This window comes from Uranotaenia lowii, chromosome 3, assembly GCF_029784155.1.
Source record: "Uranotaenia lowii strain MFRU-FL chromosome 3, ASM2978415v1, whole genome shotgun sequence".
Taxonomy (NCBI): Eukaryota; Metazoa; Arthropoda; class Insecta; order Diptera; family Culicidae; genus Uranotaenia; species Uranotaenia lowii.
Window position 1 is genome coordinate 356853827 of NC_073693.1, and position 72089 is coordinate 356925915.

The window sequence follows — 72089 nt, forward strand, 5'->3', positions numbered from 1 at the left end:
GGTGGTTGACCGATCGTATGGCGAACGCAGAAGCACCTCGATCATCCGTTGCGGAGGACGAAATAACTTGATTAAAATCTCATCAGGAACACGTGTTTCCGTGCGGATTAGATTACCCGCTGCTGAAGCGCAACGAAATGAAATCGATCGAATCCAGCCAGAATTGGCGACGACGGACGGGCTTATCCGGAACGACTTCTCGGCGACCACCATACATTTGTACGAGGGTCAACGTAATTCATAAAAATATATCTGACGTAATTCTCTATGCTCGGAACATTTGTTTTGCGCCCTCAAATGTGGTCTTTCGCCTTTCAATTATACGGTTGAAGGTTTGGAAAGGAGTCCTCCTCCTGATGGGTTCCTCGCCTAAAAAAAACACTCGTACGGGTCGACCGGCCAGCGAAGGGTTCGTGCACTGCTGCTCCCTCGAGGGACAAATATATGACCCAAAGGGACATCAATTAACTGGCCGCTCAATAAAACTGTCAATTACGGGCGTCCCGAGAATGAGAAACAGAGAATACCACATCCAAGTGTAGGTGCTGGGCCCATCGTAAAGTTTCTAAGGCGCATTACTTGAAGAAGGGAAGTGCCTCACTGCTGGAGGAAACTCGTTGAAATGCAGCGGCTGGGTGGGGGGAACCAGAAAGTTATGATCGTTTTCCAATATGCCAATGTTTCTGCACGCGGCCCTCAAACAGTATCGATATCCATGCAGCATAAAATCGGCTCAGTGGGCTCAGGGTGTTGATGAACTTTTCGAGGCAACTAGGGGTGAGGTTGATCGCGCCAGAGAGAAGAGCGCGAGAAACGAACAAGTCAATTTCACCTACACAGGTGTTTGGGGACCCGGTATAAACCGCGGTCTTGAATGGCGAAACCAGGCTAAAACGATGAATGAATATTCAATTTATTTTTCTCTACGGTCGTCATAATTGGGGATTTGAAAATTGACACCAAAAGGGGGAACCAAAAAGCGAAACTGACTTCTGATACCTATTTGCTAAGCGGTTATTTATCCTACAAAGATCATCATTGACCATAGATTTTAGAACTAAGATGGGAATCAAAGATGATGATATGTTTAAAATAGCGGGTCGTGATCCTTAGCACATACTATTTTTCATACTCTTGAATGAATTCATATTAGGGGAAAAAAGAAACAGTTCCTATTGACAAATCTCATACACTTATTTTCCATTGGTGCTGATTTAAGTAAACCTTGCAATTCAAACTTTGGTGAAACCGTACTCAGTAGTACTAAATTTTAGGCAACTTATGTGAACTTACCATTGCTTTTGAAAGAAACTATTGAAGCAGCTCAAGATTCGCCCCAGCTGATAACGACAAAACATTCGATGGGCACGCTGTTATTCGTCGACAGTTCAATCACATCCAAAATAAAATAAAAAAAAGTGCCATTGGCGACAGATCCGATACGATCTTGCTACATCAGCGGATTCAATTGAGCACGAATATGTTCATCGTTTTTTGGACACGACTGCGGTTATGTATTTACCTACAGATTGTTTGCTGCTGGGAAGCCTTCGGACGACAGCCCATACATATTGCTCGTTTACGTTTTGTTTGACACAAACAAATCTGTTTCCTATTGATGTGTGAGCATTTTTATATTAAATCTCTTCAGAATGAAACGGATTTTTGTTCCTTATATAATAACTCACAACGAGATCTGGAAAAGTTGAAATAAAAATGACAAAAAAAATTTCCTGCATTTCTATTTGTGAATTTGGTCTTTTGTCAGATTATCATCTTAAAATTTTTTTATTGAAAATCGATTTCAGATTCAGCATAGTAATACAGTTCCGAAGATTTTTTTTACGGTCGCCATGGAAAAACATTTCTGAACTGTGAATTCTTATTTAAAGAAGGGAATAAAAGGGAATATTCGATTGCTTTGATATTCAGTAGAATTGTTCAACCAAGTAGGCTCACAACACATATTAGAGAGCAAATGGTGTGTGCGTGTAGTAAGGAAGACGGAAAGAAAATATTGCAGGGATGAGATGAAGGCTATGCAGAAAATAAATCAAATTTAATTAAAAATAATAGTTGTATTCGGCAGCACTGAAGATAAATAAAATAAAATAAGTTTCTATGGCAACGTTTGCAATTTTGGCAACACTAGGCAAACAAACATAACAAAGTCAGTCATTGATCTATTCTTGTGAGCGACAGACGTGTTTAGGTGAATCTCTGAATTCTGAATTGAGATTCGTAAAATCCCGACAATGGCGTAGTTGGTAGAGTAAGCACAAATAGCGCAGATATTTCAGGCTGCTGCTACTGATTGTTTTGATTAGGCCTTCCGATGAAATAAGACGGAATTGGCGTTAGAACCGCAGATATTTAATGCTGCTGCTGCTGATTGTTTTGATTAGGCCTTCCGGTGGAATAAGACGGAATTGGCTTTAGAAGCGCAGATATTTCAGGCTGCTGCTACTGATTGTTTTGATTTGGCCTTCCGATGAAATAAGACGGAATTGGCGTTAGAATCGCAGATATTTAAAGCTGCTGCTGCTGATTGTTTTGATTAGGCCTTCTGGTGGAATAAGACGGAATTGGCGTTAGAGGCTGCTGCTGCTGATTGATTTGATTTGGCCTTCCGATGAAATAAGACGGAATTGGCGTTAGAACCGCAGATATTTAAAGCTGCTGCTGCTGATTGTTTTGATTTGGCCTTCCGGTGGAATAAGATGGAATTGGCGTAAGAAGCGCAGATATTTAAGGCTACTGCTGCTGCTGATTGTTTTGATTTGGCCTTCCGGTGAAATAAGACGGAAGTGTTCTGTTATGTTTGTTATGATTTGGCTTTCCGACGAAAAAAAGGCGGAATGGATTTGGAAGCACAGATTTTCAGGATTTGCGGGTAATTGTTTCTTATGATTTGGCCATCCGGTTAAAAAAAGACGGGATTGGCTTAGGAAGTGCAGATTTTTAAGGCTGCTGCTGATTGCTTTGATTTGGCCACCCTGTGGAAAAAGTCGGAAAAGATTTTTAAGCGCAGATTTTCAGGCAGCTTTTGCTGATTGTTTGCTTTGATTTGGCTTTTGGTGGAATAAGATGGAATTGGCTTTGGAAGCGCAGATTTTTAAGGCTGCTGTTGTTGATTGTCTGCTCCAATTTGGCCTTCCGATGTTAAAAAAAACGGAGATGGGTAAGGAAGTACAGATTTTTAAGGCTACTGTTGCTAATTGTTTGTTTCGAATTGGCCTTCTGGTGGAAAAAGGCAGAATTGACTTAAGAAGCACAGATTTTTAAGGCTGCTGCTTCTGGTTTTATTTTGATTTGGATTTTTAAGGCTACTGCTGCTGATTGCTTATTTTGAATATGCCTTCTGGTTGGGTAGACTGTTTCTAAGAATACTATCAAATTATCCGGGCTATGGTAAACAGAGACAAAGTGACAAGAAAAGCACAGTTTTATAAGGCTGTTGCTAAGAATGTTTTTTTTTGCGGATTGTTCCGGCTCTGCTAAACAAAAGCAGAGCGACAGGAAAAGCACAAATTGGGAAAGCTTTTGTGAAGAATATTTTCGGATGGGATGAAGAATATGCAGAAAATAAAAATAAAAATTAAGATTTGAAAAGCTTTTTCAGAGAGTGGAATATAGAATGGAGATGAGGAATATAAGGAATATAAAATTTTGTATTTTAGAAAAACAAACGTCTGTAATTTATAGATTCTATTGAGAATTATTGGGGAGGGGCTGCTTGAGTCTCAAACGTGAAAAGGATTTTAAGGTATAATGCTCAAGAGAAACAAAAAATACTGTTTTTTTCAATAATAACTTTTTTCTTCACTAGCCGATTGTTTTTTTTTTATTGATTTGATTAAAGCTTAAGTTGAGACACACATTTCATTCCAAGACGGTTCAAAAATTGTATTTCGGCTGAAAATTGTCGTATAAATCGCAATGCGTAAAAGTACTCATTGCGTGTTAGACAAAATTTGCGGTCTTTGAACGGCAACAACTTTTTTGTTTCAAGTCCAATCGTGTTACAGTCTTAGAATGAAATGTTTGTCTCAACTTAAGCTTTAATCAAATCAATCAAAAAAAAAAAAAACAATCGGCTAGTGAAGAAAAAAGTTATTATTGAAAAAACAGTATTTTTGCTTCTCCCGAGCATTAGGCTGATGTCATGCTGAAGCAACTAGCGACGCAACACAACGCAACGTTCCAATAAGAAAGCGTTGCATCGCATTGGTATGTCATGCTGGCGCGACCTGTCGCTTTGAAATTCCCTACAAATCATCACTTCTCTACATCTGATAATGCTTTGAATCGTCTCCTTTCTTTCGGGAGCCATCAAAAACTCATCAAATCACGACCCGCATTGCGAGAATGCCGAAATTTGAACCGACAAAATTCCTTGTTTTTTGCCGGAACTAAGAATTCATGAAAATTTTCTCGCCTATTAAGATATTTTTTAGTTTTTTATCACAAGTTCGGACAGATCTTCGTACTATTGTGCTTAAAACTCGGAATCACTGCTTCAAATCGAGAAAAAAACAATATTCCCGTTGGATTTCCTACTAGTCGCGCTACAAAACACACTGGCATCAGATTTGTCGCGCTTTACAAAGCGACCAGTATGACAGGTATGCGCTTTTTCCATGGAGATCAAATGAGAGCTGGTTTGTCGCGTGATTGCGTTGCGTTGCGTTGCGTCGCTAGTTGCTTCAGCATGACATCAGCCTTATACCTGTGTGTAGTATAAATGTGTTAGTGAGCACAACAGTCCGTTCCCGCGAGAGTTGACTCGAGCGGTTGAAAATGTCTGAGTAAGTACGACGTATAGACAACACACATTCCTTCCCGAGCTGATTCGAGCAGTTCAACAGTCATCTCTACCAGTCAGTCAGGACGCGTCAGCTCAGCGTACACGTCGCAGTTATTGTTAACTGTCGCCTAATCACGATGGGTGGTTTCCTACGCATTTTGCACGTTACACATTTGGCGACCGACAGGTCTATTAAGGTCAGTAAAAAGAACCGGTTAAGGAAACCACCCACAGTGATTAAAGTTGTGAATAACAAAATATTGTTAAGAAGTGTATATGTAAAGTGACGATAGTGGGCAGTGTTGCTAAATGTTTAAATCGGTTCAAATTTGTGCTTTAGTTTATTTGAAAAAAAAATGCAAAGGAATCGGAAAATGGAAACACTTACAGTGCTGCAGAATTCACGAATTGTAAAACATAGAGAAAATCTAGCTAACCAAAATCAAAAAAAAAATCAATGAAATTTTTTATAGCAAATAAGGAGCAGAGCTAGAAAAATGCTTAATTATCAAGAGGTTTGTATGATAAAATAAATCAGGTTTAGCAAGAGTGTGTTGGGAGGACCACTCAAGGAAAAATAGCGAGTCGGGAGGACAGCTATAATTTGAGTGTGTTGGGAGGACCACTCAAAGGAAAATAGTCAGTTTTCAAAAGAAGTGTTTTGAAAAATAGCGAGTCGGGAGGACAGCTATTGTTCGAGTGTGTTGGGAGGACCACTCAAGATAAACATAATAAACAGTGTGTTGGGAGGACCACTGGTTTAACGGAAATAGCGAGTCGGAAGGACAGCTATAGTCCGAGTGTGTTGGGAGGACCACTCAAAGGAAAATAGTCAGTTTTCAAAAGAAGTGTTTTGAAAAATAGCTAGTCGGGAGGACAGCTATTGTTCGAGTGTGTTGGGAGGACCACTCAAGATAAACATAATAAACAGTGTGTTGGGAGGACCACTGGTTTAACGGAAATAGCGAGTCGGGAGGACAGCTATAGTCCGAGTGTGTTGGGAGGACCACTCAAAGGAAAATAGTCAGTTTTCAAAAGTAGTGTTTTGAAAAATAGCGAGTCGGGAGGACAGCTATTGTTCGAGTGTGTTGGGAGGACCACTCAAGATAAACATAATAAACAGTGTGTTGGGAGGACCACTGGTTTAACGGAAATAGCGAGTCGGGAGGACAGCTATAGTCCGAGTGTGTTGGGAGAACCACTCAAAGAAAAATGAACAGTTTCTCAAGTTGTGTTTTGGAAAACCATGAAGTCAAATAGCGAGTAGGAAGAACAGTTTTTGTTCGAGTGTGTTGGGAGGACCACTCTAAGAGAGAAAGCTATGGAAGAGTAGGTTTGGAGTACCACTCTTAGAAATTAATTGTAAATAAGGAGAACCACTTAAACTTGCATAAAAGGTAACAAGAGAATAGGCTTTTTTTTGTGAAATGTTTTGCTGTGAACAATTCTGTCGAGAGAACCACCCTTGAAATTGGTTATGGTGGAGAACTATTCTTGGAGCTTGCTTCGCATTATAGAGCGTTTTAAGGCCAAATAATCAAACAGCGGAGGAAAGTAGGATGAGGATCCAGAAGGGAACAACATTCACAAAATCTCTAAGTTGTACACCATGGAAACTTTCAAGTAGAACGAGAAGATATACGAATAGTACAAATGGTTTGGAGAAAACAAACTTAGATCCTTTTGAAAAAAATGAGGGGATAGTAAAAAAATCAGTCAGTCAAAAATAATAAATGACAAGTTTTTACTTTGTACCAGGTAGGATTCATTCTGATCGCTAAAACAGCTTAGAAAATAAGAATTATTATCACAGTTATTATGAAGACGAATCGTTTCAGAAGTTTTTATTCTGGTTTTCCAAAGTTTTTCATGCTTATATTCATAAAATAACGTTAAATCAGTTTAATCAGTTAAATCTTCATGAGTTGAATCCCATTTAAAAAGCCAATACTAAAATCAATTGAAACTAGCTCAGTTTAAGAAGATCGTCATTTGCAAAAAAAAAAAATCAGTAATTAATATTGTTTCGTAGAATTGGTCGACATCTGTTGATTTGGGAACTATGAGCCCTTTTATGCGAAATGTCCATGTGTGTTCTTCTCAATAGAAAATCAAATGCAAGATACGTATACGTTAGTGTTTATAGCCAAACAGGAAGAAATCCAATTAGCATACTCGGTATACTAACACAATCAAGAAGGGAACTACCAGAAACAAGGCTGCACGAAAAAAATATTTGTTCTTTTTCTCTTTCTTGGGCAGCATTCGGTTGTTGTACACTCTGGGATAAATAGGATGGATCGAACCGAGCTAGACCAATACCAGTTTAAACGACTTCGGAAGAAAATGGAGGTGAAGATGCTGAACATTATCGGGAAGAACAATCGGCATTATCGTCGCAAATAAATTTGGAGGAAAAATAGAAATATTCAAACCTAAAGATATTTATCATTCGATCTATTTTGGACTCTGTTAAAAAGTCATAGATAAAAATTAACTACAGGAATGCTTCTACTGTCTTTCGAAGTTTTTTTTTTTTATTTCCCGAGAGATGAAGACATGTGTAGGAAAAAGTCATTATTTACAAATGCATCTACCCTCAAATGTTCCCTTGAAAGGTTCGAGCATGGTTATCACTATAGAACAGATTTATTGAGCTTTGGTACAGGTTTTTAAGGATTTTGCACCATTTGGGAAAATACTACTTTAAAAAAAAACAATTCAAATAACTATTCTTTTGAACAGACAAAAATCAGTTTGAATCAAGTATGAGAAGTTGTACTATACTGGTAATAGTAGGTTGTTTCCGAATTTTGATTAGAAATTGGTCAATCCAGAGAGGAGCAACTTTTTGATCAACGAATCAACCTTTGTTTTAATTGTTTCTTGCGAACCAATTGTAGTAAAACGAAATTCATAATGTTCAAATTTTCAATGACGAGGAAAAATAACCCTAGCGGGTTAAACTCCTATCAAAAAGAAAACAATTCAATGAGCTTTCATTTAAAAAAAAAGTTTAAGCGAGACAGTATAAGTTCAAGCCAGTTCTGAAAAATGGGTGCGGTTCGCAAGCCGCAGGTTGCTTATCCGTGGGATGATCGAAGCATAGAGAGCGGAAGAAGTATATCAATGGGAACATACAGACATTTCTTGTATTCCTCATTTATGACCTTTATCGTTGGTGGTACAGATGCTTTTTTAAATAAACAGTACTGAAAAAAATAATCAATGGAAGTACAGATTTTAATGTGGCAACGCTGGGCTGTATTGCCTCTGTCGGCCAGGCAGTAGAGGTGGTTTAGTGGCATATCCTGATTGGATGTTTGCCATGCCAGAAGGTAGACAGCACAGGTATATTCGTGTGAGAAATCCAAAAAGATAAAATCCAAAATATGATACCAATACGAATACAAAAAAGCCACAGATAAGCTTCAAATGGGAAGTTTTCCCAGCGCGAGCTCTCATTCGTTGGTTTTTTTTTCTTTTCGTTCGTTTCCCGAGAGGAAGGGAGATGTGTGTAGTATAAATGTGTTAGTGAGCACAACAGTCCGTTCCCGCGAGAGTTGACTCGAGCGGTTGAAAATGTCTGAGTAAGTACGACGTATAGACAACACACATTCCTTCCCGAGCTGATTCGAGCAGTTCAACAGTCGTCTCTACCAGTCAGTCAGGACGCGTCAGCTCAGCGTACACGTCGCAGTTATTGTTAACTGTCGCCTAATCACGATGGGTGGTTTCCTACGCATTTTGCACGTTACACAATACCTTAAAATCCTATTCACGTTTGAGACTCAAGCAACCCCTCCCCATTGTAAGATCGTTCTGAAAATTGGCATGTGATCTTCTAGTAAACTAAAAAATAATTTTGACTCGGAGCGAGTGAGATTTATCATGTTCATTTCTTCCTAAAGTATACTGCGGTTCGTTAAATTATTAAAAAATGCAGAAAATTACTGTTATGGTAAAGTAACCGTAACTTCTTCAATTTTCAACCGATTTTGAAAAATAATCACTTGTGAAATCTTTGTTTTGAATTCACATTTAAGGCCTACAGAAAATTAGATTTTTTAAATGTTACTATCGAGTCTAAAACTTTCACTCAAACAAAATTATCTCAAAAAAATGCGTTTTTTATAATTTTTTTATAAACAAACTTAAATCAACAATACTGTTGATGATGCGCAAAAATGATGTTTAGATGATCGATAACAAACTTGTTCATCTTTAATCTGCAAAACAGAGAGTTCAAATTACTGTTATGCAGTCCGAGATATTTCAATCTAAGTACATGTACTTTTTTTTATTTTTCCTAAATTTCATATTTGAAGCATAACTCAAAAACTGTTCTACTGAGATTTTTTTTAAATTCCATTTTCGGATTCAGCGCCCGATCTTACATAAAAAATATACACAGCAAAAATTATTTCGTGTAAAGTTACGCAAATTTCCTGTAACAAAAAGCAGCAGGACATTTACCGTAATTTTACAGATCGAAAACATGATTACGTGACATTGAATTTTTAGTGTACAACTTTTTTACAGGACATTTGCTGTAATAATAAATGAATCTTCGTTAACTTTCAAGGAAAACAATTTGAAGTTACAGGTTTTGTTAATAACAGGTGATTAATTTAAAAGGTTGCAGTTTTCAGTGACACGTAATAGTCAAAAAAAATTTCTGTGTAGGTCGGTCAATAAAGTTCACGATTTTTTTTAAATGTTGTAAACTAGTGTAAATTGAAAAACCGCTGAGCTGCTCAGTATATTAAAAAATAATTTCTTATTCTACATAGCATAAATCTACAGTCGATTTATTGAAAAAAAAAACCTTGCTTGTACTAAGATTCCGGTGAAATTGGAGAATCTTAAAACTTTCTTCGCCATTAAAAAAATGCGTTGTCAATTTTGTATTTTTTGTCAATTTGCCAATTTTGTCATTCTTTCTATTTTTCAATAAATTAGGTAGTATGTTTCTCACTTTACATAAAAGAAATTGCGTTAGTTTATGCAATGATAATTCAACGGTTCCGTGGAGGTTTCATATACATCTTTTTACTTAGGGATGAATCATCCACGAGGATGAAAATCCCGGATAAAAACAACATCTATTTTACTAAACCTGCCTTCACATAACGATAAATTAGATTTTTTTTTTCTAACTTTCATGAAAAACACCTTCAAGAAATTTTTAGTCATTAAAATTAAAAATTTCAATGCTTTAAGTTTCAAGTCAAATTTTAATACTTTTAACAATTTTGACGAAGGATTCTCGATTCATTCATGACGGCGAGTATTACTATGTTTACAATCTCGGAAGTCAGGGTGATAAATTTCACACTCTAAACAAACGATAGAATCTCCCCCTTTCTTCCGGATGTCAAGCACGAATCTCCTCCGGTAGCAGAACAACTCTATCTCTGTCAGAGCCCTACAAAGAGACCAAAACCGAGGGAGAATAGCTCGAATATTTTCTCGCATAATCAGATTACGCGTTGGGAAAACAAATTAATTAGGATTTCCCATTTATTGAGCGCATCTACCCTTTGGTTGGATGGTTGGTTTGAATTGGTTTTCCAAAAGCTGTTGGGGAGATTGTTCGACTTCGATGCCGCCGTCTATCCGACCACGTGTAAATTTCGAAGTCGATTCATTGCTCGTTCGCTGTTTGTCTATTAAATTTCATACTACCAATAATCCTGATAAATTAAATTTTTGCCTCTGCGAAGCTGGATGAAATTGGTAGGAATTTTATTTTTCGATCGTCTTTCAGTTTGTTTGTGGAACGTATGAACCTCCAACTTATCCTGCAAACAATAAAAATGTTAGGATAGCCTGCAAATCTTCAGTTTCGACAACCGGAAACGTAACGAAAAAAAACAGAATGGGGATTGTTTTTTACCACTCTCTCTCTCTCTGGTAGTAGATATCTAGTTCGTGTTCATTTCGCGGAATCTGCCAACGTAAGGCAGATGATATCTCTGCCTTTTGACTAACGATGGCGAATGTAGGAAAGTATAACAACTTCCAGTGTACCCGAACATAAGTAGGTAGTTGGAAAGCGCGTTGGCCAGAATGGAAAAGTAAAAAAAAAACATCCAACTTCAGCATCGCTTTTCCGGTGAAACTGCTGCTGAGTGTTCTGAATATACATTATTTCCGGTACTTTTTTGCCCCGGCCCCATTTCCGGATCGACACCCACTTCAGTGGAAGGCAACTAATTTCGAGAGACTATAAAGAAAAGTAAATGAATGATTGTTTTCCAACAAAGTTCTAGAAAATCCCTTAAAATCATCAACATATGGTCTGCATTTCGTTTTTTCGATCTTTCAAGTGGGAATGTTTCTGACGAAATTTTCTATGGGAGATGAAATTTTCATCAAATTTGATGAAACGATATAAAAGTTTAATTTATTTTAGCTAGTTGGATCTCCATGATTTTTAATCTTTATTTGCAAAAACGATAAAGAAACTCAAATCGAATAACTTTACTTAGTATTCAATTTTTGAAAAAAAAAAACTTCTGCAATTGTTCTGACAAAAATATAGTTTGGGTTACATTCGTATTGATTTAAAATCTGTTAAACTGAGAGCAAATTATTCAATGTTACATTATATTGTTCACTTGATTCTGTGATCTATTATATCGTCTCTTTTAAATTTTATCTCAACATCTCTAAACAAGCATGTAGAAAGAGTGCTCAATGGATAATAAAAACGTCGTAAGAGTCACTTTTGTTTGACAAGATTTTGGGATCATTATCGAAAACGTTTGCGATCTTCAAATGTTTGTAGCAAAAAACGGACTTTTTGAACATTTTCTCAAAACAAAACTTCAGAAATAATGCACTAATCAACTTGAAAGCGCCTGAGCTTATACTTAAAAATCATTCAAACAAATTTTCTTCCAATAACATAATATGTTAACATTATTAAACGCCTTTGTATAGGCAATATATGATCTCAAACAACCTAACTTGTTGTTCCAGAAATTAAACTCTACGGTATTCTACGTTTAACTTTGAAGTGTCCACTCCAGGAAGATTAATGATTGTTTACAAAGTTTTCCCAAACATCTCGTTTCTCTCAAATACCCGCACGGAGTCCGACAGAATGTGCACGGTACCCGTGAGATTGTCGCGCTTTTTGTGGAATTCAAAGAAATAAGGACCTTAGCCATCAAAACACAAATAAAAATTGTACCTGATTCGGTTTTGGTCCTAGCTCAATGGTGAATAATTGAATCTCGAAAGCGGTCCTCCACACTGTTTAAAATTGGAACCTTTTTTTCTGGAAACCGACCGCACAAAATCATGCAACATTGTAATCCTGTCGAAAACCCAACCAAGGTCTTTCTGAGCTGAGTTCGCGCTTATCAAACGTCAACCGTGCTTTTTTCCCTTCTGATTGCCTATAGGTTGGTTGAGCTAAGGAAAACTTTTTGAACTGAACGAGCAGCCACAAAAGAAGACTGTCGTTTAGCCGCGCGTTGTCTTCGTCTCCCATTCTAAGATCTTTACCTATACATCGAGGTAATTTATCACGCTTTTCAGGGCTTTCCTAACAGTTTTCTAGCCCACAGAATCGATGACCCAAGACAGAACTGCGATTTCAAAAGACACTCTTATTGATCGAACCGCTGCTTGTCACCTCTGCTAGGCTCTTAATAGATATTTAATGATGTTTCTTCGCATTTTGGCTCGACAATCAAACTCGAATCCGGAGACCATAGATAGAACACTCGCCTGAGAAAGGAGCCTCTTCCAAAGTGTGTATTTATTTATTGCAATAAATCACGCGTCATTAAGTTCCAATTCCCGAAATTGCCAAGCTGTCCCAAAACGCCCAAGAGACAGGAAAAACGTGTCCCCTCGCGAATGTTGTCGTGGCATTCCACTTTCAAAGTAGGAAAATATATAGAACAGGAAACCGGAAGTGATTCATAATCGACGCGATGCAATTCATAACGCAGTCCTGCTCTATAGTCCTTTCCAAATAGATGAGTAAATCGTTGTGTTCGATGTCATTGGTTGGGATGTGCCTTCCGATTCCGGTGCCATAGCAAAATTTTGTGTTATCTTAATATCAAAAAGGGACACTTGAATAGTGTAAACACCTATCTATTTCAATTCATGATTCTAAGTTTAATAAAAGCTTTCAAATTTTCCAACAAATGCGTGCTTTGTTTTACGCCTTTGTGTAGGCAACGAAACACAACATTCTGTTTTTAAATTATGAATAATTTTCCGTTCGAAGGCTCATTTGCTTTGAGAATCTTGTCGTAGAAAACTTCATGCTGTGAAAAAAATAACGATTGAGATGAAAATAAGGTGTTGATTTTTTATTTTTGCCAGTAATGTTATATTTTTAATTTTTGTAATTTTGTAATTTTGTAATTTCTGAAATTTTTGAAATTTTTGTAATTTTTGTAATTTTTGTAATCTTTTGTAATTCTTGTAAGTTTTTTCATTTCTGTAATTTTTGTCATTTTTGTAATTTTTGTAGTTTTTGTAATTTTTGCCATTTTTGTAATTTTTGTATTTTTTGTAATTTTTGTAATTTTTGTAATTTTTGTAATTTTTGTAATTTTTGTAATTTTTGTAATTTTTGTAATTTTTGTAATTTTTGTCATTTTTGTAATTTTTGTAATTTTTGTAATTTTTATAATTTTTGTAACTTTTGTAATTTTGTAATTTTTGTCATTTTTGTAATTTATGTAATTTTTGTAAATTTTGTAATTTTATTTATTTTTGAAATTTTTGCCATTTTTGTCACTTTGGTCATTTTGGTCATTTTGGTCATTTTGGTCATTTTTGTAATTTTTGTAATTTTTCTAATTTTTGTCATTTTGTCATTTTTGTCATTTTTGTCATTTTTGTCATTTTTGTCATTTTTGTCATTTTTGTCATTTTTGTCATTTTTGTCATTTTTGTCATTTTTGTCATTTTTGTCATTTTTGTCATTTTTGTCATTTTTGTCATTTTTGTCATTTTTGTCATTTTTGTCATTTTTGTCATTTTTGTCATTTTTGTCATTTTTGTCATTTTTGTCATTTTTGTCATTTTTGTCATTTTTTGTCATTTTTGTCATTTTTGTCATTTTTGTCATTTTTGTCATTTTTGTCATTTTTGTCATTTTTGTCATTTTTGTCATTTTTGACATTTTTGTCATGTTTGTCATTTTTGTCATTTTTGTCATTTTTGTCATTTTTGTCATTTTTGTCATTTTTGTCATTTTTGTCATTTTTGTCATTTTTGTCATTTTTGTCATTTTTGTCATTTTTGTCATTTTTGTCATTTTTGTCATTTTTGTCATTTTTGTCATTTTTGTCATTTTTGTCATTTTTGTCATTTTTGTCATTTTTGTCATTTTTGTCATTTTTGTCATTTTTGTCATTTTTGTCATTTTTGTCATTTTTGTCATTTTTGTCATTTTTGTCATTTTTGTCATTTTTGTCATTTTTGCCATTTTTGTCATTTTTGTCATTTTTGTCATTTTTGTCATTTTTGTCATTTTTGTCATTTTTGTCATTTTTGTCATTTTTGTCATTTTTGTCATTTTTGTCATTTTTGTCATTTTTGTCATTTTTGTCATTTTTGTCATTTTTGTCATTTTTGTCATTTTTGTCATTTTTGTCATTTTTGTCATTTTTGTCATTTTTGTCATTTTTGTCATTTTTGTCATTTTTGTCATTTTTGTCATTTTTGTCATTTTTGTCATTTTTGTCATTTTTGTCATTTTTGTCATTTTTGTCATTTTTGTCATTTTTGTCATTTTTGTCATTTTTGTCATTTTTGTCATTTTTGTCATTTTTGTCATTTTTGTCATTTTTGTCATTTTTGTCATTTTTGTCATTTTTGTCATTTTTGTCATTTTTGTCATTTTTGTCATTTTTGTCATTTTTGTCATTTTTGTCATTTTTGTCATTTTTGTCATTTTTGTCATTTTTGTCATTTTTGTCATTTTTGTCATTTTTGTCATTTTTGTCATTTTTGTCATTTTTGTCATTTTTGTCATTTTTGTCATTTTTGTCATTTTTGTCATTTTTGTCATTTTTGTCATTTTTGTCATTTTTGTCATTTTTGTCATTTTTGTCATTTTTGTCATTTTTGTCATTTTTGTCATTTTTGTCATTTTTGTCATTTTTGTCATTTTTGTCATTTTTGTCATTTTTGTCATTTTCGTCATTTTTGTCATTTTTGTCATTTTTGTCATTTTTGTCATTTTTGTCATTTTTGTCATTTTTGTCATTTTTGTCATTTTTGTCATTTTTGTCATTTTTGTCATTTTTGTCATTTTTGTCATTTTTGTCATTTTTGTCATTTTTGTCATTTTTGTCATTTTTGTCATTTTTGTCATTTTTGTCATTTTTGTCATTTTTGTCATTTTTGTCATTTTTGTCGTCTTTGTCATTTTTCTTTCATTCAGTATTCGTTTTTATTGAAGTACTTAGATGACAGAATAATTATTTAAACATAATTTCATATTCAATATTTAATTCTTTTATAATTCCATAATCTTGACTTCATTTTATTTTCGAGTTTTGTGTGCATTTTAGAAGTTGCATACAACTATCCATTTGAAGCTGTGCAAGATTGTGTTCAACTGCCCTATCCACGAAGGAAGACTGAGGTTTGCGTCTATACTAATGAAGTTCTCATTACACTGAGATAAAATAATTTTGTATTTCATTCGAATTGTCATCAAAACTTTATCTCAATTTTTCTGGAATAACTTTGATAAATTTCCATATCCTAGATTTAACAAATTTTTATTCAGAATGAAAAATTCAATTTTCTCCCAAAAAAAAAAGTTCCTTAAATGTTTTTGTGATTGTGTATTCAACATAATTTTATACGGAATAAAATATGTCAATTTGATAATTCTACTAGATATTGTTTTTACACAAAAACTTACTTTTGAAAATTTATTTGAATAATACAATCGGTTTAATATTATAAGACTGTTAAAGGTTATGACAATTTTTGTTAGATTTCTTAACTGAAATGAAAATTGAGCTTATATTCTTTAAAGCATTCTTTTATTTAATGCATTTAAACCGTCCAATTTCATTAGTTTTTTGTCAGTGTTTGAGAACTGCCGTCATTTTTTATGTTCCCATTACCACAGTTGACTAGGTTTGTTTTGAAATAAAAAATACCGCCGGTCGCGCTCGAAATTTGACAGAAATTTGTGTGAATTTTCGGAATTTTCCGCCAAACCGGACCCAGCAAACAAGTTTCAATCGTTTTTACATTTCTGGTAATTGGTGTTGCTCGATTATTTAGTAATTTTACGCGTTTTTTTCGCATTATTGTTTTCAGTTTTGTCTCGATTGTTTGAATCTTTAAAACAATATTATCGTTAAAAAGTATTAGCTGAGCCCGACATGCAAATTACGCATTAGTGATCGAATTATAAAATCCATAAATCGGAACCATGTCAAAGGTAAAATATTGTTTTCGCTATTTTATTGTCACTAATTTTAATTTAATTCTTTAGGATATTCGTTCATTCTTCATTTCCGGGCCGAAGGTAAAGAAACCGGAAATCCCGAAGGAATCAGTCAAGCGTAAAGCGATCATCGATAGTGACGATGAGGGTCAGGAAACCCGTCACAAACCATCTGCTCCGGTGTCCGCGGAGAAAAGTCATCACACCAAGAAGCGTCGGGTGATCGATGATTCGGATGAGGAGAAAAGTCCGGTCAAGGCTAAGTCATCTTCTGGAAGTAAGAAACCGGATTTAAGTAAGCTGAAACCCGTTAGTGCGGCCGATGTTTTCGGTTCGGCACCGGTTAAACGGGTTGAAATTCCCAAACCGAGTAAGAAAGCCGTTCGGGAGGAGATTGAAATCCACTCGGATGAGGAGTTTGAAAAAACTTTGAGAGGGTTGGATGAGAGTGATATTATTCCGGAAACACCCCCGGTTAAAAAGGAAAAGGAATCCTCATCCAAAGAAAAGAAACGCGATGATGATCGGAAGGTCAAGGAAAGTCCTTCGAAGAAGGGATCTTCTAAAGATAGCCCTTCGAAGAGCAATAAACATGATGAGAAGAAATCGAAGGATAGGTCGTCTAAGGAAAAGAAAGACCGGGACGATCCTAAAACAAATGGTCATGGATATGGGGACAGCAAGAAGAAAGTTCCCACTCCGGAGAAACAAAAATTAGATCCATCGCCCGAAAAGCATAAAGAGAAGTCTAGCTCTTCTTCAGAAAAGCTGAAAAAGATTCCCCCAAGTCCATCTCCACAACCCAAGCCGAAGGAAAAACCAATCAAGAAAGAATCAGTAAGTAGCGAAGATTCCAGCACTCCGAGATCTAAAAAGAATGATCTCAACGAATCTGTCCTTACCGATGAAGAGCGTTTCGAACGGAAAAGAGCCTCCGCAGCGCTCTACAAAAAGTTCATGGCTCGTGCTGGTCCTGCCAATCCGGGCAGCAAAGAAATACCGGAAGGTAAACCAAATTGTTTGGCCGGGCTGCAGTTTATCGTAACCGGGGTGCTCGAATCGATGGAACGGGACGAATGTGCCCAAGTCATAAAAGACCTTGGTGGCAAAGTCGTTTCGAGTGTTTCCAAGAAACTTACTCACATGGTCGTGGGCGATGATGCTGGACCAGCAAAGTTAGCCAAAGCAGATGAACTAGGCATTCCGCAGATCAACGAAGATCAGCTGTTCGATTTGATACGGGAGAAATCCGGGCAACCTGTGAAGGGATCCTCTACTTCTTCGTCCCCACAGGAAACCAAAAAGAAAATCAAAGAGGAGATGAAATCTCCCTCTAAAGAGGACAGCAAGAAGCGAAAGAAAGATGACGAGAAAGCCAAGGAAAAGCACACACCGGAGAAGAAATCTTCAACAAATGGAATTAAAGGTAGGGGGCAGTAAATTGACCGAAATTAATGTGTTAAAATAATTTAAAAACTATTTACAAAGGTTAATCCAAAACTTATTCAGAAATTAATTCAAAATTGTTGAAAATGATTAACAACGATGAAAAAACATCTTTAAAACTTTGAAAGATAGTTCTATAGTTCACGATTTTTTTTTTTGGAATTTTGGAGCTCTCTTGGATTATCGGAGCGAAGTTGATGCTTAGAATCACTGTTTAGAGTAGACATCTATAGTAAGAAAGTTGAGTTATACTGTTGAAAATGCTAAATAAAAGGCTTTTGAAAAGCCTTTGTATAAGCAATGAATCTTTTTTTATTAAATCAAAACGCCTCTTAATTTTTATAAAATTACTTGAGGAACATGCTTGTTTTAATTTTTTTTTTAATAATTAGCTTACATTTGTTGTACAAACGTTTCAAGAAAAAAAACTCGATTTTCTTTTTTTAGATTCCAACCGATCGCCAGTGTCCAACTCGCCGAAAGCAAAGCTTCCCAAGATTCCGAAATTGGAAAAACGTTCACCCGAAGATCCAAAACCGATATCCACAATCAAACTCGAAAAGAAATCCCCGAAAAAGTTCAACTCTGATCCGGTTGCCCCGATCAAACGCGAAGAAACGACCTACCAGAAAGACATCCAAAGCACTGACAATATGGCCTGGGTGGACAAATATAAACCGACGTCCATCAAACAGATCATCGGTCAAACGGGAGCCGCCAGCAATGTGCAGAAGCTGGTCAACTGGTTATCCAAGTGGCACTCGAATCACGACGGCAAGAAGAAACTTCAACGACCGAATCCGTGGGCCAAGAATGATGATGGATCCTTTTTCAAAGCAGCACTGTTGAGTGGTCCGCCGGGAGTGGGAAAAACTACGACGGCCACCTTGGTTTGCAAGGAGCTCGGGTTTGATGCGGTCGAGTTCAATGCTTCCGATACTAGGAGCAAGAAGCTGCTCAAGGATGAAGTAGCTGAGCTGTTGAGTAACAAATCGTTGTTTGGGTACTTTAGTGGTGGCAAGGGGGAAAAGGTTACTCACAAGCATGTGCTGTTGATGGATGAAGTCGATGGGATGGCGGGCAATGAGGATCGTGGTGGAATTCAGGAACTGATTGGGCTGATTAAGGATAGCCATGTGCCGATCATTTGCATGTGTAACGATCGAAACCACCAGAAGATGCGTTCGCTAGTTAATTATTGTTTCGATTTGCGGTTCAACAAACCGAGGGTGGAGCAAATTAAGGTACGAAAAAGTCTAATTAGAATATTTTAGAATGTATCTTAATGCCACTTTCATTTTACAGGGAGCCATGATGTCGGTTTGCTTCAAAGAAGGTCTCAAGCTGGCTCCGGGAGCACTGGAAGAGATTATCGCAGGAACTGGGAATGATGTGCGTCAAACTTTGAATCACTTGGCTTTGTACAGCGCCGGTAAAGCTTTGAATGCGGAAAGCCTAACGGTAGACAAAGCTCGAAAGAATGCCGAAACGGCTAAGAAGGATGTTAAGATGGGTCCGTGGGATGTAGTAAGGAAAGTATTCTCGGCAGAAGAACATAAAGGCATGTCCATTCATGACAAGTCGGATTTGTTCTTCAATGACTACAGCATGGCGCCATTATTTGTGCAGGAAAATTATTTGAAAGTTACACCGAAAGTTCCTAAGTCGCAGGTCATGGATCAAATCGCACTGGCGGCTGATAGTTTGAGCCGTGGCGATTTAGTCGATAAACGAATTCGGTCCAACATGGCCTGGTCGCTGCTTCCACTGCAAGCAATGTACAGTTCCGTTTTGCCGGGTGAATACATGGAAGGTTCTTTCACCTCTCAAATCAACTTCCCTGGATGGTTGGGCAAAAACTCGAAAGCTACCAAGAGGAAGCGATTGGCTCAGGAGATTCACGATCACACTAGAATCAGTACCTCCGGATCAAGACTTTCGGTGCGGCTAGATTATGCACCATTTCTGTTGAATGCCATCGTCAAACCGTTGAAAGATCACGGCTCGGAAGGGGTATCTCAATCATTGTCTGTTATTAAAGAATATCGTTTACTGCGGGAAGATTTAGAATCTCTGGTCGAGTTGACCTCATGGCCCAAGAAAAAGAGCCCTATGGATGCCGTCGATGGAAAGGTGAAGGCAGCATTAACTCGAGCTTACAACAAAGAAGTTGGTCCTTATAGTTACTCAACGGTTAACGCTATTAAGAAGAAAAAAGCCGAAGCGGCTGATGAAGCGGTGGAGGGATATGGTGAAGGGGAAGAAGATCTGCCTCCAGCTGATTCTGAAGATGAGAAGGAGGACGATGATCTGGAGAATAACGCGTTCATTAAAATCAAGAAGAAACCAGCTGGTAAGGGAGAATCTTCTTCGGGTGCTGGGAACAGTAAAGCAGGTGGCTCAAAAGGGAAAGCTGGAAAGGGCAAAAAGTAGTAGGATTGGGTGGTATTCTACAGTGTTTTATTTTTAAATTTTTCGTCTTTTGTTCCGTGGTTATTATTACTATTAATGTGGTAAATATATTGCAGTTTTGCTGTTATCACAATAAAACACTTTCTAGATTTGATGTTATTTTTTATGAAAGAAATATTTAGATTTTAAATAAGGGCTCAAGGGCACATTCCGTCGCACAACGGACAACTGTGTCCTATATTTCCGGATGCACTCACGATGAAATCCATGAACACAAGGTTCAAATCGTACGGTTCTTCCGTCTGGAATCAATTTTCCTGAACATATGTTACAAGTTCCACTAAAAATATATATTGTTTCAATAAAAGAATTTAAAATTAAAAAAAAAAAGCATTTTAAACAAACCTGTCTCCTAGAGGAACAGGAACGCTTTGCTTCTGATACGAAGCTGCTACGTATTGGAACAGCTTCAACCTCCACTCGTAATCTAAAAATAAAAAAAAAATCTATCAAAAGTACTCTTCAATTAAATCCCAACCTAATTCACCTGATTCACTTCCGTTGTGTTCGTTTTCGATGTGAAAGGCGAGGCTCCAGTCCAACAGTTGCGTGGCGTAACGACCACCACTACCGAATGTTACGCAAACCGGACAGCGCACCTTGTACTGACACTGTCTGTGCAACGATTTCAGATGTTCCAGCAGCGTGGTCAAACTGAAGCCCCGCTCCTCGCAGTACGGACACCGATAGATGTCGATATCACGCGGTCCAACGCAGTAGCTGAACCTGCGCAGGAACTCCCGCTCGGCCGGTATCGGTTGCATCGGGTGGAATGGACCGTGGGACTTTGTAAAGGAGCCTTTTGAATTACAATACTCACATAGGTCATAACCAGGGCACATTAGACAGGCATAACGTGTTCCGTAAATGTGACCTTTCGTTGGGCCACATATCTGACAGAAAAATCCTATCAACAGTCGAACACCATTAAAATGCGTTATTTAGATTTAAAAATTTATAAATTGTACCATGATGATACCCGTTCATTGTTGTCCGTTACGAATGCTAGCGAAATTAGTACTGATGAAAAACATGTTGCGTCCCCGTTTAGCTTTCAGTAGAAGTTTATTTGTATTGGAAAACAAAGAAAGTGATATATGCAACAGTTTTAGAGATCTTGGCATAATTGCTTGACCAAACGAAAATGAAATCCAACAACGTTACTAGAAATTGGAAGTGGTTCAATAGACTTAGCTTATTTCTCTACGGACAAAAAGTTCATAAGTTTATAAATATTCAGAATACCTAATAATGAAAGTAAAATAACTTTAAAAAGGGTTATGCCTACATAGATTAACTGTATGAGTGATAATAAATAAAATAATACCTGAAATTCAGATCCTTAGAATATAAAGACTTATACTGTCTTAGTCCATTTAGGCTTTACAGATTTTACAGACAACGTGGATAACTTAAGATTAGCATATTACACCCAGTACCGAGATAGGAATCGAACCCATGCCATCAGTGGGACTAGCGATTTCCGTCTAACCACGCTAACCGCTCGAGCAACGAGTCGTACAATTCTTTCCATTCTTTCGAATGAAGCATTAGAAAAGCGCCTTTAGATATGCTAATTACTGGGTCTTTTTTTTATACCTGGAGTTTCTTAAGGGAAATAAGTGCAACTTCAATGGTTTCTAAAAAACTTACGTCCCGTATAATTATACCGATCATACCTCTTATGCATCAATAGTTTTAAGTTTGGTGGGACATCAAATTGATGTAGTCAGAAAAATTATTGGTTTCTTCAGTTCAGTTATAAAGCATGCGATTTTTACTACTCTTAGAAAAAGGGGTAACATGCAACAAACTTTGTTCTTAATAAGATTGAAAGGTATAAAGGTGAAGGTGAAAAGGTATAAAAATTTAATGTTTTTGATAAATTTTTGATGCCATAAAGGCCATTACGCATAAAACACCAAATGCAATCACTTTTGGTTCTCTTGAAGCTAATTTTTACATTATTCTAAACATGGAGATATGATAGTAGGCCTGGGCTTGTTTCGTACGCACGTGTTTTTTTTTTGCGCTGATTATAAATTTCGGGAAAATCATGTTTTTAAAGTGAAATAAAAAGTTATTGAACGAAACGAAATTTTAAGAATAATCGGGAAAGTATAGTAATAGTTGCGCTTGTCAATACAACTTGGAAAAGATATTAAGTTGCGTTGTCAACTCCTCAGGCATCAAGGTTCCGTCAATTTTTTCTTGATTTGTACTTTTCAATGCAAAAATAATTGAGAACGGTTGTAACCGTTTGTTACTTGTACATAAAAATAATGTGTCTTTGACACTTTTTCAAAATCGACTACATCCCTGGTAAGGGGTTCTCACCAACTCTCATCGAGAGACGTCAAAACAATAGCCACTCAGGGGTTCGTCCCATTTTACCTCCCATCCCTCTCATTACGCGGCAACTCTCTCCAGAGAGATACCCATGGGCGCGGATGAACAGGCTTTTGTTATCGCGAGGAAGTGTCATCACCCAATCAACGTCGCACACGTCATTTCCAATTGCCGACGTATTTATATATTGGTGTGACGGTCGGATGAACTTAAGAAAATGAAACTTTGCGAAGATTCGGCCTAGCAAGTTCAGGCTCTTTCTGTCCGTGAACGCCTTAGGGCTAAGAAGTGCGCGTCGTGTCCTTTAAAGTTAAAGTAATAAAAAGTTGAATTTTCAAGTGGTGCAATAAATTCTAATTAATAACTACTAAAATTACAGGTTTAAACAAAATAAGAAACGTCTACAAACAGAAAGACGATACAAACAGAAGATCAAAAGTGATTAAAATGAAAGTTGTTTGTTGGTTATAAAAATAGTACGTTCGCATAAGGTTAAAAGATGTATGTTAAAACAGTGTAACTTAAATATTTTCATTTGTTTAACAGCCACAATTACAACTAAAATTGTTAAAACGACAGAAAAGAAACAATTTAAAATCAAAATTGTGAACTGAAAGAGGTAAACATTATGGACTTTGTGTTAAAATGTTAAAAACACATGCGTCCACGTGCAAACATGCGATTCAGCAAACTAAGTTTATTTATTTATATGTAATAGCCTTAAAAACCACAACACACGGAACAACGACATAAAACAACAAACTAAAACGTGTTTACGAAAGAAAAAGGTAAAAATGTATAAAATGTAACCCTATATATATATATGAATATTGTAAAAATGTATAGAGAATCACATGCGGTTCAAATTATGACAACACAAGGGGTAGTAATGCTCGGATCAGGTCCAAAGGACCTTTTTCTTTTTGGTTTCTTCCTTAAAGCTTCCGGATCGGCCTCGTTGGGTAGCGGTGGTTGTCAAGAGCCAAAACTACCACGCTAAAACGGACAGAAAACTGAAGGTATCTGGTGGACCTAACCTCAACAAAGTCTACCAAACCGCAACCACGCGGACTCTGGCATTCATCAAACTATATTCACTACCGTTTCGGGACGCCGAAACCGGTAAGAATCCGCCAGAGGGCCTACCTGTGCCGAGGATAATATTTCCGGAATTCATCGTTACAAAATCTACACCCCAACAGAAACCGCAAGTATACGAGCATTTGTGAAGTCTAGGTTAGGGCTAATGTTGCCAATAAATAGCCGCCTTATAATGTGTAAAGCCAATTTCCTGTTTTAGTGTTATTTATTTAGTTGGAGTTGTTACCACTTTTGCTTTGTCATCGAATATTTTCCGTTGTTACATGCCTCCCCCTGATACGTTCCGAGAAAGAGCTTGCACTTTGGTCATCAATTGAAAATAGTCTCCGAAAAACGGTTGGTGACATGCGAGGTACCACTCGCTTTTTATAACAGGGTTTGTTTGTTCCGCTTTGTGGACATCTCTACTTTGGGTGCTCTTGCAGCACTCAAGAGGGAGTAGCCCGTGGTGATTCCTGCGTACGACCCTGAGTCCCAAACAATTTCACTCATTACATCCTGAACCAAAACCACCCACCCACTGAGTTAACCGCGAGTTACACGGTTCCGGAAATGAAAGTTCTTTCAAATGCATAGGAACTGCAGTAATATGAATTAGTGAAAACAATTTTTCCCCCAGTATGGTTGGGTTATAAAGGCTTATTCAAAGCCGAAAGGAGTAGTAGCGGAAAAGCGGCTGTGAAGAAAAGTGAGCCAACCTGGCGTATGGATTACTGCCAAGAGCTGTTCCTGTTTTTACGGGTAAAAATGTGATTAGATATGAAGAGGATGGTGGTGTTTAAAATGTGATGTTCATGAAAAGATTGCTGCAGAGAAAATAATATCAGGGGTTGTTTTGAAAAAAGTGATGGCCAAGTCATGCTGGCGTGGAAAAATAATTTGTTTGGGTTCGGGCGATCGACATAGAAATTTCGGCATGCTGCGACCAGAAAAATTCTTAGCACTGATTTCTGGGCCGTTTGAAAATTCGTACTGTAAAGATAAGTATCTTTTCATTACAGAAATTCTAGTATCCTTTTCAAATGGTACGAGGTAAGATGTTGAAAATGTGTAACTATTTCATTTATAATATTCATATTTCAAAATAGCTTAACTATATAAGGGGATTGGTGGAAGGGATTGAACAGGGCATCGAGCGATCCGAAAACTGATATACAATGGATTGTGGAATCAAGCCAGCCGGAGTATCTCGGCAAATTTTGAATCTCCAGAAGGATACTTGGAAACCTTTTCGGAATTCTTTATTTGTTTCGAACAGTTGGAAGGGAGTAAGATTGTCGTTTTTAGTAGAATGAAGTAGAGTTGATTCCGTATTTTTAATATGCAATATATTAAAAAATTCCTGCAACGATTTGGTTTTACAATTTGCTGTGTTAACATTTCCATTTTTTAACTTACGTTTACTGTTTTTCTCTATTCTAGGTACTCTATTTTCGATTCTCCTAAACGTTGTACGCGGCTTATCGTGATGCGTTCCTAAACAATATTTCGGTTATAATTCAGTTTGTTTACTAATTCATGGGTAACCTCACTTGTATGACGGGTAAGTATGTAAATAAGCTTCAATAACACGGCGACGCTTTTGACGCCTTTCTGGTTCTTCTGAACGCTGTTGCGTTTAGACGATTTACTCAGTGGATGCTAAACACGAGGCTCGTTTGGAACCCGTTGTGGTCGTATCACAATGGTGCTTATGCTGATCACTTTCCTTTATCGAGGCGTGCTCAAATTAGTTATCAAAAACTGGCTCTAGTTTTAGTATTACAATATTTCACAAACTGCTCAATAAATCTGGCGCAATATCTTATAATTCTGCTTCTTCTTCTTCTTGATTGTTCTTATTACTAAAAAAAATATCTCTCCGAACTATTTCCTTACAAGATCAGGGTCTTTTCGCATGAGCCTTTTGCTATTTTGTATCAGATCTAAAGTGCTATTCCTGATGCACGGAAAAAAATCTAAAAATTATTTTGATGGAGGCGCGCCGTGACATTCCCCCCCGTAAACCAGTTGCTGGTTTACCACTACATCGCGTCGAACATCAAGTACTGCGAGCTTTACAGCCGGTCGCTCATAAATTCCGTTTGCAGTTTGGACTACTGCTTCTCGTACTTCACCGTCTTTACCAGGAGTAGCCGAAATCACTCTGCCAAGAGGCCAGCAGTTGCGTGGTAGGTTGGGGTCAATGACAAGGACCACATCATCCACTCTGATCGATTTGCTCGGATCTATCCATTTCGTTCTTTTGGTGAGGTCCGGTAGATAATCTCGAATCCAGCGTTTCCAGAAAACGTTCGCCTCGATTTGAGATGTTTGCCAAGTATTTCTAAGAGCCTGGTTGCTATCGTCGAAAGAAGTTGCAGGCTTCAACCCGTTTGATGATCCCAGAAGAAAGTGATTAGGAGTCAAAACTGGCGAACTATCGTTCTCTAATGGCAAATTAGTCAGTGGTCTGGAGTTGACAACATTTTCGATCTCAATCAAAAGGTTTTTGAGAACTTCATCTGAAAGCTGATGACGTGGCTTTATCTGATTAAGATTCCTTTTCACAGATTGGATCATTCTCTCCCATGATCCACCCATATGTGGCGAAGCGGGAGGAATGAATGACCATGTTGTATTCGGGCTCGATATTTCCTGGATGACTAAATTCTGATCCATTGAATTAAGAGCTGTTAAAAGCTCCTTACTTGCACCTATCATGTTGGTACCACGATCACTAAATATTTCAATGGGAACTCCTCTCCTCCCCATAAAATTCCTCAGAGCCATAATACAGGATTGTGCAGACAGTGAATAGGCTATTTCAATATGGATCGCCCGTACTGTTAAACAAGTTATTAGCACACCCCAACGCTTTTCCGAACTACGCCTCACAGTGACATTAATAGGACCGAAGTAATCTACACCAACAAACGAGAACGGTCTGGAAAATGCTGCCAATCTAGTTATCGGGAGATCGCTCATCGGAGGCGGTTGTGGAACGGCTCGTAAATTTTTACAAATTTGACAGTTTGTTCGTACCTGCCAGAGTATGCTAGCGAGTCGGGGTACTATACGAAAACGTTGTCTTAGCTCGTTCAATACGGTGCGATGGTTGCGGTGATAAAAACGTACGTGGTAATGGTGAACTATAAGGTTGGTAATAGGACTTATTTTCGGAAGGATTATGGGATGCTTGGCATCCATGCTAGCCATTTTGCATGCTCCGATTCGCGTTCTGGCTCTTAGTACCCTATGTTCATCTAGAAACGGCCAAAGTTCATAAATGGAACTTGATTTTGGTATAAGTTTTCGGGAAACGTTACCATCTGACAAAATTGTAATTTCTTCAGAGAACTTTTCAAGCTGTGATTGTTTGAAAAGAACTAATTCGGCTTTGTGAATTTCTTGACCGGTGAGAGGACCAAGAAAGATGGGTTTATTGTGTGCCTGATTGTTACGGTTGATGAGGTATCTCCGAACCCATGCTGCTGTTCGTCTTAGGTGGTTCCAGCTTCTGAAACGTTTCGCTTCGAATAATTCTACTTTCACTTGGTGTAAATGTATGTGATGGTAAATGGATGCTTTCAATTCTTCTTGTGTTGGCTTGGTAACTACTCTCTCGATCGGCCACGTTGGCTCGTCTTCCTTCAAAAATTCTGGGCCATTCAGCCAGCGGCTATCATTTTTCAGCTCTGGTGACCTTTGATATTTGGTACCTTCATCCGCAACATTTTCATCTGTTGGTATCCACCTCCATTCTGACATTAGGGTTAAGTCCAGTATTTCGCTGACGCGGTGTCCGACGTAGTTGGAGTAGCGGCGATGATCTGACCTTATCCAACACAACACATCCCTGGAGTCGCTCCAAAAGTACCGCTGATTGATGCTCAAATTCCATGCTCTGCATATCGAATTGGCTAGCCTTGCCCCTATAAGTGCAGCTTCAAGCTCCATTCTCGGGATCGATAGAAACTTAAGTGGAGCTACGCGAGATTTAGCTGCTACAATGACGCATTCTGTTTTGTCGTGTTGCTTGAAACGTAGGTAGACTACCGCTGCATATCCAAGTTCACTTGCATCGACGAACGTATGTAGTTGGACGTTTGTATCTAACCCCGATGAGACCTCAGCGCGGAAGCACCTAGGAATACGTATTTCCTTGACTCTAGGTAAAACCGCTATCCATTCCAGCCAACGATCAAAGATGTTCTTCGGGATTTGTTCATCCCACCCAATCGATGTTCTCCAGGTCTGTTGTAGAATGATCTTCAAATGAATTAGCAAATTTGATAGGAATCCTAGTGGGTCAAACACAGACATGAGCGTTCGTAGTACTTCCCTCTTTGTGGGAATGCGGTTGCCTGCAAGAAGTTCGTCGTCGTGCCTATTTGATAAACGGTAAGTAAAACTGTCCGTGGAAGTACACCACCACATGCCTAGAACCTTCTCCGTAGTCAACTCAGAATCAAGATTTAGACTCTTGCTTAAAGTGTTCGGTTGATTCAAAGCGGTCAAAACCTCTGTGGAGTTGGAAATCCAATTCCGCATTTCGAACCCGGCTTGTTCATGAACGAAACGAACTTCATTTGCCAATCGAATAGCCTCCTGTTCGCTTTCTACACTCACCAGCATATCATCCACGTAATGGTTTTCGATTATGGCTGCTGCTGCTAGGGGATATTGACCTGCGAACTCTCCGGCGTTAACGTTCTTGACATATTGTGCAATACTCGGAGAACAGCATGCTCCGAAGGTAAGAACTTGCATGACATATGTGCTGGGACTGGTATCACTAGGGTTTTCCTTCCAAAGAAATCTTTGAAAATGTTGATCTTCTTTAGACACCATTACCTGGTGGAACATTTCCCTAATGTCACCACATACTGCGATTCGATGCTGACGAAATCTGATTAGAACGTCGACAAGTGATGTGTTTTGGTCTGGACCTTTTAAGAGGAGGGAGTTCAAAGCGGTTCCATGACTCTTAGCTGCTGCGTCCCACACGATACGGATTTTGTTCGGTTTGTTGATGTTAACTACTGGGAAGATTGGGAGGTACCACACTCGTTGATCATCTCTTTCAATTTCGTCTGCGTTGAGCTTCCGTATGTAACCCTTTGAAACATAGTCTTGAATTTTCTCACGTAGTACATTTGCGAGTGAGGCGTCTTTCTTCATTCTAATTTCCAGGCATTCGTATCGGCGCAGTGCATGTGTTTTACTGTTTGGTAGTCTAAATTTATCGTACTTCCAAAGCAATCGGCCTTCAAAACGTCCATCATCTCTTCGTTTGAAGCTCTTTAAAATCTCTCGGGCTCTACGGTCATCGTTTGATTCAATCAGGGTTGTTGACTTTGTGATTCCCAATCCGTCTATAGAAAAATAATCGCGCATGGCCTGAAGAAGCATGTCATTTTGATTGCCTATGCACTGGCACATATGCACACCGTGGTAACCAGAGAAATTGTGATTATTCGTTTCGCCTCCTCCGTATACAATCCACCCTAAACGAGTCCTAGTCGCGACTGGCTCGTGCATCTTGCCCTCGCGGCCTCTTAAAACATACCCGAGGTTCGCATTATTGCTCCCGATCAGTATACGTGGTTGGACGTTGTGGTACGATTCCACCGGTATCCCTCGTAGATGGCTATATTGTTTGGACAAATCTTGCAAGTTCAGTGATTGGTGGAATAAACCTAGATTGGCAACGGTATGCACTTCGGGAAGTCGATACCTTTTAAGACCTGACGTGGTTCCGGAAATGTCGAATGTAACGTTTTCGGAATCTAACTCATGAAGAGTTTTGTTGCTCGTCCAACGCAGACACAGCGGCTCAGTTTTTCCAGTCACACCTAATTCTGCAGCTAATGTGCTTTCCATCAACGTTACTGATGAACCGTCATCTAAGAAAGCGAAGGTCTTGATCGTTTTACAGGGTCCATACAGGAAAACGGGAACCACGCGGAATAAAACATGATTCGACCTCTTGTAATGGATGTTGCAGTCAGCAGATACAACAGGATCATCTTCTTTAACTACGGAATCTACATTTTGAAATTTATGAAGTAGGGGATGATGTTTGTAAGAGCATCCATTTTGACCACATATTATTTGGGATTTGCATGCTGTTCTAAAATGCCTTCCTAGACATCTCTTGCAGAGGCCGAATTCATTAACCGCAGCCCAGCGACCCTTGTAGCTGAATTCACAAAAACGCTTACATTTTTCCAATGATGTGCAGTTTCCTTTGCAAATTTTGCAGAATCGATCCACCTCAACCGTTGACTGAAAATGTTGCTTTGGCTTCCCTTTAGGTTCTCTTACTTGGTAAAATTGAGCGTTATACTCCCGAGATTCTAATAACTGGTCATCGTCAATTTCGGTATGCATATTCAAATAAGCTGGCCCCCTTTTCGCGTTTTTTGATAATTTTGGATTGGCGTTGGCAAAGGAAGCTATTGGCGAAATGGTTTCTGCAAAATCATACAACCAGTCGCAGAATGTGGTAAGTCTAACATCAGCAATCGATCTTCGGTACCTGACCCAATCAACCTGGTATTGTATTGGTAGTTTTTCTACTAATTCGCGAAGCAATGCAACGTTATATGTGTACTCGTTCAGCTTGCATGCGTCGATAGTAGCGCACAAGTTTTTCACAGAAAGTGCAAACTCAACCATGGTTTCCAAACGATCAGCATGAGGAGAAGGGGTTGTTCGGATCCTAGAAATCAGATTATTCACGATGATTTCAGGATCTCCAAATAACATCTTCAAAGTTGAGATGATACCGCCTACGTTGGATGGACTCATTAGCATACACTTAACCGCTTCGTATGCTTTACCCCGGAGACACTTCTGGAGTCGAATCAAATTTTCTTCAGACGTGAATCGGCACATACTGGATGTAGTGTTGTATGTTGCATAAAATAACGGCCATTCTTCCGGAACACCACTGAAGACAGGTAGTTCTTGAGACACAGCTTTCCGGGCAGCTACCTGACTATTGGTAAGGTCACCTTCAAGATAAACTTCTTCGTGAGCGTTTCCAGGCGTAGACCGAAATGCACGGTATTGCGGCGTTGAGCGGTGTCTAGGAGTAAGTTGACCCTGAGCTGAATACATGGGTAGTCTTGCAACATCCTGTTGGATTCGTCCATCAGCTGCAGCGAAGTCGACATATGTGTCATCTGGAATCCTCCGTTGATGTCGTCTCTCGAAAGGCTGCTGAGAAATCCTCGGATGCAACTGTGCCGGATGATTAATTATGGTTGGTTGATCTGGCATGACATGTCTCTCTGCGGTTTTCGGATAATGAAGTTGATGTTCCTGCGGTAAATTTTGTTTTGAACGCTGAAACATAGATGGAGGTAGTTGGCGTTCTTCCATCTTTGTGTATGGATCAGCAGACTCAGAATCGTAAGCCATTTCTTGCATCAAATTGTAACGCCTTCGAAGCAACTCCTTCTTCCTTGTGTACTCTTCTTCATGAAGACGCTGTTCTTCTTCCAGTCTCTGCAACTCCAAATGGATGTACTCCTTTCCCACAGGCCGCGAAAGACTTGGAACGTGCTGCTGTTTCGATTGATCTAAAGACCCTAAATTCTGGTAACTTTGATGATCGCTTGACGGCATAACACAAAACTTGTCGGTTGCAGCAGTAGTGTAAACTGGTTTATTTGAAACTGCGATCTTTGGCGGAAGCGAAGAACTCACTGTATAGACATTGCTAGATGGAGCGTTGAGTGAAAAAATATTTGCATACGGAGCCAGGGTATACGTAAGGGCTAAGGAGGTAGCGGGGGTGGCTATAAGCGAAGGCATAGTACTAACGATTGTGTTGGTTGAGGGAACCGTGAAAAGTGTTGGATCTATGGTACTATTCCTATTGCTAACTGATAACAATGAAAGCCTGTCTTCTAACTGAGGATGCGATCGTGGTACATGGGTCTCGCTTGTTGTACTTACGATGTGTTCGGTAATGTTTGCAGCTTCGCAATTGGCACATTTCCAACTGATGTCAGCGATATCTTCCGTGACACCCACGCATTGGAAGTGGTGCCACAAATCACAAAAGTCGCACTGCACCATTTCGTTTGTTTCTGGGCCGCCGCAGACTTGACAAAGGCTAGATGATACGTTCCTCGGAGTAGGTTGGTTACCAGGAATTTTGAAGACGAGTTTGGAACAAGTCTTGCACGTCCAGGCTCGCTTGATAGCGTCGTCCGAAGCGTTGACACATCTTAAATGAAACCAAATAGCGCACCTGTTACATTGTAGCATTCCAGCAGTAGATCCGGGAAACAAGCAGGAAACACCGATGCATGACATGGACAGAGCTCCTTGAACCTTCTTTGGAATTGTTCCAGTGCTTCTAGTCACCTCCTGTGCCGTGGATGAAGCTTCCGACGTCATATTATTAAACGAATTTTTTAATGTCGTTTTTAGTAGAATGAAGTAGAGTTGATTCCGTATTTTTAATATGCAATATATTAAAAAATTCCTGCAACGATTTGGTTTTACAATTTGCTGTGTTAACATTTCCATTTTTTACTTACGTTTACTGTTTTTCTCTATTCTAGGTACTCTATTTTCGATTCTCCTAAACGTTGTACGCGGCTTATCGTGATGCGTTCCTAAACAATATTTCGGTTATAATTCAGTTTGTTTACTAATTCATGGGTAACCTCACTTGTATGACGGGTAAGTATGTAAATAAGCTTCAATAACACGGCGACGCTTTTGACGCCTTTCTGGTTCTTCTGAACGCTGTTGCGTTTAGACGATTTACTCAGTGGATGCTAAACACGAGGCTCGTTTGGAACCCGTTGTGGTCGTATCACAATGGTGCTTATGCTGATCACTTTCCTTTATCGAGGCGTGCTCAAATTAGTTATCAAAAACTGGCTCTAGTTTTAGTATTACAATATTTCACAAACTGCTCAATAAATCTGGCGCAATATCTTATAATTCTGCTTCTTCTTCTTCTTGATTGTTCTTATTACTAAAAAAAATATCTCTCCGAACTATTTCCTTACAAGATCAGGGTCTTTTCGCATGAGCCTTTTGCTATTTTGTATCAGATCTAAAGTGCTATGCCTGATGCACGGAAAAAAATCTAAAAATTATTTTGATGGAGGCGCGCCGTGACAAAGATGAATCAAACTTGTCCCAAGCCAGTGGTAACGGACCCCTGGGTTGTGCTGCAATTATTGTTGATGAGTTAAGCATGAGCAATATCTGAATGTGCGACCGAGACTTCCCGTACCGACTCTGGTCGAAAGACCTATCAGCCACTGGTGGGTTCAACTACATACATACATACATACATATTCTAAGCATGGAGATGTTGCATACATTTAGGCGTAAAAAATACTTCAAAAAATTGTAAAAGCTGAAATAATAAAAATAAATGTTTGGATGAATGAAATTTCAATGTTGACAAATGCGTGATGCAAAACAATCATGTTTCAGCATATGGAAACGAGATTTACAAGGTGTCTCTTTGATTTGCATTTTGTTACATTTGAATCTAACCCCGGACAGGTAACTGAATTATTAAAACAATTTGGAGACTGTCCAAAAAATATTTTATAAAAATATTTTATAAATTTTATTTGAAAAAAATTGGAGACTGTCCAAAAAATATTTTGACAGAAATTGTGTTGAAACTATTGTGTTGGATGATTAAACCATTGAAAAGTTTTTAGGTCATAAGTTAAGTTTCTACGGCATCAAAAATTGTTGAAATTTGTACATTTATTGCTCGATGTTTAATTTTTAAACAAAAAATCAAAAACTTTGAAAAACTAGCTTAAAAATTATGTCATTATCATTATGTATTCATTAAAAGATAACTTGAATACATTAGATTAAATTTAAAATTAAATCTGTGCTACAAATATTGCATCTAACCCTGCTATTGCATGATTCCTCGTTTGACGGTAATTCGAAATTAAAGAGCCACTTTCTACAAAAATTTATCATGCTTCCTATTATTTTTCATCAACTCTGATTTTGTTAAGAGAGCATAAGATTTGAAAAATGTGATGCGTTGTACTTCGGACGTACGAAAGATGGTGATAAATCTTTGGTGTGCAAATTATTCCTCAGAGTATCGCAAGAAAACGCCTGGATATAGGCAAGAAAACAGAGAAGAAAAAATCAAATTACACTTATTCCGTATTTGTTTATGCCGAGTGTTGCACTGGTGCACCACTAGGTGCTGTAAAACTGTTTGTTTATTCGGACGGTGTTGCACTGGTTTTGACCTGGTGGAGTTCTGCTTACGGACGGTGGCCCACCGATAATTTTGCCAGTGTTGCGAGAGAGCGTGTGAGTGAGTGAGATAGCAATACACTGGCGACGATTTGTGTTTGTTTTTTTCGGGTACGGTGGAACACTGATCGAGGGGAGAAAACAAATACGGTATTAGGTTATCAATGTATAACGCGTCTCACGGATTTCTACAGGTAATTCCGTGCAACATTGCACCTCTTTAACTGAATCAAATTCATTTCATGTTTTCATATACTTTATATTGTTGTCATGATTTAGAAAGATGCAATATTTTCTGTCATCAACTCCATTTCCTTTATTCACTACAATCATGAAGGCCAAGAAGGAAGCTTGCTTCCGGAAAATTCGCTCTCTTCTGTACCAGGTGTCCGTATGTAGTTCCTGTATAGTGTTTGTGAACGTCCGCGGAATTCATCCGGATACCGGATTGTCTTCTTCGCGGCTCGGCTCGTAGATCCTTTGTGGTGTCGCGCCTAACACGTAAAGGACCAGCATCTTCGTCCTCGGGTTCTGCGGATCTCTAACTTTCAAGAGGACTTCCCTGCAAGGCCTATCCGGATACGGAGCACTCTTGTGGGCAGACCGATTTAAAGCCAAAGAAGGAAGACGTCTGCAACGACCGAGTCCAGCAACGCATGCTGGCGCCCACGGTTTCGGCAACCTGTCGATAAACAAATACATTGACGGCGCTCCTGCTTCCGGAACTGGATTTCCGGAACAACGACGCCGCGACACAGCAGTAACAGCAGCCCATGACGATTAGTGAAACAATTACCGCTTTTGTGTATTTTATCCGTGAAGTTCTTGGGTACCCAGTAGCCAGCCGACCCTGAGGTTCCGAACTTTGAGAGTTCCTAGCCTTGGCTGGTCTGGCGAATGCTTATCAATTCGTAACAACTTACGTTCTAACCTCTAAGCTAAGGCCGCTGGCTTTTTCTGATTCGGTGCTAAATATATGGTCCTTCGAGCCGGTTTGGGGGTGATCAAGAAAGCTTTTCGCATGGGGAGTAGAAAAGATCGGAAGATCTTCGCAACCGGTTAGTTGTCGATGAATGCACCCGGCCTCTCAACAGATTACTTTTAAGGTTCAATCGGTATTCATAGTGATCCAAACCTACGTGAGTTTTTGTAGGCTTCGCAAACCATTTGAGATCAATTCTAAACAGCCTCATGAACATTTCGGATCAAAGAAGAATACACACTGACACGAGTCTCACATTACATTACTCTTTCTCTTTACTTGAATTTACTTTAACCTTTTTTTCTGTTTTGTTTTGTTTTGCTGTTATCGCCTGACGCTTACATTATATTGTGTTTTTTTTTGTTGTTTCTGTATATAACTAAGTTGCGTGTTGTTTCTGTGTGTTTGTGTATGTTTGTTTAAACTGTATGTAATTAAATTGTAAATTGCACAATCATCCATTGTTCTGTTTGCCAGTTGTTTGTTTCCTTCTCATTACTATCATTGTTGCAAATTGTTATCCGTCATCTGTCTGATTTTATTTCTGTTTGTTTGTGTGTATTCAGTTTGATTTAGTGTCTTGCTCATACGCAATCGCCATTCAATATATACAAAACAAACTAAAAGTAAGACAATACAATGTATGAATGTTTCATCCGCATGTGAATCGCGTTGTTTTCCTTTTTCTTTTCCTATTTATAGAGCTGAAATGCTCCGAAATTTATGTTTTTTTTGTGATATTTTTGTTTGTTTTTTTTCTTCTTTCATTCGAATTGGTTTTATTTTTCTTTCTCTATTGCTAAAGTTCTTCTCTTGTTTTTATTAGTTCTCATTAAGAAAATGTTTGTTACATTTTCTCTTCATTATTAGCTGATTTTGTTTTAGGAATTTAGTAATTTTTTTTTTGTTTGAATTATCGATCTTTATTCTTGTTTGTTATTCTTTTTTTTGCGATTCCCCTCCTACTATTTCTCCGAAGGATTACTTCGAGCTTATGTACAATGTTAGGTTGTGTTGTTATCAAAATGTAGATACATGTGGGTCTTAGTTATTTTTTTTTGCTTCTCCTATTTTCTAGTGATAAATTTTCCGATTTAATTGTTGGGTTGTGAATTCTTATTTGTTTTGTGAGTTTGGATTTTTAACATCGGACTGGGAACTGGAAGGAAGCCGTCGATGATTTGCAAATGATCCGAATTGTTCAGTTTTACTTTTAATGTATGACGATGATATCGCTGCCATTTGCTCGGGAAAGAGAAAGTCGAATTAATTATCAAGACGACGCAGGCGGATAAAATTATTTTTAGCATGTGTGTATCGAAAGTTGGCTCTTGGCATGATGTTTGTACCTATCTCACTTTTAAATTTGTTTTTTTTTTCATCAGAGGAAGCTAATAGATTGATTGTTTTGTTTGAGTTGTTCTTCAAATTTGGCAGCTTTTTGTAAAAATCATCCAGAATGGGTAAATTTAGTTTTTGCGTTTGGTTTTGGAAGAAAATTTTTCACTTTCGTTTTGTCGGTGGAAGAATTTTGGTTACTTTGGAGCAATTTGTAGGATTCGAGTTACAACATTTGGCAAGGTTGGATCGATTACAACGAATGCTACCCTAATGAAAAGAACCGCCGCGATTTTCTCTTAGCTGGTATTTGGAACAATTTTGTGTTTTGTAATTGAGCAAATTTTTTGTGCTGCTTTTTATGAGCAAATATTCGAAGGTATTCGTTCAAGATTGGGAAGGATTTGCTTCTGCAAAAAATCCATCTGAATGTTGTACAAAATAAAAACAAAACCACTCACTATAACTGTGTATTGCTGCCACTAAAGTTATCAGCTAAGACTGTTGTTCTACTTCTGGATTATCTCATTTTAAGACTTGCAAGAGTTAGTAATATAATGAATATAAAAATATTGATAAAATAATATCTACACCTTTAATAAATCATCGTTAGTCTATATTTAAACATTTTGCTATCGATTTGTTTTGTTTTTTACAAATTTATTTAAGTTTATTCATCAGGCTGACAAGATTAAGCAATAAATTGTTGCCTCGTGTAACGATCGGATGGACGCAAAAATATTCATTTGTAAGGAGGTTTCTGATAAACGTTCACTATATATCCAAAAAACAACTAGAAAGAGTCCGAGTAATTTCAGCTACAATTTTTACAATAACAAAATAAACGTATTCATATATATTTTTTTCGGTTTGACCGTAAGACTTTTTCCTTAATATGTAAAATAAACTTTTTTCGCCGATTCTTCCGGTTGACCGTTAAAGTGCAAAACATTAGTTTTGGATTCATTTAAATATCTTTTAAGAAGCTGCTCAGAAATCTTCACTCAAATGATCACACTCGATATAATTTTTTTCTTCACGTTCTTCTCCTGTTTCTAAGCTACAAAAAGTATACATAATTTTTACGTACAACGTGTATCTGTATGTAAGCTAACAGCTTCTTGGCTCTATTTTGGATCAACTAACATAAACCAGAAAAATTAAACAGAATCAATAAACGAGGAGCTGCCTCTTCTAAGCATCTATGAAAACAAACATACAACTTTTGGGATTAAGCTGGGAAAAGGGCGGATTAACCCCTTAAAAAAAACTAAACTTTTCTTTTGTAAAAAAAACACGCTTGAAAAACCACACCACATTTCTAATAAACTCTACACGTGTAGTCCAAATTTCTCCTCCGTTAAGTAGTCACAAGGATGGAACATGTTTACGGTTTTGTGTTTTCAGTTTTCTGCTGCTGCCCCTTAGATTTTTTTTCGTTATTAATAATTTTACACGTTTTCCTCGACGTTTGGTCTGTTTATCAGTCGAACAGACTTCGCTCCTCTACTGCTGGATTAGGTGTTTCTTCTTTCTCATACTTTTGATTTCACTTGGAAGATTTTCCACCTGGCTTGACTAGACCAGCTAGACATAATCGTTGGTGGCTGGTCTGTTGAGCGGTTCCTGGGCCTGGAATGAGAGAGAAAAAATGCGTTAATTTGGAATTACGATAATGGAATTTCACTAAGTCATTCAGAATAAACTAGAGACATTCTTGAAAGTTAACATGCTTTTTGGAGTCAATGTTTGTACTTCGAAACTATACTATTAAAACAGAAAATAATGCCTCATTTGACTAACATCAATATGTGTAGCATTGGGTAGTGCACAGAGCCCCCCTATTTTCAGAACGTACATACAACTTTTAACGCTCCACGACTGATGGAGAATCAATTTTCTTAATCTACATGCAGAATCAATGAGAACCTAAAATGAAGCATGTTTTGCAACTAAAGCTAGAAACTAAAATTTGTAATAAGAGCTACATTGCAATCATCGTTTTGAATTCTGGATGCAGAAAAACCGGTATTGAAACGAGAATAAAAAACAACCTTACCAGTTTTGTTTTTCAATCAACTTTTTCCCTTCTAAATTTCTTAATTTTTCAAGAATTATGGGCCTTATTACATAAGACGAGTCGAGTAACTCGACTCGACTTCAGTCACTGTCGAGTCGAGCGAATACGACATTACGGTAGTCGGGTGAAACAGCTGAGTCAATGAGGTACACTTTTACTAAGGTGGCGCAAAGGAACGCACACTATTGCACGTCGGAGAGAAAAAAGAAAAATAAACATAAACAAGCCCTGCGTCGCGACACGTCGTTGTCAGAGAGCTTCATTTATCCTAGGCAAAATGCGTCGCGAAAATGGTCGGTAGTGACGTCACTTCTGTCATGGTAACAACACTGACCACACTGACTTGACTCTTAGAACAAAAATTCAACCATTTTCTGTCTAATTTTTTGTTGTCAGCTTTTGCAGGTTCGCAATACCGACGGCAGGTGGCGAACCTGAAAAATTTGACAAAAAATGCCCTGTAGGAAAAATGGTCCTGTTTAGCCCGATTTTATCATAGAAATTGCGTGTTTTATTTTCAAAGTTGGGTGGCATTTCCTAACTGGGATAGCATTTCTTCAAATCGATCGATGCGCACTCTGGAATCGACATTGCGTACTGTTGGAATCGCTTCGTGTGATCGGTGAAATGGATTGCTCAGTGAAGGCAAGGGAATAGTTATGCTATTCTCATCGCTACAAGGAGAAAAAGAAATGAAAATCGCATAAAGAATTGGGCCGTTTCACCAAATCATGTGGACAGCTTTAATATGTAATTTAACCGTCCTCTTTCTACATGGAATTATGGAACATTGGCCCAAGCATTTGTCAACCTGCTTTATTGCTAGGGAAATTCTGACAAGCTGAAATTGAAGAATTTGACATGCCGGAAGTAAAATTCAAATAACAAAAGTTATACATTTCGAAATTTTAAGAATCAGAGATCACTGGGTCAGCTAGTGCTGAAATAAACCACAGCCGAAGCATCACAACTCTGTTCAGTCGTTGATTTCTCAGCCAGTAACTGAGAAGCTGATAAACATTTCTCCCAGCGAGAATGAAATTGGGTGATTGCGTTTTTGAAATGCTCTGCAACAAAACGTGGGTTGCTTGATCTCTTTAAGTGTGAGAAAGCATATTTCTCTTAGGCGTTTGACAAGCAGATGAGAAAAAGTGAGCAAAAAACAAACGGAAGAAATCGGCCGAATGATTCTTTCCGAGGCGAGTTTACGCATCTCTGGTTTCTAGTGCAACCATTACCTCTTGTAGGGTTTCGTCCTTCGAAGTAGCTTCTCGAATCTTTGCCTCAGTGATGAACTCACATGTAGTTGCTTCGAAAGAATGGGTTTCACAGCCGTCTTAAAGTCGAGATGAGAGATCGGCAATATAATCTCGCCCACGGATGGATTCAATTTCGTAACTATATGGACTTAGTCTCAATGCCCATCCATCAGCCCTAGTAAGTACTCTTTTAGTATTTTCGCGACATCTATTTTAAATGAAGGTTACTTCTTGAGCGTCCGTTCGCAAGGTAAAATGTCGACCGAAGAGGAACCAAGAGAAGTGTTCCGTTGGGAGGCATCGTTGTATAGGATTGTCCAGTCTTTGTTGGAAAAGTAACCTAAAGCAATCGTGCATTGTAGTATGCGATCTTTTGTGTCCTTGAAGGCTTTAGCTTGCACAGGAGTCCAATTCCATGTTTTTGTCGTTGCAACAGCCCAATGGAGACTCGTAAGGTCGGAAAATTTTCGTATATGTGGGCTAAGAAACGATGCTAAACCTTAGAAGCTTCCGAGCTCCGAAGCTGTCGACGGTTTTCGGAACTTGCGAACATCTTTAACTTTCTCCTCATCGATGTGGAATCCATTTTCATCTAAGGTATGACCGAGGAATTTGATAAAAGTTTTTCCAAATTCGCATTTCTCGTAATTCAATGTCAAATTGTTCGACTTTAAAATTCGTAGCACCAAAGCAACAGTTTTGTACAGATCATCTTCAGTCTTTAGCGTAAATCAGTAAGTCGTCTATGTATACGACGACGTTCGGAATTCCCTCAGGATGCGCATCATTTCCCGCTGGAAATACTCCGGGGCGCAGTTAACCCCGAACATGAGACGAGTGAAGCGGTACATTCCGGCTTCTGACAAGAACGTGGTAAGCTCTCTTGACTCTCGACTAAGCTCAAGGTGATAGAAGGCGTTGCTTAAATCCAGTTTGGAAAAGTACCTACTACCATGGAGTTTAACTCTAATTTCGTCAATAAGAGGGAGGCGACAATATTTGCGTTTTATCGCCTTGTTTGGTCCTCTCATGTAGACGACCAAACGGAAATTGTGCTTACCACTAATCCACTCAGGGCTGTAGTGACTTTTTCAATGATACCACGTTCTTCCATTTCTTGTAGTCTAAGTCTAGCTGCGTCACGAAGCGTGGCAGGGACGTTGAAATATGCTTTTTTAATCGGTGTAATGCTTTTATCGACGCTGAATTTTACTCTCACCCCAGGTATCCTGGGGAACTTCTAGATTTCGACTTTGGTTTTGGTTAACACGAAAATCAACTGCCGCTCTAACTTCCAAGAGCTTCAAATCGTTGGCTGTTGATCGACCTAGTATAGACCTGTTACCGTTCTTCACAACCAAAAATTCAATGCAATTTTTGCATTGAATGCACATTCGAGGGATAATGGTACCTCGGTTGCGAACGCACGGAGTTCTGTATATTTTGTATGGTCCGTCAACTCAAGTTTCACATCGCCTCGTTTGAATCCATCGCTTAAATGGTTTCAGTAACTGACTACAATGATGTTGACATCCACTCCTGAGTCAATGAGAAACTCAATAGGATTGGAATTTCCAACGCAACATTTAATCAGCACATCCGAGAGAGAAAGCGCAAATACCTCGAGTGATATGATAGCATTATTTTTTAAAGAAGGAAACAAAATATAGTTGAGTATATCAGCGATGGAAATCAACACAGAAAATCGCTCCAATTTCGTGGTAGCTGGACAACAGGTTGAGACAGTGGAGTGCTTCCAGTATCTTGGTAGCCAGATTACGCCTGATGGTGGCACCAAGAAGGACATCGAAACTCGGATCAGAAAAGCCCGATTTGCGTTTGCGAGTCTCCGAAACATCTGGCGCTCTCGCCAAATCTCTCTACGAACTAAGATCCGAATCTTCAACTCCAACGTCAATTCCGTATTGTTGTACGGGTGTGAAACTTGGTGCACATATGCGGCGACGACGCGAAAACTGCAAGTTTTTGTGAATCGTTGCCTGCGGAACATCATCCTCGCTTGGTGGCCTGGCAACTGGATCTCAAACGTTGAACTTCATCGCCGGTGTCATCAAAAAGCGCTAGAAATCGAGATTCGGGAACGTAAGTGGAGATGGATTGGGCACACGCTGCGAAGAGATGAAAACGATATTTGCAGAGAGGCGCTTGACTGTAATCCAGATGGGCATCGAAGAAGAGGCAGGCCCAAAAGCTCGTGGCGGCGTAGTCTAGCCGCTGATATCCGCGCAGTTGACGAGAACCTTGACTGGCAGCAAGTGAAGATGCTGGCTCCGGATCGCCAGCAGTGGAGATCTTTTATCTCAGCTCTATGCGTCGGTCAATCTGCGCCGGACCCTTAGGTAGGTAGGTAGGTAGATAGGTACACTTGCTGATGTATTTCTGATTTCAATATATAATAAACATTATACCTGACTTTCTTTTTTGGTAGGTTCTTCATTTTCGTCGCTTTGGCTAACGTTTGCTTCCCGTTTATATTTGCATACTTCAGCATAATGGCATGCAACGTTGCAACCATCCAGAACGTCTCCAAACAAGGGTGCATCTACGTGGCCAACCACTTCGATCTCGACGTGCTGGGTATCGACCTCATCGAGTTATTCAACCTTTTGTCGGTCCCCTTCGACTCGTTGGTGAACTCCATCCAGAAATTCGAAGACGTGGCACAACGACTGAAGGTTAAGTTTCCCGAAGTGTTCCAGAGTTCCCTTGGGCTGTGTACCAAAGCACAGGTTACACTCTACCTTAAGCCTTATTCCCGACCAGTATACTGCCCCAAGCGCCCGGTAGCCTATGCCGCTCTCCCGAAGGTGGATGCTGAACTCCAAAGGTTACAAGAATGCGGCATCATTTCTCCAGTGCAATTCTTCAATTGGGCTGCCCCCATCGTCGTGGTTCGCAAATCGGACAACGTCTCTGTTCGAATTTGCGGCGATTACTCAACTGGATTCAACGCAGCTCTGGAATCCGACCGGCATCCTCTGCCTCATCCCGACGACATCTTTAGTGCCCTGGCCGGGGCACGCATTTTCTCCCAAATCGATCTGTCGGACGCATACCTCCAGGTCGAAGTTGAGGAAAAATCACGCAAGCTGTTGACGGTTAAAACCCACCGAGGCCTGTTCCAGTACAACCGTCTTGCTCCAGGAATAAAATCAGAACCTGGAGCTTTTCAACGCATAATCGACTGCATGGTAGCTGGCATCCCGGGTGTAAAAACGTATCTCGACGACATTCTGGTATCCGTACGAACTCAAGAGGAACACGATCGCAATCTGGAAGCGACCCTTGGAAGGATTCGTGACTACGGGTTTTATCTACGCATCGAAAAATGCCGTTTTTCTCTTCCTCAGATAAAATTTCTTGGTCACTTCATCGACAAGGAAGGTCTTCGCCCAGATCCAGCTAAGACTCGTGCGATCTCTGAGATGCCGGCCCCCACAAATGTGTCACAGCTTCGATCCTATCTTGGCGCTATAAACTATTATGGACGGTTTGTAGACCAAATCAAGGAACTCCGTGCGCCGCTCGACCGGTTACTAAAGAAGGACGCCCGCTGGGAATGGACTCGAGAATGCCAAAGCTCGTCCGACCGCTTTAAATCCATTCTGCAGTCAGACCTCCTTTTGACACACTTCGACCCTCGGAAGGAAATCATCGTAGCTGGTAATGCATCCAAACACGGCTTGGGTGCCGTTAAATGCATCGATTCCCCAACGGTTCCATCAAACCCATCGCTCACGCTTCAAGATCGTTGACAACTGCTGAGGTGAACTATGGCCAAATCGAGAAGGAAGCTTTGGCACTCAAATTTGCTGTCACGCGCTTCCACAAAATGGTTTATGGTCGCAGGTTCACACTTCAAACCGACCACAAGCCCCTCCTGAAGGTTTTCGGCAGCAAGAAAGGGATTCCGGTGTACACAGCAAATCGACTCCAACGCTGGGCGTTGACTTTGTTGCTCTACAACTTCGAAATCCAGTTCGCTCCAACCGCAAGCTTTGGACACGCCGATCTTCTCTCTCGTCTGATGGATTCCCACAAGAAATCGGAAGAAGAATATGTCATCGCAGCGATACAGATGGAGACAGACGTATTTTCGAAGGGTCCATCTCCAACCTGCCGGTTACATCGGACATGATCTCCAAACAATCAGCAGAGGATCCAACACTTCAAGAAGTAGTCAACTATATCCAGAACGGGTGGCCTGAATCTGCGAAAATAATCACAGATCCAACAGCACGACAGTTTTTCTTCAGACGTGACAACCTACAAGTTTTTCAAGACTACATCATGTTTGGTGACCGTGTCGTCGTTCCAGCCTTGTACCGAAAACGAATACTTCGCCAGCTACACCGAGGACACCCTGGAATGGAGCGGATGAAGTCAATAGCAAGAAGTTTTGTCTATTAGCCGAACATCGATGATGACGTCGAGGACTTCGTGCGCCGATGTAGTTCCTGTGCCCAAGCAGTGAGAGATCCCCGGAAAACAACTCCCGAATCCTGGCCCCTTCCTTCAAAACCGATGGAGCGAATTCACATCGACTATGCCGGCTCCATCGATGGTTTCTACTATCTGGTCGTAGTTGATGCCTACTCCAAGTGGCCCGAGGTTTTCCGAACCCGTTCAACTACTACGACTGCAACTTTGGACTTCTTGCAAGAAACCTGTGCAAGATACGGATATCCCCACACATTGGTCTCCGACAACGGCTCCCAGTTCATCAACGCACGGTTCCAACAATTCTGCAAAGAACACGGAATCCAACATCTGACGACTGCTTCATACCATCCGCAATCGAACGGCCAAGCGGAAAGGTTTGTGGACAGCTTGAAACGAGGGCTCAAGAAGCTCGCAAATGGGGAAAGCATGGCTGCAACACAGCACTTACAAACAATTTTGTCAGTGTACCGTTCCACGCCAGCTCGAAGCGCTCCTGACGGCAAGACCCCTGCTCATCTTTTCCTCGGTAGGCAAATCTCAACCCAACTGGACCTTCTGAAGCCAACGCTACCAAGCCCAACACGAATCAACGATGCTCAAAACGCTCAGTTCAATAGACGTCATGGCGCTGTGCAAGGGAAATTCGTCGCTGGAAATCCGGTTCTGGCCAAGGTTCATCAAGGGAATTCCGCCAAGTGGATTCCGGGTCGGATCATCGAACCCAAAGGTAACGTGATGTACACCGTACTCCTGGACAACAGTCGACTCATCAGATCCCACACCAATCAACTGAAGGCCTGGTTCATCGAAACAGCAACACCGGTTCCATCACCAAATCTTCCATTGTCGGTGTTGTTGGATGATTTCGTTGTTCCAGTCTCCGCAGCTGACCAAACAGACTCCTTGCGGAATGAAGACGATTCGGATTGTTCCGAGTATGGCTCACCTCTGAAGTCACCTGAAGTTCTACCACCACGGACAAGACCAACCCGAAATCGCTGTCTGCCCAAGCGATTGAGCTCGTACGATCTTTCTTGAAAAAGGGAGATGTGGTAGGACACTACCTGTGTGAAAGCTCAGTCATTCAGTTGTCGCACTTGCTTGAATAAACATCACTCTAGTTTAGTCTCTTAGTCTTTCATTTTTCTGGAAACACGACACTAAGCACCATCTACCGACTTCAAAGCCGCATACGACACGATCGACCGTGACGAGCTATGGAAAATCATGGAGGAGAACGGCTTCTCCGAAAGCTGACCAGACTGATTAAAGCAGTGTGAATCCTCCTAAAAAGCTTCACCGTAATTAAAAGTAGCGGTCCGACGTGGATTCCTTGGAGTACTTCTGACAGGGTTTCAAATATACCAGAGCGTGAGTTATTTATTTTCGTGAAAGCGCAGCGATTAGTGGGATACGATTTGATCCACTCGAGCGAACAAGTTGAAAATCCAAGACAGTCCATCTCTCTGATAAGTATCTTGTCAGGGAACCCAGTCGAAAGCTTTTGCAAAATCAATATAAATCGAGTACTTTTGACAACCTTTTGCTGATTGAGTTAATGTAGCGCAACAAGTTGCTCAAAGTCCATTGTCATGAACTGAGGATTGATTTGAATGATGATTCAAAATCTCGCTTATCCACGTTCGTCTCTCACAAGATTAAACCAAAAACTGATTTGAAGCTTCTAGTTCAGTGTTGCCACAAATTTGTTTTAATTATTTTTTTAATTTTTACTTTTATTTTGTACATTCTTCATCTCATTTCCACAGGTATATCAAACTCACCTTGAATATTGGAAATAAGGATCCAAAAAAATGTGTTTTCGCATATTTAAAAATGAGACTTTTGACAGCTTATAAAAGATTGGAACCACTATTTACCACTATTCTGCATTTGATTGGTTGGCATAAATCTTTGTTTTTTAAATACACTGGGTAAAAAATAGGAAAAAAAACTAAACAAATAAAAAATACAGTAGTATGTACAAAATCATCAATAAGCGACATGCAATATTTTCTAAATTTTAAAGAGAAAAAGTAACTTAAGTAATTTAGAGACACATGTAAGAAAAAAGAACAAGTGCGTTCTCTACCACAGAAACTACTTTCACGTAATACATCCAGCAACTAGTTTGTTCCACTGCTTGACTGCTTCGAAAGCATACTAGTGCTTACCTGTGCAACTACATGGTGAGACTGGGTGGTGATTTGTGATAAATTTTCAGTTTTGATTTCGAGTTGTTTCAACTCAAAATTGCTGACTCAACAGCAGCAGCAGCGCATCTAGACCGGATGTTGTTGTAGTTGTCGTTTAGTCTAGCGTTGTTGCTCTCTCTTTCGATTGATATTTTGTTTTGTTATTTCAAATTGGGGTTTCGTCGATTTATGATGGTTAGTTGAGTTTAGTAGTGCCGCTTAAGGATGATTTGGACAATTTGGATATCGATTTTTCGTTTCGACGTTAAAAAGGTGGTTTTGATGCATAATAATGATGAAGATGTTGCATGGTGGACGAACGTTATGACTCGTTTTTTTTTGGTATCGTTACAAACAAATTTATCACCGAATAACATTGAATCGCAGATAGATTCGTTTGTTGAGAAATGTTTAATGTGGTAAAATAAGATTTAAGAAATTATATGATTTGGGATCCGAAGAAAGAGAGAGAAATGAAAACGAAAATTACATTACTACGAAAGTTATCAAGTAAGAAAGCAGCTGGTGGTGGTTTTACAAAGTTTGCACATTTGAGTGATCGATTTGTTGTTGGTTTTTTTTTATCACTATGGGCTCAACATTTACGATAAGTTGATACTAAACAATACGGTCGGATTTGGTTTTTGTTTCTTCTACATTTGTGCTCGGAAAGCTTTGTGATTCTACTGTGAGTGTGTTACGTTGCGAAATCGATTTGGTTTCTTAACAAAAATAGAATTGTATTTTTTGGCCTTTTTTCATCAAGTTTTACAATGAACTGTGAATAAAGCCCTTCTGGACAGTTAGATCACGTTAGATTTTCTACTACTTTTTTTTGGTTGGCACGGATAGTTATTGAAAAGTTATAACATGGTTCATCATTTTTTTGGTTGTCCTAAAAAAATCTAATCTACTATGAAAGATGGGATCTTTTTCTGTTCATTTCAGTTTATCATAATTTATAACTATGTCTGTGGAATTATTTACAGTTTTCTTTCCGACTTTTCACCATATTTCACAACTAATTTGAATGCAATCTGTTTCCTTCGAGTGAAACTAAAAAAAAAAGAACAGATTTCAACATTATCATAACCCCAGAGGCGGGTAAAAAACGATCCATGGAAAAGTCACAACTCCATTTTGTTTCGCGTACCATTTTGCGTAACATATTGCAACCCGCCCGGATGCACTCGGACAAAAATCGTCAAAAAGCAAAACCCGTGGAACAAAAAAACGAAATCTCTGCTGCACCAGCAAATTGCATAAACCGGATCCGGTAGCGACTGTTGTTTTTTGTTGTTTTCAAAAAAGTTAACGCGCCGCTTCTCTACCCATCTACTTAGTAGCTAGCTAGCTGTCCTACCTTGTTGTTTTGCATAAGCCACGCTGCTGGTTTGAGCGGAAAAAATTGACTGACGGAAACTTTTCGGTAGCAGATTGTTTCGGTTCCGAAATCAGCTCGGCACACGGTGAGTTAAGTTTAAATTTGGGATCGAATTCAACCTTTACAGTTATTTAAAAAAAATTGTTCGATTAATTTCGAAAAAGATTTTTCAAAAGTCAAACTTCATTTGCGGTCAATAAGAAGAGAATTTGGGATGCTCTTTCTTGATTATCACGTGCTTCCAGCAACGGAAATCCATTTTTGGGTGCTGTAATAAAACGCCTAAATTTATACTTCAAAAGATGCACAATTTATCCTTGAATAGCTGGCGATATAAATCGCCTTTGTGTATGCAATGATTGACTTTAGGCTAGGAAAATAAAGAAAGAGCATGATACACTTTTTTGAAGTCTCAAAAGAAAATTTCCACTTTTTCAAGCTCTAAAAACAGCGTTTTTATTCCACTGTTTCGAAGTCACAAAGCGCAAAATGAGTGCCACCAGGCGGAAAAACGTAGTGAAAGTTGAAAAAAAAAAAAAAACAGCGGAAACGCGGCATCTCGCGCAGGGGGAAGAGATGCAGCAATTGGCATTCTTTAGATTTACAAGTTCTGGTTGTTGCGATTTTTGTTTCCGCTGTGGAATTTCATTCGCGAAAACGGGAATGATTTACCGGTACCTGGCTGGCGGTATTTTTTTTCTCTGTCATTCTTCAACTTTCCCACGAAAGTTGAAAGTTTTCCTCCCGGTATTGTGCGGTTCCGTACTGTTAAGCAGGGTAATTTTTCGAATGCAATTTGCCTTCCGCTTCTCACAGGAAGGAACGATAAAAAATTGCTCGAATGTGGTTCAAAATATGGTAATATTGGGTGATGAAAATGCACTTTCTTTCTGTCACTCTGTTACTGGATTTGATAAGTTGTTCCGCCTGACGATTCTGAATTAATTTTATACCATCACCGTCCGTTTCTGACCTTTGAAATATGATCTCAATTTGAGAAGCCTTTTCTTAAAAAAGTTTAAAATTTTTATTTATTTTCAAACTTGATTTTAATCTGTTGATCCCCAAAGCAAAAGAAACCTCTATAAGTTAGTCTCGCTTTTTACCGGACAAACAACCCCGGTGAAAGTCAAACTTTTAGGGTGGACTCGAACCGTAATCCTTCTGAAAGGTTCCTGCAGTTCCTACACCTTGCCGCGGACACTTATTTCCGACAATTTTATGTGCTTTTCCGGAATTCGTACTAATTAGCGAGCCTGCAAAGAGCGGTACAAAAAGGGCTTCTCGGACTGCAAGCAGGCAGCACAAATTTTAGGGCTGTTTTCCTCTAAAAAGAAAAACAAAACAGAAAAAACACAGCTCTCTCTTTAGTCTTTAGTGAATTTTAAACCCGTGAAAAGTTATGAACTTGCTTCCTGGAGGACAGGAGGGATTTGGAAAAAGTTATGTTGCCGTTGCTGTTTGCTGTCTTCTGTTATAGTTTTTAATTGTTTCGCCAACTTCCGTGGAAGTAATCCCTTTGCACAGACAAGTCGATTCAAGTCGCAATGGCAAAAATTATCAAAAATAAGAACATATTTTTGGAAATGAATTTAACGCCTTTGTAGAGGCAAGATTTTTACCATAATTTTTAGTCTAAATATTAAATTTCGAATTTCGAGTTTGGATTTCAATTCCTAATTGCGAGCCTGAATTTCGAGCCCAAAATTTGAGTACAAATTTTGAGTTTTAATTTGATAACCAAATTTTAGGTTCAAATTTCGACTCAGAATTTCAAGTTTGAATTTCAAGACCTAGCTTCGAGTTCAAACCTTTAGTCCACGAGTTAAAAATATCGAATGGAAATTTCAAGACCAAACTTTGAGTCGGAGTCTCAATTCGATATTATAAGTATATTTCAAATCCGAATTCTGAGTTCAACTTTCTAACTCGAGTTTAGAGTTTGAATTTTAATTAAGAGTTCGAATTTAAAGTCCAATTTTCGAGTTTGAATTTTAATCCCGACTTTTAAATTGAACCTCAACTTTGAGGTCTAATTTCGAGTCTTAGTTCTAAGTCCAAACTGTGAGTCTGAATCTCAAATTCGAATTCAGGATGAGAATTTCTATTAAGAAACAGGTTCGAATTGCGAATTCAAATCATGACTAAGAATTTCGAGCACAAACTTCGAGATCGAATCGAGAGTCAAAACTTCGAGCTCGAATTCCAAGTTCTGGTTCGAGATTGGATTTGGGTTTTAAGTATCAAGCCCAAATTTCATTCCGGATTTCACAATTCCCGGATTTCTAGACCAAACTTTGAGTCGAAGCCGTAATTAGAAATTTTGAGTCCAAATATCAGTTCGAATATTCTTAAATTTCAAATCCTTATTCTAAGACAACTTTTAAGCTGGAATTAATAGTTCGAATTTTAAGTCCCAATTTAGAGTCTGAATCTCAAAATCAGGATTTCTATTAAGAAATTTGGATTCCGCATTATAAGTCCGAATCTCGATTCCGCATTTTGAGTTTTGAGTTCAGATTTTCAAGTTGGAATTTCGTGTTAAATTCGAGTCGAAAACCGTTCCTCAATTTCAGATTCGATTTCCAAGTCCAAGTTTTGAGTCTGAATTTCAATTCAGTCCGAAGTTTGAAACTTTATCACGAGTTCAAATTTTTCAATCCGATGACAGGAATCAAAACTAAGAATTTCGAGTACAAACTTCGAGATCAAATCGAGAGTTTTTTCCGAGTCCTAGTTTCGAGATCAAATATTGGTTTACAGCATCAAGCTCAAATTTCGAGTCCAGATCTCGATTCCGATCGAATCGCGAGACCGAATTTGGAATTGGAATTGGAATGATTATGAATATTGAATTTGGAATCTTAATTCTAGATTTCAAGTCAAAACTTCTAGCCGGAATTTCGAGTTCAAATTTCAAGTCCGAATTGCGTGTTTAAATTTCAAGCCTAAAATTTGAGTATAAATTTCGGGTCTGAATTTGATATCATAAATTTGGAGTGCACATTTTAAGTTCAAATTTCGAGTCGGAATTTTGAGTTTGAATTTCAAGACCTAGCTTCGAGTTCAAATTTTGAGTCCACACTACGAGTTACAAAATCGAATGGAATTTTCATGACCAAATTTCGAGTTCGGATTTCAAGGCCAAACTTTGAGTCGAAGTCTCAATTCGAAATTTTGAGGGTATATATTTGGAGTCCAAATTTTGAATTCAAATTCTTATTCTGAGTTCAACTTTTAAAACGAAATTAAAGTTCGAATTTCGATTTCAAACTTGAAGTCTGAAATTTAAGTCCAATTTTCGAGTTTGAATTTTAAGCTCGACTTTCAAGCATCGAACATCAATTTCGAGGTCTGATTTCAAGTCCTAGTTTCGAGTCCTAACTGCGAGTCAGAATCTAAAATTCGAATTGAGAATTTCTATTCAGAAACTTCGATTCTGCATTTTGACTCCAAATTTCGATTCCAAATTTGAAGTCTGAATTTCGAGTTAGAATTTCAAGTTGAAATTTCGTGTCAAATTCGGGATGAAGACCGTTTCTAAATTACGGGAAGTCCTAGTTTCGAGATTGAATTTTGTTTTCAAGTGTTATGCCCAAATATCGAGTCCAGATATCGAGACCGAATTTGAAAAACGAATTTCGAGTTCGAATTTGAAGTCATAACTTTGTTTCTAACGGTTGAATTTAAACTCTGAATTCGAATTTCGTGTCTAACTTTTGAATTTTGAACTTTTTAATTCAGAATTTAAAATTGAAAATCGAGTTTTGAGTCTCATCATCGTGTCCAAATTTTGAGCATAAATTTCTAGTTCGAATTTTGAGTGCTAGTTTAGTTTCGAGTTCGAATTTAGAGTCCAAGTGTCAAATTCAAAATTTCCAATCCTGGGTCCAAGCTGTGAGTCTGAATCTCAAATTCGAATTCAGGATGAGAATTTCTATTATGAGACTTCGATTCCACACTTTGACTCCAAATCTCGATTCCAAACTTTGGAGTCTGAATTTGAAGTTCGAATTTCGAGTTGGAATTTCGAGTCAAATTCGGGATGAATACTCGTCTCTAAATTCCGGGTTCGAATTCCAAGTTTTGCGTCCGAACTTCGATTCAGTTCGAAATTCGAAACCTTATCACGAGTTCAAATTTTGCAATCCAATTACAGGTTCGAATTGCGAGTTCAAATCAAGACTAATAATTTCGAGTACAAACCTTGAGATCGAATCAAGAATCCTCGTTTCGAGTTTTAATTTTGGTTTGAAGTATCAAGGCCAAATTACGAGTCCAGATTTCGAGTCCAAACTAATCCCGAGACCGAATTTGGAATGCGAATTTTGAGTCCGAATTTAAACTCTTAACTTTGGATCTAACTGTTGAAAGTTTGAATCCAAATTTCGGATCCGAAAAGTGTCGAATGCGAAATTTTTAATCCTGGGTTCAAACTGTGAGCCTGTGTATCTAATTCGAATTCAGAATAAGAATTTCTATAAAAAAAACTCCAAATCTCGATTTCAAATCTTGGAGTTTGAATTTCAAGTTCGAATTTTGAGTTTGAATTTCGTTCCTGAATTCCGGGTCAAAATTTCGAGTCCAAGTTTTGAGTCCGAATTTCGATTCAGTCCATAATTCGAAACCTTATCACGAGTTCAAAATTTTAAATCCGATTACAGGTTCGAATTGCGAGTTCAAATCATGACTAAGAATTTCGAGTACAAACTTCGAGATCGAATAAAGTGTCACAATGTCGAGCCCGAATTCCAAGTTCTAGATTCGAGATTAATTTTCGAGTCCAGATCTCCAGTTCAATCGCATCGCGAGATTTGTAAAACGAATTTCGAGTCCCGATTGGATCCGACTGTTCTGAATCCAAATTCCGGATCTAATTTTTGAACTCTAATTCCTAATAAAAATACTGAATTTTTAATTCAGAATTTAAATTTGAAAATCGTATTTTGAGTCTCGTCTCCGAGTTCAAATTTTGAGTCAATTTTGAGTACAAATTTCGAGTCCAAATTTAGAGTCCAATTGTCGAACTCGAAATTTCTAACCCGAATTTGATTAGTAAATTCCTCGAACTTCAAGTTTGAATTTTAATTCAAAATTTCAAGACCAAATTATGAGGTACGGAATCACAATTTCAATTCTTCACTCGAATTCTGAATCCAAATGTCTTCCTCAAACTTCTAGTCCAAATTCTGAATCCGGTTTTTAAATAAAAATCGGACTTCTGCATTCGAATCCTAAGTCCGTTTATTTTGAATTGATATTCTGAATTTCAATTCTTTAAACTAATTTGTCCGAGTCGGAGTTCATTATGAATCCGAATTTTATGTTCGAATTCTGAATCCAAATTCTGATTCCAAAGCCTGAGTACGAAGTCTAAATTTAAATCCAAGGCCCGAATTTAGAATTTAGTTAGAACCCTGAATTGTAATTCTGAGTCTGAGTTCCGGATCAGAATGAGTTTCGAGTCAAGATTTGGAGTTTGAATCTTTCCGATTTCGAGACCAAATTTCTTATTCCGAATTTAAAGTTCGTTCGTGTGGATCAAAGTGGAATTCCTTGATATTGGATGCAAGGATTCTAGAACCAACTCCGGATTGTTCGTTGCCCGATTGGGTTGAAACTTTCCATTAGGGCCATCATCCGTCGGTTTTGATCAGAAAGTAGCTTGTTCTGCTCCAGAATGGTTAGGAAAATTTCCTCCATGCGCCTTCCAGAAGATTCTCCTTCGTTGGACTTGAACATCTTGAGGTGTGGGTTTGAAAATCTCGTCGCCAAATATTGTATTCACAAAGAGAGGTTTGCGAATATGACTTTATTCTTCAAATGGTGATTACAGGATGAATGAGAAATCTTTTCAGTCGAATCCTGATTGCTATGATTTGACCTAATTCGAATATCTTTTGGGAAGAATGACAGCTTGCTGTTAAATTCCTTGAAAAAAAAAATAATTCGAATATTGGATTACTATGATTGCATGTGATAACACTAATTTGGAATCCTGAATCCAAATTCTGAGCCCGAGTGTTGAATTCCATTATGAATCCGAATTTTAAGTTCGCATTCTGAATCCCAATTCTAATTCCAAATCCTGAGTACGAAGTCCAGATTTAAATGTTTGGCTAGAATTTTGAGAATTGAATCTTAAATTTTGAATTCTTTTTTTTTGAAATATGGACTTAGTCATTAAAAAAAATTTTATAGAAAAAAAGGTAAACCCTTCTTGTCTGTGATCTTATCTCCAAGTAAAAATCGGCACCGGAATAATTGCTGTTAGCGCCATCTAATGTTTTGCTGTTTATGAGTGTTAGATGTTATGTCGGCGATTAAGTGCGCCATTTTTCATTTGCCGCCGGCCTCTTGGACTCTTCTTATATTTTTGTTCGCAATTCTGCAATCACATTCTAGCAGCTGTTTTGTCCCGACTTAGTTGGTTGATGCCCAGCCAGACTTTTCCTGCTTTTTTATAAATAAAAGATGAGCTCTGGTGCTGCGCGGCTTAACACGCGGAAACTTTCATTCTTGAGGCGAAGAAAGGTGAAAAAAAGTTAATTGCCGAGAATTCAACGAGAGCTTGGAAAGGGGAAAAAAGTGCTCTAAAGATGAAATCTTACCAAAAGGCTGTACAATTGCCAACCGACCCTTGGAAGATGTGTTAGTTTTTAATTAGATTTTTCTTCGCTTTTCCTCGGTGGCTTGTGGTCTGACTCGTAAAAAGAAGTGAGTTAAGTCCCGGTTTCTGGTGCTTTTCCTGGCGGCCTTTCAGCTTGACTTTTTTTTCCAAAATATTATCCCTTAGACTTATTGAGTTTTATATTTCATTTTAAGGTAAAAACTTTCCAGTTAAATCATTAGAACAAAATTTCCAAAAAGAAAGTAGTATAATGTTGCTCTAAAATCGAGAAATATGAAGAGCATTTCTTTTGTCTTTTTTTAATCAGAGTTTCCAGTCAAGCTGAGTCAGTTTAATTTTTCCCAAGAGAAAAATTCACATCCAAGAATTTTTCATGAGCTTACATTGGCTTCTGCCGTTTTACAGAGTTTTTTTTCCGTCAAGCAACTTTATTCTGCGTGCTCATTTGCAAAAAAGGTAAGTTAGGTGACCTTAGAGAAATGACTGTTATCTGCAGGATTCCGAAAACTTTGAAATAAACTATCTTGAGACGGGTAAATTAAGTTACTTATCATCGCGGTGTGAAGAAGAAGGTTTTTCTGCTCTAAGACTGGTGTAAATTGAAGGAGTTAAAATTTGCGTCTTTTCTGCTACCACACTATAAGAAGCCTTAACCGGTAATTCCCTTAAGCTTAAACCGTAGGTTTCTAGTTTTTATCGTGCTAAGAGATTTTTGATAGCTTTTTTGTGTTGCTCTGACTCAAGTACCACACTCGCTTTCCACGCGTCGTTGTCTTTCACTCGCTCGATTAGTTTTCATGTTTTACTGCGTTAGATTTTTGTCTCAAAATTTCCCACATATCCTTTTCTGTCTCTCGTATTCACTTTCGCTCATGCGGCGGTTTAGTTTGTGAGTTTTGTTTAATTTTTTTATCTGTTTTTACCTTCTTAACTTTTTTTTGTTATCTTAGGGGGAATCAAGGTTCATCCTAATTAGTTAGTAGTTGTTGTGGTTAGTACGACGAACACGAAGACGTCGCGGCGGGCGACGTCGAGACTTATCTTATGCTAACGGTGTAATCCCTGGCCAGGGCTCTTACCTCTTCGCCGACGGTGCTCGGGTACATGCGGTTGGGCAGGTTCTTCTCCAGGCTGAACTGGTCCTCGGTCGTCTTCCGATACACCGGATTGTCGAAGTTCATCGAGGTGCTGTTCCGGTGCACGTGATGCCGGTAGATTAGGTAGGTGACCTGTTGAAAAAAAAAAAGAATTTTCCAAATCAATTTCCTCAAAAATCTTGGTAAAGAGTGTCATCAACTTACCCCGAACAGGGCGATCACGAACAGGGAAACGATGCCGATGGCAATTAGCGCCACAAGTCCGGAATCGTTCTCGACCAGGCCTGGCTGGATGATGGTGCCGTCGGTTCCGTTGCGCATGGTTGCTGTGGAAAAGAAGACGCATCGATTTAGTGGATGAATGCAAAATTTGTTGGACAAATTTCCATAGCGATTAGAAATTAACCAAAACCCTGTATAGAGAAAAATAAGAACATAAATTTAACTTATCGAAAATAATAACATAAAAAACATAAAACTAGTTAATTTAAAGAGAAATTTTAATAAAATTTTAACTTGACGACACGGAGAAGACACTAGAACAGGGGTGGGAAACCTTTTGATCCAATTTGAATTTGTAAACTTTTCGGTGGGCAGCACTAAAAAGGACATTTATTAACTACTAGCTGATTTTACCCGGCCTTGCTCGGTTTCACATATATTAATTGAAATGAGTCGTTTGACTTTTTGAAATTTTGATAGCTTTTTGTTCATCATCATAACAAATTGGACCATGTTTGGCCATGTGAGCTTTGTTAGTCTTCTTAAAGTTGTAATTGGGATTATTAGCAAAGTTTATCGTTTTCATATTATTGAAATACTAATAGTTTTTAGGATTTCTAATAGAAATCTGAAATAATTTCCCTTGAATGCTTATCCATTTTATCACGAAAAACATTTCAATCTAAGGTTGCCAGGTTGCCCGGATTTATCCGGATTTGCTAGAACATTTGAATCAAATCTTGAAGTACCGGTCTGGCCCGGTTTCCCGGATTTTGTTGCAAAAAGCCCGAATTTATTCACATCATTTTTTAAACGTAACATTAACTGAGATTTTATAATTATTATATTTTTTTTCATTTTTACGTTCAAAAAGAAGTTTTAAATGGCAAGTTTTAGAAATAATCATAACTCATGTTTGGAAGCTTGATATACAATTTAAAATCTGCTGATGCGGTTTGTTGAAAACAAACATTGCAAGTATATTTTACGTTATATTTACTAAATAATTTCACGGTTTTGACCAAGTTTGCCCGGATATTACCAGGATATCGGTTTGAAGATATTAAAATCAAATGCTGGATTTGGGCAGGTTTTTCGAAAAAATTGGCCGGATTTGTCCGGTCCCGATACTGCAATTCTGGCAATCTTATTTTACACCTACCATTTTTAAGGAAGCTTGAATTGAAATATTTTTTTTTTCATCAATTGTACTTTGAAATTTCTAAATAGACGGCAATTCTGGGAACCTTATTTTACACCCACCATTTTTTTGGAAGCTTGAATTGAATTACTCTTTTTTTTCATCAATTGTACTTAAAAATTTCTAAATAGATTTCCGCTGAAACCTCATAAAAGACTTTCTCTGCATGTTTTCAATGTGCTTTTTAAGTTCTTATAATTAGATGGTAGAATTAAACACATCGATGATCAATTATAACTTAAAATTTAAAAATTTACAAATGAAATTGAATTGTACAAAACTTAAAACTTCATATTAAATTACAAAAAGTCTCGTGCGTTGGATTTGGTTTTAATTTTTTGCATAAAATGAACGTTTAATTGTCTAATTCCTATTGTAAATTAAATTCCTACACGGCAATTAAAGTGTTGAGATCGCAGTCTTGAACTTGAGATCTCAGCCTTAAATTTTAATCTAATAAACAATAAACTTACAACCCTCAGTTTAATTATTTGTTTTCCTATGAGAAGTTCCGAAAATATGAAAATGGTTGGTTCCTATAAGCTGGAACATTAGTTTTCAGTCCAAATAGTTATTCAACTGAAGAAGTCAATTCATAATGAACATGAACTAATGTATCCATACTTTACACACTGCATATTCTAGTAGATTCTCAACCACTGTTTTTCTCAATATATTTCTAACAGGCGAGTAGTTTTTTCTATCCTTAATGAAGGCTCATTATTGCAATCAAATGCCTCGCACCGGTACCACGTGCTTTGAACAGTAGAAGGAAAAAAACACCCGCCAAAATTTCTCCTTTAAAATTATTTATGCTCAGCAAGCTTTGATTTGCTTTCCATTACACGTGAACTTTGGATGGTCGTTTCTAATACCTGGCCCATGGTGATGATGAAAACAATCCCGCCTAAGGAAACGAAAATCGGCTGGAAAAATGGGTGCCATGACTTTTGGTTTGTGGGAAAAAAACGAAAGTTGTATGGGAGGGTCCCTTTTCTAAGGTGGGAGGGGCTCAGAACTATTACTAAAACCTTACCCTGGTCCAACTACATCTCTACTACAAATTTCAAGCTGATCGGTTAAGCGGTGTCGATTTGTATAAGGTGCATACAAACATATATAGTCCAACTCATCTTTATATATTAGACTAGCTGACCCGTTGTGCTTTGCTACACCTTCCGAAAATAAATGTAATTTGTAAAAATTTATTCAAATTTACATTTTAGAGAGCATTTTTTTAAATCAAACCTCATCATACTTCAGAACCAACAACTTTGAAATGAGAGCTGTAGCTGCAGTTCTGAATTGCAATTCAAAGATGGTTTATATTATTTACTGAAACTTTATCTCTAAACTCGTTTTTCAAGAACTGAAATTTGTACTCTGTACCCAAAAATACCTTTTTAAATATGGTCTCTTCTTTGAAAAGCTCTTTATCTTAAATTTACATTGGAGCTCCCCCATTTTTTCCAATTTTGTCCCCACTGCATGAAGAAAGTAGGCAAATTTAACCGGCTCGAGTTTACATAAATTACTAATTGAAAGATAAAGATTCGCATATTGGAATTTATTGCAAATTGTACTTTATGGAGATAAAATTTTTAAAACCGATGAATAGCGTGAATCGAGACAGTTTTTTGAGTATATTCCTAATATTTTGTATTATGAGCACTTCCAGCTCCTGATAAGCTTTAAGCTTGGGGTATTTTTTGGAGTTGAAAAAATAAGGTATAGAAATTAAAAAAAAAAACGATGAAAAGAATTTTTAATAACCATTTTCAAACAGCTTTTTTCACCATCCTCGCCTACGAAGCAGTTTGAATATCTATCCTTTTTGCGCCAAAATTATGTTAAAAAAATGCTTCGCCATATTCCAAACTCGTGGACATGAGACATTATAGCTTGAAGTTTCCCCAAACAACACTTATCATGGTAATAAAAAATATATTAAATTTGTTATGTATTAAATACAGTGCAAATTTCTTTTTTTTTTAAATTTACTACGGCAAAAAATATAAATATTTAAAAAAAATATCAGTTGCATCACTAAATAAGTTCTCAGCGTTTTTTTTTAAATTTTCTTTTTGAAAATCAAACATTCAAAAATGTTGGAAAAATCAAATTTCTAAGGTTACATTTGTCCCGTATATTGGGGCAAGTGTCAATGCAAAGCTTATTTACAGATGCGTCAGAGTAATGGCTTTAAAATGGATTTAATACGTATTCCTGTTTTTTGTTCTATCAAGTTTCACTGATATATCTTCAGTATTCCTGCAGTATAAATTTATGTTTGTTACTCCACTTTTAACGAATGCTGTTCAAACGGAATGACCTTCATTTACAAAGACATTTAAGAATTGTCAATATTCGCTTCAGTTTCAACATTCTGAATACCCCTTCAGGTCTTTCCAACATATTGAATCATTTTGAAGATGAATTTCTAAAAAGTTCGACGTTTGCCCTTGGCCTACCGTGTAAGTTGACAGGAGGGAATATTGTATTTATCACTTTAAGGGTTTACTAAAAATTTCTCATAAAAATTTTGCGTCCAGTTGAATATCAGTTCTAAAGTCTCGCTTTTTAAAAACGAAGCGGATCAAAAGTCTCTTTTATGCAGCCATGAAACACAAAAACACTTTTCATATTAAGTACGTACTTGAATTAGTATGTAATCAAAAAGTACGATGGTTTTTTCAGAGTTATTTGAAATAAAAAACTCCCATATGCATTTCTAAATTCGTTTCCGTTGTGTATTTGGGCCGAAGTAACAATTTCTAGAAGAAAACATAATTTTTTTTTTAACAGAAAAAGTTGAACGTTTGAACATGTTCTAATGTTCCTTGAATGAAAAGTCGAATGCTACCTACATTAACACGAACTAAATATGGTAGTATTTTTGCAAATCTTTCAATTGGTTTTGATTCGATTGATAAAATACCAATCCGTGTTACATCTAGGCGTTATTTATTACCACGTGCAATTAAGCAAGAGAAAACACATCAAAGTTGCATATCGTCCCCACGTGCATAAGAAACATAGGTACTTGGTTGAGGAACAGGCGCCTATTTGTTAAATTAGTCCAGCGATCAATGAACAGTATGATTTAGTTACTATCCACTTGTGACGACGTTTGCTTGACCATAGAGACGAAAAACAAACCCCTCAAATAAAAGAAAATCTCTAAAAATGGATGCCATAACTTTTCAATTCCAGATTTTGGCAAAAAAAAAAATGTATGTATATGTTTTATTCGATCGGCAAAATTTCAAACTGGGTCTCATCTAGGCGTCATTCATAACCGTGTGCTGTATAAATGAGCTAGGAATCAAGTAGAAAAAAAATCACATCTAGGCTTCATATCGCCACCCCTTGCATTGAAAATATTCTTGGTTGAGAAATACGCGCCAAAATATTCCCACTGATCAGTATGCTATGCCATGGTCACTATCCTTTTGCGACGTTGACTCGCGACGCCTCGACCATGGAGACGAAAAACAAACCGCCCAAGGGAAGAAAAAATCTCGAGAAAATGGATGTCATGACTTTAATTTGTTTCGAAAAACTACAAATTTTGTATGGAAGCCCTCCCTCCCTTGAGTCGGATGGAGTTTTGACTATTACAGAAACCATCCCCGGCCTCAAAAACCCTCAGATGCCAATTTTGACGATGATCGGTTCAGTAGTTTCCGAGTCTATAGGGAACAGACAGACAGACAAACATTCATTTTTATATATATAGATAAGTAGAGCTTTACGTCATTCTTTCTATAACAAATTTTCGAGAAAAAAACAAAACTGAAGTTCATGTTTTTTTTTAGAAGAACAGAAATTTAACAGCGATTTTAAATCGAATTGCTTCCAAATTTCAGTTCACATTCTTTTTTCTAGAAACTATTTTAACAGATTTCTTTGATTTTCTTAATTTGATTAAGATAGCACTGAGACAGGATTTCTAAGGCTGATTTATGAAGATTTGAAAACTTTGGTAATTTCAATTGCTAGTTTTTAAGTAAAATATTAAGATTAACTATTTTTGCCATAAATTTTCTATGACATTCTTCAAAATAGCATCACAGATAATAGACAGCCTTTGAAGGTCGAATCACAGTGGTCAAATTGATTTTGAGATAGCTTTACAGAAGCTTATCGAAAATATTTTTAGGACAGGATCGTGAAGAACCCAGGAAAGTCCCAGTAGGAGAACCAAGAACAGCTGGAAGTTAACTATTCGATCGTTAAGATACGTTTCCAGTGTTGTCGATGTCAACATCCTCCCCCTCGTGACGCTGGCCGATGACTTCCTTTGGATCCGTGTCATCCGTGAGCAGAGATGCCAATGTGTCTGATTTTTCAGGATTTAATTGATTTTTCGAGGCTCAGCCTGACAACCTGATAAGCCATTGAATTTCCCTGATCTTTGAAAATATGCCTGATTCTGCCTGGACTTTTGAATGTGATGAAAAATGGGTAGTAAGGAACTGGATTATGTACCATTACTGAAGTTAAAAAGTGAAAATGTGGCTGAAACAAAGCATTGGAAAGATTCCTTTAAATTCTTATTTAGAAAAGGGGATCTGTCGATTGCTTTGATTCACTAGAGTTATTCAACCAAGTAGGCTCACAACACATACTAAAATGAAAATGTGGAACGATGACCAAAAAAAGGTCATCACTTTGAGCGAAATTTCCGTTAATTGAACGTAGCCTGATTTTGCCTGATTTTCATTTTACCAGTTCCCTGATTTTTGGGAAAAAAAATTTTTTTTGGCAACCTCGTAAGCTCAACATTTAACCAGGGTTGTCAACTTTTTTTTTCTAAAAATCAAGGAACTGGTGATGTAAAAATCTTGGAAAATCAGGCTATGTTAAAGTAACGGAAATTTCGCTCAAAGTGATGAACTTGTTATTTTTCGGTCATCGCTAGTTAACACGTTGACGGACAGTAGAAACAAGTGAAATTCGAAAATTGACACTATATGTTTTTGTAATTTTTAGAATATTAGAAGTATAGTTTTACTCTTTCTGCTTAAATACACTTAATTTTGATTAATTCAGCACCTTTAATTAGGTTGCGGCTACAACCGTCATGGCGCCAGCGGACTCTAGACACTATGTGCTGCTACAGCCGCAGTGTCTAAAAACGACCGTTTCGTATTGGACGGCTATTGCCGTCATGTCACATAGTGAACTTGAACTTGACGGCTATAGATGCAACTGTCCGTCAACGTGTTAATTTCACATTTTTGTAAGTCGCATTTGAGGATTTTTTTTTTTATTATCTGACAATTTGCGCCAGGGGTCTTCAGATTTTCCCCATAATTGAAAATTCGGTTCATTTTTGCGACTTAAAAACACATGTATTTTTTCAGATTTCTAACATTTTTATTTTTTGAGTTAGCTTCGGTTAGATTTTTTTGTCAATAAAAAATAACCATTTTTCAAAGCTACATAACTCTGTTATTTTTCATCGGAAATTATAAAATAGCACATCAAAATGCATTGAAATTTTATCAGCTTTCCAAATAAAATAGTTGAAAAAAGATAAATACAACATGAAAAGTTGTAAATAAACTTTGAATGGCGTCTAAAAGTACCGTCTGCACCACCGAATATTTTGCAAAAAATACCATTGAATAGCACAATTTATGATGCAACTTTCATCTGAAGACACCAAAGTGGGCCATCAACTCCTTGAAGAGTTATGAAAGAAATAATGACGATAAATCTCTTTTTTTGCGACGAAAACAAACAATGGTCGAACAACTGCACTCACATATGGAGGTAGCGCGCACTTCTAACAACATGGAAACAAAAGAACTTACCAAAGCAGGTAAAAACACTACTTTTTCGTGCTTTGTAGAGTGTTTGCAGCATAACTGACTTTAAATTTTAACTAAAATTCTTAGTATCGTATTGTTTGATATAACAAATAATGGGAATGTTGCTTTTACAACCGATCAAAGATCATTGTGAAGCATAATCAATGCCAATAGAAGAAGTTTCAGTCCCTGTGTTTGGGATCACAAAAATGTGATTAAAAAATGAAATATAGACGTGCATTACATAGTTTTTATATCGGGAGCTAAGCACTGGACACCAAAATCCTTTCCCATTGATCAAAAACAAAGAGTGTGGCACAAATGTAGAAATAATCGAAGAGCTCAGTATGGCCAGCCCAGGCTGTAGAAAGCATCATTCCCATTGTAGGTAATATGACATTGAAAATATGATACTTATACCGTATTCGTTTTCTCCATTCGCCCAGTTTTGAGGTTTACCATACTAGAACGAACATAATTCGTCGTCAGTGTTTTGCTACCTCGATGGCTCACAAACGAATCTTCAGTGTTCCATCGTCCATTTTAAATCAAATCTGGGAAAATACGGATGCAAAACTGAGCGCATAAACTTCTAAAAATGACAGCAAAATTTGCAAAACTTGTTGTGACCTGGTGCAAAACTGGGTATAAAAGAATACGTTATTAGATTTTTGGATATAATATGAAGTCAGTTTAGCTGCAACACTCTACCGTCCCTACTTTCATAACAGTCCCATATGCAAAAACAAGCAAGCGAGAAAATCAGCTTTTCCTGTTTTGGAAAACATTCTTAAATTGTGATCACCACTTTCAGCATAAACGAAAATCGTTTCTAGGTTGTCATTACAAATTGTAAGACCTGAAATTTTCGAAATTGGGTTATTGGTAAGCTCGAGAGCACTATTTTTATTCATTATGGGACTGTCAATCGACCATATTTGAAACCATTTTCAAATCTACTCGCATAACAGTCCCATACAGAATATTTTCTTCTCACCAAGCTACTTTCTAAGACTTAAATTTGATCATTTTTGAACTTCTAAATGCAATTTTCAGAAAAAGAAACATACTTTTGGAAAAATATCGTAAATTCCACATTGTAAGTTGAATCTTTTTACGATTTTTGATTGCATCCGATAGTTTTTCGCTCAGGAAGTCATTCCTAAAAAAGTCAGACCTGCCTTCGAAAACTCGTGTGCATCATTCGACATCTCAAGTGAGTTAAATTTTTTTAAATGATTCAAAGCAATAAATCAAAGACTATTTCGCCGAAAGAAGCATTGAAAAGTAACCAAATCCGTGGTATTTCACATATGAAACTGTTATTCGGGTATATTTCATATAGGACAGCCACAAATTGATATTTTTCTCGAAATTTGTAGAACAAAACCTCTTTTTTAGTGTTTTATTTTGAATCCCTATGTTGACCTAAAATGACGAAAATTCATATGGGATTGCTATGCGAGTAGGGGCAGTCTACAAAGCATGAAAAAGTAGTGTTTTTACCTGCTTTGGTAAGTTCTTTTGTTTCCATGTTGTTAGAAGTGCGCGCTACCTCCATATGTGAGTGCAGTTGTTCGACCATTGTTTGTTTTCGTCGCAAAAAAAGAGATTTTTCGTCATTATTTCTTTCATAACTCTTCAAGGAGTTGATGGCCCACTTTGGTGTCTTCAGATGAAAGTTGCATCATAAATTCAATGGTATTTTTTGCAAAATATTCGGTGGTGCAGACGGTACTTTTAGACGCCATTTAAAGTTTATTTACAACTTTCCATGTTGAAGGTCTTTATTTATCTTTTTTCAACTATTTTATTTGGAAAGCTGATAAAATTTCAATGCATTTTGATGTGCTATTTTATAATTTCCGTTGAAAAATAACAGAGTTATGTAGCTTTCAAAAATGGTTGTTTTTTATTGACAAAAAAATCTAACCGAAGCTAACTCAAAAAATAAAAATGTTAGAAATCTGAAAAAATACATGTGTTTTTAAGTCGCAAAAATGAACCAAATTTTCAATTTTGGGGAAAATCTGAAGACCCCCGGCGCAAACCCGTCAGATAATTAAAACAAATCCCCATTGGCATCTCTGTATACACACAGGTTCCAGCCAGAAACTTTTCTTTGGCAAGTCTCGCTCGGATGTTTCGGAGATAAAGGAGAAAAATTGGAAAATTCGATGTTTAGTACTTGAGGAAGCTGAAGATTTGTGGAAGCTGCGAATCAGTCAGAGTTTTTTATAACGATTAACACGATATATATTGTGAATTTCAATAAAATTTTTAGAAACGTCGCTGGTGAACTGGCAACAAAACACAGACTTCCGACTATCCAGTACTTCACTTTTCTTTGTCGGAAGTCTTTAAAAAGTCGGATGTCCGGACTTCCGAAGTAAAATTTGGCGCTGGTGCTATTATATACATACAAAAAAGACTGCCTGCAAATTCGACTATTTTCCCTGCAAAGCAAGTTGATTCTCTGTTTTGGTTGGGTCTGGAATCGTGCTATTATGCGAAAACTGTGATGGAGAGAAAAAAAGGAAGGAGGACAATCGGCTAAATTTGTTATAAATTCCACCAAACCCAAAACTTTGAGCAATTTTGAATATCAAGCACAAAAATTTGCATATATGAACATTACATTACTAGGCAGCTTCGCTGAAAATTTCATCATCCATGCACTCAAAAGTTATTCAGTAAACAAAGTGTTGCATTTTTTTCGAATGCACTTCTTATTCTCTTTCTTTCATATGTTACTTATTCATGGTTTTTTTTAAGTATTCGAGTGCTAACAGAACTAGCTTTTTGCCGAATTTAAGAAAAAAAAACTGAATTTTTAAAAAATGATCTGCTGAGCATACTTATCTTAGTTTCAAACGAAAAAATGAGTTTTCCAATGAACTTTCATTGTTTTTGTTTTCCCGTCCATTCCACTTCAGTGGATGTTGAATTAAAAATGTAAGCTAAACAATGAGCAAAAAAATGTAATTCGAATAAAAAACTCCAATATTACGTTTGTCCTTAATTTTTCTTAAAAACATGCGACAAAGTCGACGAATTTTGTTTTTACTCTTTTTTTCTCCAGCTGTGCGTCAATCTTTTGCTTCTCCCGTATGTTTAACAAAACAAAATGAAAAAAAAAGTAATCAAGAAATTTTGAGACAAAAATTAAAAATATCTTCTAAAAGTTTGAACATGCATTTCAAAGCTCAAACGGAGTATAAATAGTACAAACTTGAGAAAGCTTAAATTAATAACTAGATCCCTACAAAAAAAAATGAATTTCTGTGTTCAACTTCGATTACATACAATTTTGCAACCTTCAACAGGAAATTTACTGCCCCGCTGCAAATGTTGAAATAATGAACACTGATTCAACCAAAAGCCCTCCTTTATGTCGTCAGACGGGGGCCCTGTAATCTGTCATTCTTTGTAAACCGCTCGCAATAAGTTCCAATTAAATTCCATATCAGATGGTGGCTGGAAGCTCACCCATCCTCACTTCAACGGTTGGTGGAGGCAGTCGCGCGTGCACTTTCGAGAATGAACCTATTACACTCAACAAAGATCGACCTTCCCCATTCCCGCCTTTTTTTTTGTTTTCAAATTCATTGTTGGTGGTGACAATTTACATTACCTCCTCCAAGCTTCATCCTCTCCCCCCTCTAGATGTCTCTTTTTGATGCACTGTCGCCACCGTCTGATTTCGCCTGAAAATTGACAATGACTGAACCCCGGCAGCAACAAAAAACAAACGGGAGATCCCGGCAGGATTGCTCGCACAACCCGGATGATGCTGATGAAGGATGCTTCGAAATAATAAACCTTTTTATATGCACTCATGAACTGTGTGAGCCGCAGTCTCGTGGTAAACATGAATGAAGCTTTTATCCCCTCCCACCACAACAACGGCAGCAGCACACATACGCAAAGCTAGCACTTACAACATAGATCGACGTTCGTTGATGGGGGATATTTGTAGGGGGAAGTCTCGTTTTAATTATTGCACTTTCAACCGAACCCGGTCGGAGTTTATCAAATTAGTGGAAATTTTGTAGAGCGTCGAATGCGAAACCTGTCAGCCTAGAGGAAGATTTATGAAGCTCACTGTTTGACAAAAATTGATCCCATGTCGGTTTTATTGCCAATAATTTTCACGTGACAGAACATTGGTCAATTATCCACGATATCACGAAAAATCTAAAATAAATGAAAAAAATTCAGTTGTCAATATTTTACAAATTGTCAAAATTGTAAAAATTTTGAAAATTGCCAAAACTGTAAAAGTTGATAAAATTGTAAAAATTGTAAAAATCGTAAAAATGTTAAACTAGTAAAAATTGTATAAATAGTATGTGAGAGTGGGGAATCATGGGCCACTTTTTTTTGTTGTTCCATAACTTCTTTATTATAAAAGATAAAATGAAAATAAAAAATGGTATGGTTTTCTACATTTTCAAGGTATCATAAGGTATTTTTTTATAATTTAAAAAAGTTATTTTTCCCAAATTCTGACTGTTTGAAAAAAAAGCAATATTTTTTGGATTTTGAAAAATGGTGGGGAATCGTGTGCCACTAAATCCCAATTGTCCAAATAACATGTAAAGTTTATGAGTTGACCCAAAATTGTGATTTCCTAATTCATTTCGTTATTTTAAAGCAATTTCAGATGATGAAATAAAAAAGAGAGCTGTGTATGATCGCATAGATTAAAAAACCTGGCTCGCGAACGTTTTGGAAAAATTCTTATATAGGATGGACAAAATATTTTCCATAACTCTTCATTTGGCATTAGAAGACTTTGCAGAGAAGAAAAACGTATTTTAAGTTCAGATTGTGTATAAAAAAATAAATATATGAGTGGTTCAAGATGTGTGGCCCACGATTCCCCACAAGCTATGATTTGCAAATTGGTTGCGTTTGTGTGACTTATTGATGTTTCATCAAAAATTCCTTTTCCACGTGAAAGATCATGACAAAACTAAGATCATAAGCGTATGAGCATATTTTTGTTATGTACTTTAGGTTCCCCATCGATGAAATTAGCGGGTGTTTTTTTAATTATGTAAGTAAATTTTTCTAACTTTTTTTAGCTTGATAAATAAAAGAAGCATATTATGCGTATTTCAGTCAACAACATATAGAAATATATGCTCACGCAAAGCGACGACGATGACAATTGGTTTGAGATTTTTATCTCAACACACATCTGAGATATTAAAAGTGGCCCACGTTTCCCCATGGCCCACGATACCCAACTCTCCCCTATAAATTGTAAAACTTAAAAAAAAAATTGCCAAAAATTGTGAAAACTCTAAAAATTGTAATAATTCTAAACATTGTAAAAATTGTAAAAATTGTAAAAATTGTCAAAATTGTCAAAATTGTCAAAATTGTCAAAATTGTCAAAATTGTCAAAATTGTCAGAATTGTCAAAATTGTCAAAATTGTCAAAATTGTCAAAGCAGTCAAAATTGTCAAAATTGTCAAAATTGTCAAAATTGTCAAAATTGTCAAAATTGACAAAATTGACAAAATTGACAAAATTGACAAAATTGACAAAATTGACAAAATTGACAAAATTGACAAAATTGACAAAATTGACAAAATTGACAAAATTGTCAAAATTGACAAATTGACCAAAATTGACATAATTGACAAAATTGACAAAATTGACAAAATTGACAAAATTGACAAAATTGACAAAATTGACAAAATTGACAAAATTGACAAAATTGACAAAATTGACAAAATTGAGAAAATTGAGAAAATTGAGAAAATTGAGAAAATTGAGAAAATTGAGAAAATTGAGAAAATTGAGAAAATTGAGAAAATTGAGAAAATTGAGAAAATTGAGAAAATTGAGAAAATTGACAAAATTGGCAAAATTGACAAAATTGACAAAATTGACAAAATTGACAAAATTGACAAAATTGACAAAATTGCCAAAATTGACAAAATTGACAAAATTGACAAAATTGACAAAATTGACAAAATTGACAAAATTGACAAAATTGACAAAATTGACAAAATTGACAAAATTGACAAAATTGAAAAAATTGACAAAATTAACAAAATTGACAAAATTGACAAAATTGACAAAATTGACAAAATTGACAAAATTGACAAAATTGACAAAATTGACAAAATTGACAAAATTGACAAAATTGACAAAATTGACAAAATTGACAAAATTGACAAAATTGACAAAATTGACAAAATTGACAAAATTGACAAAATTGACAAAATTGACAAAATTGACAAAATTGACAAAATTGACAAAATTGACAAAATTGACAAAATTGACAAAATTGACAAAATTGACAAAATTGACAAAATTGACAAAATTGACAAAATTGACAAAATTGACAAAATTGACAAAATTGACAAAATTGACAAAATTGACAAAATTGACAAAATTGACAAAATTGACAAAATTGACAAAATTGACAAAATTGACAAAATTGACAAAATTGACAAAATTGACAAAATTGAGAAAATTGAGAAAATTGACAAAATTGACAAAATTGACAAAATTGACAAAATTGACAAAATTGACAAAATTGACAAAATTGACAAAATTGACAAAATTGACAAAATTGACAAAATTGACAAAATTGACAAAATTGACAAAATTGACAAAATTGACAAAATTGACAAAATTGACAAAATTGACAAAATTGACAAAATTGACAAAATTGACAAAATTGACAAAATTGACAAAATTGACAAAATTGACAAAATTGACAAAATTGACAAAATTGACAAAATTGACAAAATTGACAAAATTGACAAAATTGACAAAATTGACAAAATTGACAAAATTGACAAAATTGACAAAATTGACAAAATTGACAAAATTGACAAAATTGACAAAATTGACAAAATTGACAAAATTGACAAAATTGACAAAATTGACAAAATTGACAAAATTGACAAAATTGACAAAATTGACAAAATTGACAAAATTGACAAAATTGACAAAATTGACAGAATTGACAAAATTGACAAAATTGACAAAACTGACAAAATTGACAAAACTGACAAAAATGACAAAATTGACAAAATTGAGAAAATCGACTAAATTGAAAAAATTGAAATTGACAAAATTGACAAAATTGACAAAAATGACAAAATTGACAAAAATGACAATATTGAGAAAATTGACAAAATTGTGAAAATTGACAAAATATACAAAACTGACAAAATTGACAAAATTGACAAAATTGACAAAATTGACAAAATTGACAAAATTGACAAAATTGACAAAATTGACAAAATTGACAAAATTGACAAAATTGAGAAAATTGACAAAATTGACAAAATTGACAAAATTGACAAAATTGACAAAATTGACAAAATTAACAAAAATTAACAAAAATTAACAAAAATGACAAAATTGACAAAATTGACAAAATTGACAAAATTGACAAAATTGACAAAATTGACAAAATTGACAAAATTGACAAAATTGACAAAATTGACAAAATTGTCAAAATTGTCAAAATTGACAAAATTGACAAAATAGACAAAACTGACAAAATTGACAAAATTGACAAAATTGACAAAATTGACAAAATTGACAAAATTGACAAAATTGACAAAATTGACAAAATTGACAAAATTGACAAAATTGACAAAATTGACAAAATTGACCAAATTGACAAAATTGACAAAATTGACAAAATTGACAAAATTGACAAAATTGACAAAATTGACAAAATTGACAAAATTGACAAAATTGACAAAATTGACTCAATGTCAATTCAGGGAAATCGTAACAATACTGTGATGAATTTGATTCATAATTGTGTTTAAAAAATAGGTCAAAATTGTATGAAAATTTCGTTGAAAGTGTGTTAAAATTTTAAAAATTATCAAAATTTTGTTCGAAGTTGGCTTCAAATATATCAAAATTGTAACATAGGTTTGTAAAAATTGTTTCAAAATTAGATCAAAATTGGGCCAATGTCGTTCCATATTATTTAAAAATTGTTTAAAAATTGCTGTAAAAATTGTCTCAATATTGTTTCGGAATTGTATGATAACTGATTCCAATTTTTTTTTTTTTGTTCCAAATTCCAAATTGTTTCCAAATTGTTGCAAAATAATTCCAAAATTGAATAAAAATGGTATGAAATTGTTTCAAAAGTGTTTTCAAAATTATGTCAAAATTGTCTCATGATGGTTACAAAATTGTTTCGAAATTGTCGGAATTGGTCATAATTGTGTTCAAATAGTTTCATTTTTTTTAAATTGTTTCAAAGAAATTTTTAATTGTTTCAGAATTTTTGAAATTCGTTTTAAAATAGATTCAAAATTTCATGAAAATTCAGTTAGTTTTGCATTAAAATATTGCACTTATTTTTTAAAAATTGCGTCAAAATTCTGACACAAATTAAATACAATTTTTGCACGATTACGACAACGATTTTTCAAAACTACATGTGTCAAAATTGTAGTAAGATCAAATTTGTTAAAAAATTTCTTATATTTATGAATTAAAAAAAATCGAGTGTTTTTTGTCGGAAGTGAGCAAACGCGAAAGTGACGAATGTTTTTAAAGTACTTGTTTTACTTCCGGATTACCTTTTTTAAATCTTGTTCTATGGAAACATTGTTCAAAATTCCAAAAAAAATTGTTATTTTTTCCATTCTATCGTTTTTTTAGAACAATCAAAGGCTCGTAAACGTAAATTTTAAACTGTTTACACGTGGATGAAATTCAATTACACGACCAAAATAAACATCAAAGGTGACATCAGAATTGATGATTTTTTGTCCTCATCTATCTCTTAAAACCATACCAGATTTCATTAAGCCACATCAGAGAAAGAAAGGACCCCGAACGTCCACTCAAACAAACCGTTATTGTTTTTTTTGCTGCCGGGACCTTCGTACATTGCCATTTTGGTGGATAGATCATAGGAAAATCCTTGATAATTACACTTTTTTTCTGTTCTCGATTCTGCCTCCCCTTCGGAATGTATCTCCAGGTCCAGGTCATAAATCCTGCCCACTCGAACCGGGAAAATGGAAAACTGATGAAAATTCACTCATTAACACCCGGATGGACGCTGCTGCTGTTGTTGGCTCGCTCGAATGAGATTTATTCCGGCGCCAGAAGTGGCTCCGTTAATCAACATCGCGCGTTTCGATGCTGTTTCCCCAAATTTTTGCGCGACATGAACGTGTGTGGGTCAATTTTTGTTTGCTTCTCTCGTTTGGAGATTCGTTATCTTATTTTAACAACTTTGGAGTGGGGAAACTTGCATAATTAAATACTTGATCTGGGATTACGGGACCCGTAATTAAATATACTCACTCAACAACGAGGAGGGGCTCTGCTGAAGTGGGACAATTTTGATCAAGCGCAGATTTGCTCCGTATCCGTTACAGGACGTGGGAAAAAATTAGGAAGGAGTTTCATTAAAAATATACTCAACCGTTTTGATTATGAACTTTGTTTAGTAATTGGAAAATTAGGAAAGCTGCATTTGAATTGTGACAAACTTGTAAATTTAGGAAAATTT

General features: G+C 37.0%; 5 protein-coding genes across 7 annotated transcripts in view; 1 reads left to right on the forward strand and 4 right to left on the reverse strand.

The window, feature by feature from the left end:
* Positions 1-15967: 15967 nt before the first annotated feature.
* On the forward strand, positions 15968-20255 carry LOC129751671 (replication factor C subunit 1). The gene is made up of 4 exons (XM_055747316.1): positions 15968-16253; positions 16308-17685; positions 18153-18949; positions 19011-20255. The coding sequence occupies exons 1-4, from the start codon at positions 16245-16247 to the stop codon at positions 20136-20138; spliced, it is 3312 nt and encodes a 1103-aa protein (XP_055603291.1). The 5' UTR covers positions 15968-16244; the 3' UTR covers positions 20139-20255.
* Positions 20256-20273: 18 nt separating this feature from the next.
* Positions 20274-21237, reverse strand: LOC129753984 (E3 ubiquitin-protein ligase Kcmf1-like). The gene is made up of 4 exons (XM_055749840.1): positions 21146-21237; positions 20665-21084; positions 20523-20604; positions 20274-20457 (listed from the first exon to the last, which is right to left on the reverse strand). The coding sequence occupies exons 1-4, from the start codon at positions 21162-21164 to the stop codon at positions 20274-20276; spliced, it is 705 nt and encodes a 234-aa protein (XP_055605815.1). The 5' UTR covers positions 21165-21237.
* A 4355-nt stretch (positions 21238-25592) lies between these two features.
* Positions 25593-32024, reverse strand: LOC129753986 (uncharacterized). Its single transcript, XM_055749841.1, has one exon. It carries the CDS (start codon positions 32022-32024, stop codon positions 25593-25595), a length of 6432 nt encoding a protein of 2143 aa, XP_055605816.1.
* A 3095-nt stretch (positions 32025-35119) lies between these two features.
* Positions 35120-55676, reverse strand: LOC129751424 (low-density lipoprotein receptor-like). Of its 3 annotated transcripts, none has more exons than XR_008738704.1 (4): positions 55522-55676; positions 55300-55449; positions 46185-46343; positions 35120-37839 (listed from the first exon to the last, which is right to left on the reverse strand). XR_008738704.1 is itself a non-coding variant. In XM_055746917.1 (3 exons), the coding sequence occupies exons 1-3, from the start codon at positions 55636-55638 to the stop codon at positions 37795-37797; spliced, it is 312 nt and encodes a 103-aa protein (XP_055602892.1). In that variant the 5' UTR covers positions 55639-55676; the 3' UTR covers positions 35120-37794. The 3 variants fall into 3 exon arrangements, 1 of the variants encoding a protein (XP_055602892.1); XR_008738705.1 differs by having other exon boundaries at positions 46185-46423; XM_055746917.1 differs by lacking the exon at positions 46185-46343.
* Positions 55677-60975: 5299 nt separating this feature from the next.
* LOC129753987 (replication factor C subunit 1-like) overlaps positions 60976-72089 on the reverse strand; it is a 21610-nt gene continuing 10496 nt past the window's right edge. Inside the window, exon 3 of the mRNA XM_055749842.1 lies at positions 60976-61041. Coding sequence (XP_055605817.1) covers positions 60976-61041 — 66 coding nt within the window. The remainder of the gene's footprint in view (positions 61042-72089) is intronic.

Bases quoted from the DNA above. Each gene is read 5' to 3' on its own strand.
- LOC129751671 (XM_055747316.1), top strand. The intron at 17,686-18,152 runs GTAGGGGGCAGT...TTCTTTTTTTAG, and splicing joins TTCAACAAATGGAATTAAAG to ATTCCAACCGATCGCCAGTG. The intron at 18,950-19,010 runs GTACGAAAAAGT...TTCATTTTACAG, and splicing joins CGAGGGTGGAGCAAATTAAG to GGAGCCATGATGTCGGTTTG.
- LOC129753984 (XM_055749840.1), bottom strand. The intron at 20,605-20,664 runs GTGAATTAGGTT...TTTTATTTTTAG, and splicing joins ACACAACGGAAGTGAATCAG to ATTACGAGTGGAGGTTGAAG. The intron at 20,458-20,522 runs GTTTGTTTAAAA...ATATATTTTTAG, and splicing joins CCTGTTCCTCTAGGAGACAG to TGGAACTTGTAACATATGTT.
- LOC129753986 (XM_055749841.1), bottom strand. From the start codon at position 32,024: ATGACGTCGGAAGCTTCATCCACGGCACAGGAGGTGACTAGAAGCACT.
- LOC129751424 (XM_055746917.1), bottom strand. From the start codon at position 55,638: ATGCGCAACGGAACCGACGGCACCATCATCCAGCCAGGCCTGGTCGAG. The intron at 55,450-55,521 runs GTAAGTTGATGA...TTTTTTCAACAG, and splicing joins TCGTGATCGCCCTGTTCGGG to GTCACCTACCTAATCTACCG. The intron at 37,840-55,299 runs GTAAGAGCCCTG...CTCTCATTCCAG, and splicing joins CGAGCACCGTCGGCGAAGAG to GCCCAGGAACCGCTCAACAG.